Genomic DNA, 70,660 nt, shown 5'->3' on the forward strand with positions numbered 1-70,660 from the left:
TAACCTTGTGCAAAAAAAACATTTCTTTCTAATCTATTAATGAAATTTGTTTCTCTTCTTTTTTAATAATGTTACAAAAACTAACTAAAGAGTAAACATATTCAAATGTTAAGTTATATTTATAACATATCATCCATAAGGTTATCGTCCTGCTTGTGAATTGTGCGTTTCCTTGTCACACCAGACATAGTTTCTTATGATCGACAGTACCTACTATTAAAAGCAATTTACTTTTTTGGCTCAAGGGATTTTCCGTTTAATTTGAACCTTCGAACATCGAGCAATCATGTACTTGTATAGCGAACACCAACATGTATATTGATAACCAATAATAGCAAGTCACCTTTAACCGGCCGTGACATGTTTAACATTGAATTTAATATTTCTTAGACATTCTGTTATCAATTTTTAAGATAATTAGCCGACATTTGTCTTTTTTTATTCAGGTTTAATCAAAATCGACATGCTAGTTTTGGCAAACAGCTAGACCTTATCAAATGAGTATAGCATTAATCGTTTCCTCCACATCGCTGCATAACACACTGATCTACCCAAACAGTACAGCACCATCCCCAGTCCATCAGATTTATTATTCTTCTAACGGAAATCTATGTTTACGCATAGTCTAGCACTTATATAACTCGTCGCGAGTTTGCTGCACGCGCACTTTTCTTATTTAGATGACCGCACCATCACCGTCATTTGTCATCCGCACACAACCCGGTCTACATACGTCGTCGTCATACGTTTGGAAGACATAATGTCTAATCTTAACGGCACGATTTATGCCATGTCCTATAAGCGGAATCACCGGCTTGCTATACACTACACACATACGCGACGCGCATCCGCGGTTAAATGGAAATCGAGGAGCTGCCTCGAGAAGATGGTGCAGCTGTTGTTGGTTTCGGTTGAAATCAAATTGAAAAATTGCCTAGACGCGAATTCGCCAGCTTGCCAGTCCTCTGCTGGCATGATTCGAGACAGTTTTCTTTTGGACCGAGTGGGTTCGATTAGTGGATTTTCTGAAATGATGCTTTGTTGATATCATAGATATTTTTCAAAATAAATGTTATCTTATATTGATTATATTGATCATTTGTTGTTATATTTCATGAAGTAGAATAGCATAGATTCAATTGAAAAATTAAAACATGCTGTCCCAATATCGCCGAGTAATTGATGTAGGATTGCGAAAGCTTTGTGTTTTCGTCCGAAGTATGTTATTTCCGTTTCTGTAGCTCCTTCTAATGTTCACTAAGCAGCCTGTGGCAGCACATAACCCAACGTTTTAAGTATCTCAACGTTTTAAATAACTTTAAATTTATAGTTTTCTAAAAGGCGAAAGTTATTTGACGGAAGGAACATGGCCTATCTTTAATTTATATTCAGTAGTTTCTAAAAGTAATTGCGGGAGCAGGTTGCTAATCGAATGATCGTAGATTCGAATCCGAATAGAATCAAATCCATTCGATGTCGAGTACAAGTCTAGTCACAAGGCTCTCATTACTCTTCCTTTATGCTAAATTTTGCATTTGCCCCTCTTATTAAAATAACGTTACCGTTATAGTTATAGTGTCCTGATCTGTACATAGATAGTTCCAGAAAAGCGGTAGTCTTTTATAAAATTTATTTGTTTACACCCCAATGTTAATCATTACAACCAGAGTTGGTTTCACTCATCTACCCAGTGCGACTGAATCATCATTGTTTTGTACTCAAATTTTGCACGTGATTGATTGAAGTTTATCATTGAAAAATGACTGTAATCATTATGTCACAAAATTGATGTACATTTTATCTATCCACCAATGCATTGATTGATGGTCATAATCCATCCAGTAGCAGGACAGTCATTGAGCATTTGTAATCATTCATTTTAGTCTTCCAGTTTTTTACTTTCACGCACCTCGTACGAAAGTAGCACGTATTTAGTCTCACTGAAGTCTGAAATAATTCCTTTTTTGAAGGCCGTAAAATCTTCTCCCAAAAGGACTAATCTGAATTGTGTTCTATTGGTGTCGCGACATAACTGTGGAATTGGTGCAAGATCACCTCTCACTTTAGCTGTTCTGAGTTCAATTCCAGCCGGCGCCTGCGAGGTTTTCTGAGGCGTCTTTCTATTACGCCTTTTATTGCATGAGGAAGCATCAGCTTTAGGATGGCGCCGTGTACCTTTACCTTTGCCTGAGTAGCATGCCGATTTTCACGGAAAATAAACAAGAATTCATTCAATATTTGAAAAGTTTATGTGAACAAAATCTTTCACTACTTAGATTTATATTTTTGAAAAAATTACAACATCAAAGACGATAGAATATTTTAAAGCTTTTCCAGTTGCCATCGGAATTAGCAGGTAGGACACCTTATAAAATTTCGCAGAAGACACTAGTTCATGTTCTTTCCAATACGAGTCAAACTAATCATTCAGTACCTGAACAAGATCACTAAGCATGTGAATGAGACTGTATTTGTGTTGATTTCCTACAGCTAATTAGTTCGGAGAAAGTAATGGCATTGAATTGTTTCAGAATGATGCAACCATCATCAGACTAAGTGCATTTAAGTACCGCAAAGCTTGTTATTTCTCAAATTATTGTATCAACCGCAAAAATAGTTTCGAGCTGTTGCAATTTCAGCCGTAATTACAGCTGTTAGAATTCTCTGGCAGCATTCTACCCACAACAACTATGGAGACCGCAAACAGTACCTAAAGTTTTGCAATTGCTAGGAAATCACGTTTTCGCTAGAAAGTGCAACCCTTCGGATAAATTTAGATTATAATATTTTCTTGAATCGCAGACTAAACATTGTATATTCGGCAGTAAATCTTAAGAATAATTTGTGTCAGACGACAGACACACTTTCTTTTTACGTCTGGTTGTCAGTCAAAATAGACATCACGGCATAGAAGACAACATTCTAATTTTAAGCCAAACTGTTCGGTACTGTTCTGTCGCGTAATTCAAACTCTAAAGCGAAGTCAAATTCACTTGAGATAAAACATGGTTTTTCAGAACTCGGCTCATGACGATAGGTAGTAGTCACCTAGACATCGCATCAAGTATACTTTCGCATGTTAAGTACAACTATTTTTAACGTGCAGGATCTCAAAATGCACAGCGGAAGACGGCTATAGGTTGGCAATACGAGAGTGAGATTTACAAATAAAATTTGTGTCGTCTATCTGTAATCTATTTTTGCGCAGCCATCGCAAAATCAACAGCCATTAGCCGGCAGCGCTAGCCGAGCCGTGGTCAACATCTCTGTTCCGCTCTACACTACGAATGTGTACACTCCGCAGTCTACACGCCATTCCCGTGGCTGTCGGTAACGAGATGACGAATAATAAATGGCTAAGTAAGCGCAAAATAATGCCATTACGTCTGGCGGGGGCATGTTTGACAAATATATGTGTGTGCTTCCATCTCAGTCGCGTTGAAATAGAGTAGGTATTCGGCAAAAGGAATTGACAGTCGACTGTAGGCTGGCTTTTAGCATTTCATGTTTGCTAAAATGGACTGCGAAACGAGGCGATTTTGGAGCGGTCATGGGATAATCTGCGACAACCATGGTTCTCATTGCATATTTAGAAAATTCAATTAGTTTTGGTCGAATACATTTCCACCCTAGTGCTTCGTAAATCGAACCGAACTTTCCCTTGAGAGGATCAATCAAGTCTTTTATCTATTATTAGATTAGTGAATCGAGACGATTCGTAAAATGTTTGTTTGTTACTATCAACACGATTCGTATCAAAACGATTAATACGCGTCGCGATCATGGGAGACAGCACGGGGCGATCAGATTTTATGCTAAAAGAATAAAAACTATTTCAGTGCAACCATAAGACTGGTTGCATTGTTCAAAACCGCATCACAAAAAGGTGAAAATCTGTGGCGAAAATACAGTGGCTACATTCTTTGTTTGACATTTATATTATTTATACTTTCGGTACAACAATAACGATGATTGTCTACGGTTTTAACTGGTCTGACATTTTTGCTTGGTCTGTAGATTCTGTAGGATAGCGGAACGGTATTTTGAGCTCAATTGGTACTGCTCACATACACACCGATAATGGCTAGAACTTCCAAAGAGCCAAAAATAAGTTAAACCAGTTATTGATTTGTTGCGAAAAACAGTGGAGACCGCGAAAATGCTTTCAAGTTATGCTACCGAGGCAATTATTTGACATCTAAATACCCCAAAAGCTCCACACTTTGGCGGTCTCTGGGAAACAACCGTTAAAGTGACATAGAAGCATCTGTAACACCACTGCGGCAGCTCGTGGTCTATTCTTCTCCTCCATATACGTTCTTACATGCCCTGCCAAAGATGATCTTAAGCACACGGCGTTCGAATATGACCAGTGCTTTCAAGTTCCCGTCGAGCATAGTCCACGTTTCGTGCCCGCAGATTATTAGCGCATTCATGATACATTTAGTACGGGGGTGAAGTTTACCAGACCTCAGGGTCTTATGGAGTCTGCAGTAAGCACGACCTCCAGCAAGAATACGTCTGCGTATTTCTCTGTTGCAGTTGTTATCCGATCCACCCTAGGTATACAAATTTGTCCACCACCTCGAACTCGTCCCCGTCTATTACCAGACTACTACATATGCGAGCTTGATCGCGCTCGGTTCCTCCTGCTAACAGGTACTTGGTTTTAAACGTATTGGTAGATACGTGATATTTAATAGTAAGAAAAAATTGATAAAATCAAAGGTGTGAAAAAAACAGTGGAAAATTTGATCATAGCTAGATCATCACCGAATCACGTTTATTAAGTTCATAGTTAGTCGTTTTTAACCAACCTTGGAGATCCGTGGTTAAGAACCGGCCTATAATTCGAGTCAGACTCGAACCGAATGGACTCTACCGAAGGTCTCATGTCTCCACCATTCATAAAGGACTGACTCTTTCTGTCCAGAGTTACCATCTAATTTTCCCCTCTTTTCCCTTCACGTTCTTTCCTACCCTAATAATACTATTTACACTTTTAATTTCATTACTTTTTCCTACTACTTTTCTTTGTCTGTTGTAAAGATTGTTGTCATAAAAAATATTTAAACGTTTGATTTCAATAATAAGTCAATACAAAAACATAATGTTGGGTTTAGTCTATTGCTGAGATGATTGTAAGTGGCATAGTTGGAGCGAACAAAAATTTATATTTCTGGAAAGCTAGTCTTGTAGCAGATACTAGATAGAGCATTGCGAATTAAAAGTGTCTCCTGTACAATGTGACACATATATATTCGAACAAAAATCATTTTATGCTTGCAGCGGCATATACAATTAATACAATCAGATTAAGACCATGTATGTGTGGCATCATGACTGAAGTCTTACTTGACGTAGTTTCATTTTCGTATGGTGTCTTGTGCACGGTGTGCACGTGCTAGAGTTTGAGTTACGGTCGTTGATAATAAATAAATTGTTGAACGGTGCTATATGCGGCACTATTGTTCGTGACCTCAAACATAACGGCATAAAAAGAGGATTTGTATACTACCGTGACCGCTCCTAATTCTGCGCAGCTCCTAATTTTGCGCATTTTTCTTAATATATGTATTTTTCAACATTGCGCATAACTGTGACCATTCAGTTATTTTTTTCATACATGCCTATTGAATATTACGCCATTATTCACAAAAGGGCCATAATATTTGATAGCGAAATAAATTAAACTGAAACTAAAAGTATTTTATATGTCAGAAAACAACGTCGTTAGCGCCAACGCTAAAACTGTCATGCTAGAAAATTAACAAATTTATGATCGAAATTCCTTGCAATGATCAAATTACCCAGCATAGTTAGAAAGAATAATTAGTTTTAGTCATGTTTTAGACAAAAAGAGTGATTGCATGCCTTGCTTTCGTTGGAAATATGCGACGCAGTAGTGCGCAGATTTAGGCACAGATTTTTTAATCATGTTCCAGATTCTGCGCAGTAATGTATCCTTCGAAGAAATCGCGAAAGAATACCTCACCCAAATGGCTGACGTATAGAGGCATGAAAATTCAAGTAGAACCTTTAAATTGCATTGATTAGGATCCTGTGTTGCGCATTGCACACTCGGAGTCCGAACTTTCGAGCGTCAATTTATGGAACCATGTTTTCTGATTTTTTTAATGTCCATGGTGCTGTCAGGCAGTGGCGAAGTGGTTTCTACATGAAAACACAATTTTTAATATTTGTCTAAAGTGTAATATTCAGTATGCAGAAAACCCGAATCAACTCGCCTTTTATGTTATCGACAATAATATATTTAAAATGATAACAATATTCCTGTGCCACATGGACAGCACAAGAACACCAAATCATGGATTTATTTATGGTAATGGCTAATGCCGGATTTTTGACGTGCTTTTAGCGTATAAAGACCATAACAACATGGTATGAGTGTTTATTGTTACTTTTTGGGTGCGCAGAATTAGGAACATGGGCAAGAGAGTGCGCAGAATTAGGCACCGTGGATAAGTTTACAAAACAAAATATATACCCAATTGTTGGTCGACTTTTAATTCCCATGTTTTTTCCCAGATACTATAGACCGTAGCACTACACGTTGCTGCTATCACCGTTATTAATTTAACTCTAGAATACTTATAATAGCGGAAGAATCATAAAAATGTCTTAACTGCGCAGAATATGGTACGTTCACGGTATACACTAAAAAGATTTGTCGAGGCGGGATCTGTTGAAAAAAAAAACTGGAAAAAACGAAGTGTGAGAGCTGCAGAGGTCAAAAAGTTTGTTCGAGAACGAATTCGTCGCATTTGCGTCCAGTCGGCACGGAAAATGGCAGTTCAGCTGAGTATCAAAAGGAAAACTCTTCGTCAAATTTTGAAAATGGATCTGCATATGAAACCATTCAAAAAACGTAAAATCCATGGATTAACGGAAGCACCAAAACAAAAACGGCAGGAACTGCTGCTCTGGTGGCACGGTGTTTCAGAAGTGATCTATTCTGATGAGAAGTTGTTTGTTCTTCAAATACCGCATCATGCTCAAAATGATCGGTTGTGGTCGATTTCGATCATGGACGTTCCAAAGCACAAACGGAATGTACCACGATAGCAAAATTCATCAACGGTCATGGCATGGGGAGGCATTTCAAAGAAAGGGAAACTTTTTCTATTATTTATTGACAAGGGTGTGAAAGTTATTGCAAAATACTATCTGGAAATGGTATTAGAACAAAATTTGATACCTTACGTTCTGGAAATGTATGGTAAAGAAGATTACGGCTTTCAACATGATGGAACTCCAACCCACACTGCAAATCTTGACGTGGTTCAAAGCCGACGGATTTCATATCGAAAAAGGAATGGCCTCAAAGCTCATGCAGCAGCAGCTCAAGGATTATAAATATCATAATTTGGATGAATTTAAGTTAGCTATCAACAAGATATGGGATGATATTCCGATGGAAGTAGTGTGTGCCGCGTGTAACGACTTTAAAAAGCGGTTGAAGCGTGTTATCCAGGCAGAAGGCGATTCAATAGAGTAATTAATGTTTGTTGCGCTCTGTACCTTTGGGTAAACAACTTCTAAAAGTAAAATTCGAAATTCAGCCTTTATTTACAAAAATATGACTTTATTTTTGTACGAATACATATGTGTCACACTGTACATCCAATCAGTTTTCCGATATGTTCGGGGTTCCTCAAGGAAGTAACCTGGGTCCACCACTTTTCATTCTATTGTAATCTATGATGCCGCGCTTTTCTTTAAGAATGGATGGAAGCAGCCATGTTATGTTCTCATTTATTGTGCTCAATGTACAACTTTTCGCCACATCACAATGAGTAGAACCGCTTAAAATCCGTCAACACAAAGTCAAAGTTGAAAAAAAAACTAAGTTCTATCTCATGGATACTTTTATTAAATTTTTTATTCTCGACCCTTCGGCCCGAAGTCATTTTAAAGAAATGCTATCTTCAGTAAAAGTAAAAGTATTTTGTATTTAGTGACTCAACGAAAATGTGTTGTTTCACTCAAAATTCGTATAAGTGTAAATATTAAAATCCTTTCATCCGTCTGCAAGTGCACATGAGTATTTTTTGCTATCATTATTGTTATCATGGGTAGTACGGCATAATAAGAAACTGTTAGAGGTAGACATCAGATTGCCAGTTAGGCAGAGGTGTATCGCGATTGGTTTCCTTCGTTCAATTTTCATAGTTTCAGATCATAAACGCATTGCTTGGCAGCGTTCCCATAAAAATGGTAATAAACGACGAACTATGCATCGCCCTACATATATATAAAACGCGAGAATGAGCTTGCCTGCCTTGTAAGTACGGCTGAAACAACTAACCGAATGTTTATGTTTTACTACACGAAATGCGTCGAGCCCGCTGCAAATCTTTTGCCGGCCGTAGAAAGAGGAACGCAATCCGATGATGGTTATTATTTATAAGATATCCTCGTAGGAGAATAATTTAGGAAAGAAAAAGTTGCTGTGTTTATACCGGGAAATGAGCATGATCATAGCGATGTATGTTGCTTTCTTAGTAAACTCCATTCGCGATAGATGAGGCTGATGTGTCCGGTCCCAGTGCTCCGAGCTCCGGGGGTGTTGTTGCTAGACGGCGAGAGAGAAAGAGAACGAAATAAAGCGTTCGGTGGAATAATAAAAGGAAAACAGAGAGCCGTTATATTGAGAGAGAAGTGATTTGTGTTTGGGATTACGACTACGACGGTCACTGATTGGATGTTGTTCTCTCAATTCTCTCCGGCAGTGGGTAGTAAACTGCAAGCGAAGATGTCCGAAGGTTATTCTCTCAGCATGCGATGTCGTACGAACAGTTTCGGCTGAATCGTTGAAGTACTGTGACGTGGTTTTTATGTTGCTCCGTGAATTCGTTCAGCTATCGCACTTAGCCAGCGTTTTCATAGAAATTTTCATATCCAAGAGGAATCCATCAGTTTGTTGATGTTTGAATACGTTTGGTGGAACTTGATATGATAGTTCTTATCGTGAGGGGAAAGCAAATCGTGGAAAATACTTTGTAGTTTAATGAGATTATTCAGTGGTGCAACCGAGGAAAACCATTTTTCCTCTTTTAACAGCAAGGATTACATCACGGTTCGTTTAGTGTTTGCTATCGGAGAGAAATGAAGAATCAGTGAAATATGTACCGGAAAGCGGAAATGGGCGTACAAGGAAATTTATGTGGAAATTGATTAAAGTACATGTCGAGCTGTTGATTGAATAAAGTGTTTTAGTACATGTTGAAAGTGTCACTAGCTAAAGGGAATGAATAATAAATTGAGTGATGCTTGGTGCGTGTAGCAAACCTGCTTGCGTAAACTAATCGCCTAGTAATTAGTGTACCTCGATTAGGTCCAATTGGAGCTCTAACTTTTACGTAGCATGTTTTGACGTACGCAATTCAAAGCAACAGGTTTCGATCTCTTGATTAGATCTCGTAAAAGAGACAATAAAAATACGGCGAAACAGCCGACAAACCGGGCGTGCCATAATTGATGATTTGACAGCTCGCGGTTTTAAGGCAGCGAGTAACACAATCCATCGGACGTCCGGAGCACCTTGCCTCGGCGGGGGCTATTATTTATCGGAACGCTGAACTCTCGGCGACGCTGACTGGAGAGACTGGAAGGCAAATTCTACCAAAACAAAAGAAACGGCAGCCTCCGCAGCAGGCACGGGGCAAAACGAGCGAGACGGCTAAGATCGCATCGGGACGATCTTGCCTGCGAAAGGCCTCGGGACGTGTAGCAAGGTAGAACGATTCTTACCTTTCGCCGCACTGCGCTGGTTCAAGTTCGCAGCCAGGTCTTTCGACGTTTGAGAAGCTCGCCAGCCCAACAACAGTGCTGCTCGTCGTCTGCCTGGTAAAAGGCAAGGAGAAACACGAACACCGAGACGCTCGGGGCAGATCCAGACATGGCGCCGAAATCGAGAAGAAAGAAGGCAAATGGTAAATAATAAATTAGAAAAATATATATTTTTCTCCTGATTTTTCCCGTTCTCTACGTTTCCATCAGTTGGGTTTACTGGCCAAAAAAACAGAAGGCTGTACGAAGCCTTCGGACTGCCTGGGCCTGGGCTAAGAATTAGTATTTTTATATGATAATATTTTTACGACCTATAGTAGGCGGTTGCGATTTTTGTTTTCCGGATTCGCTCGTCGAGGTCAGTTTTTGTTTGAATGTTTTGCTTTTAACTGCACAAATAGTTGTCGCCGACTTTTGATACACAGACAACTAAGAACTGACACGGAAATCCGACTGGCAGATTTTAATCTAGCAAAGTATGGGTCTACGTTATATTTGTTATATATAGTCAAAACATAGAACATCCGTTCTGATTTATAGCTTTGTGAAAACAAATACAAATATGTGACAGTAAAATGACATTTTTTTAAAGATTTCAACTTTTTAATTTTACCTTGTTTTCAATTAACTGAACGACTACTCTCTTCGTAAGTGAATACTTAAGAAAACCTTCACTTTCTTTAGATATGGACCAACTTGATGTCTTAAAAGGCTGCCGAAAATACCATTCCATGCTTTAACTTTTCCCAAATTTACAATATTTTAGCTAATTTACCAATGTATATTGAAAAACTGCTGCAATATACATGAAATAATTTCATTTGCAGACTAACATGTTTTACAAATCGCAATATCACATTTATCACATTATTCTATCAAGTGAAGATATGCGGACGATATCTTAAAAATATACTTTCTTTCTTTAGTAGCCTTTTCAATAACATAAAATTTGGATTCTAAATTCGATTTAGTTCCAATGAGAATGCTATGCTTGGCATACAAAATCGAGAGGCAGGAGGTAACTATCCAAAAACTGTGAACACCGCACCGCGTTGATGTACGTGCGATGCGAGTTCGAGTTCGTTAAACTCATCCTTCAAACCCGTTACTTATCAGCGAGCAACAACACCCCGTCCAGCCGTCAACAACGGTGGGCGCGATAAGATTTCATCGTTCCTTTTCGTTGCTTCGATAGCCGAAACTGGTTCCTTCGGTTTTTTCGAGTAATTTATCCGCTTCTCGCGGTAAAGTTAAGTTTTATTGTGTGAAGAGGCGGTTTCAAGTTTAGAATAATTTTGTTTGCTAGCCCTAACGCGTATAAAACTAATGCTTTGTCCTCATTACTAGTTCCTGGTTGCTCCAGAGATTCGAAGACGGACAACGACGATCATCGTGTAAACTGATTTGAATTTCAAATGTATCCCAGATAGCATTACATGTGCCTGGCCGTGAAAATAAAAACCAAAGTCTATGAAAAGATCTAAGATTCGAAACCTCTATCAGCCTATAGAAATCGGACACTCCAGTTGTTTCTGAAAGCTATTCAAAACACAGAACCGATGGATGAACCACGACGAAAACGAATCGTGAAATAAAGAAGGAGAAGCATAAAACTTTACGATTCTTCTCGTATTGTAAACCTGTATATGATCAGGCATAAATCTGTCCGTTCAAAATACAGGCTTGACTCGTCTTTAAGCTAGACACAGATCCTAGATTCATCCAGTCTCTTTCTGAGGTTGTTTTTCTCATTTTTTTTTTTTTTTTGAAAAATGTCAATCTTTGTTCCAGAGTTATATGCTCTGGGGATCGTAATCGAAAACGTTTATGAAATTCAACACCCGGACAACCGACTGACACAAAAGTCGGACCGAATTCTGTGCTGCGTAATTTATGATACATTGTAATCCGCCTTCCAAAAACCTCGTCGTTGGCTATGGCCAAGAGAAGCAGAGGAGCTGCTCACTTTCATGCTCATGTTGTGTGTGCATTCAAATGTGGAACAAAAGTCGAAAGGATCACATTCGATGCACAGAAACACCGAGCATAAAAGGAAACTGTCAGTCGCCACAGCCTAGCCACGGACGAAGGGACGAAGAAGATGCAAAAAGTAATTTTTAAATGCATTTTGTGACGACTTTCCGCATTGTACACCCTACAAAAGGAAACTCGGAAGAATTCGCTCGGTTTGAAATAAATACCTTCGGACACCAAGTGTGCATGGAAGAAAGAGAAACGGTTCGATGTTCGGCTTCAGGTTTAACTTTTGTTTTCGCACAGCAGAAGTGCACAGCAGCAGGGTTGTAGTCAATGCTCACTGCGATGCACATAGGTTAAATCAGAATAATTCTCGATGTACCGTACAAGACTATATCAAGCAAGTAGGGTCGGCAACACTTCCCACCAATTGAATCCAAGAAAGCGAGAACGGTTTTCTTCGGAATTTTAGGTTGGCAATGGGAAACAAAACAAAAACTGAACGATCAAACGAAAGCTGTGAATGCATTCATTTGTAGCACTGTTCGAAACGTTGCACTTCGAGAGCGGTGAACATGTGCATTTTTTAGTGGTGCGTGGGAAAGGGACGAGGGAAAACGTGGCTAAAGATTGGTTCAGGCACAGTAATGTGGCCTGAACTTGTTACAATGTGGAGTAAAGTTGAGTACCGTTTCATAGTTTGATACTTTATCGAGAAAAACCTCGTTTAAATGCTAGCTGAAATTAAATCAGTGAATGTTAAATGAAAATAATGTGTCAAGTAGACCTTTTTGCACTTCAAGACTTAAGGTACCAGTACACTCTTTGCTGAATCATCCAATATTTGATCTATTTCATCAAATAAATTTGAAAACCCGTGTACTGACCCAACCAAATATTCGAACAAATTTTATTTTTCAAAATGTCGCCGAGCTTTTCCAATAACATTTGGCGGTTTGTAAAACAGTGTAATATGCCAATCAAATTAAATTTGTTTTCGTAACATTTTGCGCTGTTCGCCGGTTTGTTTGCTTGAAACTTATCAAAAAAGCTCACAATGTTTATTATTTGAACTGCTGTCAAAATCGAATTTGGTACAGGAAAAATCGTGCAGAAAGGGAGTTTTGCAAAGGAAATGACACTGGAATAAATCAGGACATTATTAAATCAATAGTAAAAAGTTAAAAAGATTATAAATAATGAGGAGATCACTTAATAGACCTGTTTTTCGAACATGATTTGTTTAACGGGAAAATAGCAGTCATTAACTTTTCGTCGGACAGCCTAATTTCGAAAGCAGTTTTTAGACCCAATAGCTGGGGTCTGGTTGTAAAAATATAAATACTGCCTTCTTCTTGCCAATCTGAACACAGCGAATATATTTTCATTAACAGAATTTTTGTTTCAAACAAAAAAACTGCTTTTGAAATTGGCAGAATCGATGACGACTAATTTCACCTTAAATACCCTCTAAAATTAGGCACTACCACGTATATAATACTACATATGTGAAACATTATTCTAGTAAATATTCAGCATGTAAACGTTCATTTCAGGATCGAAAGGCTACATTCTGTTTCTGTTAACATGGATAATTTACTAGAAAATATGAACAATAATTGTATGCATATCCACCTTTTCGCGCGCTTAATGGCGGCTAGTGGGTACATTTTTCGACAATGTTTATTTGCTTTTGGGAACTCCGCTCACGTATGCTTGAAAGTTCTACAACGACAATTAAGGCTGGAAATATTAACTTAACGTGAACAAAGCCAAAAGCATGCTAACGTTTTCCGAAAGTTGTATCCACTAGCCGTCATTACGCACGCGAATAGGTGGATAGCTGTGTGACATTCAATTTTATTCTGGTTTTGTGTGTCGCAAGTAGTGCGCTGTAATCGCACAGTGATGCGCTATCCAGCTTTTTACACCATCTGCCATAATAACGGACGGTATCAGGATTGCTAATGTGCGACTAATACAGTGCATCGTTTATTTGTTTATTTGTTTATTTGTTTGAAAAAAAAATATCATCTAACAAAGTGGTTGTCTTAATGATAAAAACGAACAATACACAAACACAAAGAGCACAGCTATCTACGAAGCCGTGACTTAAACGCTGAAGTGGTAGTGTTGAAATCAAATAAGTCAGCAACTGCGTTGAAACTTGCCGACATATATCGGATAGGATCATGTTGTCCGTACGATGCACTTCGATGGGGTAAAAACAAAAGATTCCTGGGCCTCAACGGTCTTTCCGGTGCGTACAAGTTTAGCTGCTGCAGAATACTCGGCGCATCAATTTCGCCGGACAGAACTTTTGCCACAAACACAGCTTGCGCTTCGAATCGTCTACGTTCCAGAGTCTGTATTCCAAGAAGCTGACAGCGCTCGGTGTATGCTGGTAGCTGGAATCGATTACGCCATGGGAGGAAACGTAGAGCATATCGCACAAATTTCCGCTGCACGGCTTCTATTCTCGAAATCCAATTAGCATTGAAAGGACACCAAACGACCGAGTTGGTCTCAAGAAGAGATCGCACAAGGCAACAATAAAGCGATCGAAGGCACACGGGATCCCGAAATTCCTCAGCTATCTTAAACATAAATCCAAGCTGCCGATTCGCCTTAGCGATTATTTCATTGTAGTGTGGGCCAAATGTAAGCGGGGTATCCAAGGTTACACCCAAATCACGAACCGGTTTACTCTAGCAACTGCCTGACAACACATTGTGTAATTAAATATCACTGGGCTGGATTTCCGGTGAAATGAAATAACACAGCACTTCTCGATACTAACAGTAAGTAGATTTCTGGAACACCACTGCATGAAAATGTCTACTAAACTCTGGAGTTCTAGACAGTCTGCGGTACTCCTGACGATCCTAAACAGTTTGATATCATCTGCAAATAGCAAGTGGTAATCGTCTGGAAGCAAGGCCGATATATCGTTAATAAACAGCATGAAGAGCAGCGGTCCTAGATTGCTGCCCTGCGGAATACCGGAAAGATTCGTAAAACATTCAGATTGTTGATTACCAATCCTAACACATAGCATTCGATTTAACAGGTAGGATCGAAACCATCGCACAAGCGCAGAATTAACACCAAGTTTCTCCAATTTGGCCAGTAATATGCTATGGTCAACCCGATCGAAAGCAGCTTTCAAATCCGTATAAACCGCATCAATCTGGGCACCTAGGCTCATGGTTTGTAAGCATGTTGCAGTAAATTGTATAAGATTTGTAGTAGTCGAGCGTTTGGGATAGAATCCATGTTGGCCTAGTGAGACGTAGTGTTTACAGCTTGTAAATAGGGCATCATGTATGATTATTTCAAACACTTTAGAACATGCGCATAGAGATGTTATACCTCTATAATTTTTTACATCTCTTTTGTCACCTTTTTTATGCACAGGGAACATTACTGAAAGTTTCCATAAATTAGGGAACAGACATTGTTGAAGCGACAAGTTAAATAGCAGGCACAACGGGCGTTTAAAACTATCGACACATTTTTTCAAAACGCATGCTGGGATTCCATCAGGACCAGCGGTAAATGAACATTTCAGTTTGTTAATGGCAGCTTCGACGTGACTTTCGGTGATTGCTGACATATTGAAGTCCAAGACGTCTCTAGGAGTGTTACATAATGCCGCATTAATTTGGGCAGTTGTAGCAGCGGAGTCATGGAAATTATGCTGAAAGTGTTGTGCAAACAGGGTACATTTTTCTGTCATTATGCTGCCACGTCTATCGCCCAAAAACATATCCTTAGGCAATCCTTCCTCCTTCCTTTTACTGTTGACGAATGACCAGAATATCCTCGGATTTAATCTCATATTGTGCTGCATTCGATTGGTATATCGCTTATATAAATAACGATTATATTTCCGATATAAATTACTCGCATGATTGAATTTCTGCTTCATTAAAGTATTACGTAGTCTGCAGTATTTGCGAAGTGCCAGGGACCGTTGTCGCTTAAGTTGTCGTAAACGAGAATTCGACCATGGTGGTTTACATGACTGTCGACGGGGAGGAGTGCAATGAGTGAGTGTATCGTTAACAATATCGTTGAAGTAGGCAATAGCGTCGTCAAGAGGATTAGATTCTAAAAATCGCCAGTCGGTTTGAGAGATAGCGTTGCTCAGAGCTTCGAAATCGGTTTTGCGAAAGTCTAAACACATCTGAACTGGTGCTTCTTCGAATTGAACGGGTAAAGTTTGGTGCACCGTTATCTCCAGCGCTGGGTGATTCGGGTCGAGAGGAACCAGTGGCTCAGTAGCTTCTAACAGCTTGCATAGGGTCTCGTTATTTGTCAGGATCAAATCAAGAAGGCGATCGTTGTTATTTATCACGTGGTTAATTTGAGATAAATTGTACAAATTGAAGCCATCCAACAAGTCGGAACTAGCAGCAGTGACAGACGAATTGAGATAATCAATGGAAGGGGCATTGTTGTTCGGGCGAGTCCACCGCAGTCCAGGTTGGTTGTAATCGCCAAGTAGCAACGACAAATCATTCGGCTGTAAGCGAGACATGATAGAGCCGATGGAGTTCACATGGTCATTAATAGCATTGGCGTCAGTTCGACGATATGGAGGTAGATACATTACACCAACACTGACTTTGCGAGTTGCCGTGGTTATAATCACCCACAGCTGTTCGATTGTGTCACTGACAGGTGTCGGATCAACGTAGCTAGTTAACCGACTAGAGACAGCAATCAAAACTCCTCCACCGCGTGTCTTGGTACTGTTAATGCGACTGCGATCACACCGATAAACATTATAGGCGTTACCGAATAGTTGCGCAGAGTGAATCTGAGCATCCAGCCACGTCTCCGTTAGTACAATCACATCGTAGTCGCGTTCGGTGGCTGCTAAGAAGAAGTCATCGATTTTGGTCCTAAGCCCGCGGACATTTTGGTAGAATATCCGAAATTCAGGAACATTACTGTCGAGTTGGTGATGGTCAGTTGCTAAATGCCTGCAAGGTGCGGGGATATCAGGTGCCGAATTGTTATTGGTAGAAAAATACTTGCCCATACTAGCAAACTGGAAGACCCCTTCTCCGCACTCATACACAGGACCGGGACGGCTGATGAGCGCTGGCTGCAGTGGCACGACTGTGATGAGCGGATTAGGGGCTTCCAAATTGCTTGATTCAGTGCGTCCCGGGTACGATCCAGTTGGTACGTAGTTCGTGTGATCAACAACGGTATGCGATGAATCCGCAGCAGCAATTAGTTTATTGGTGTCAAGTAGGGAGTGGTTGAAGACTGTGGTGGGACAGACTCTGCGGTTCGTGGAAATTTTGATGCTTTTGGACCCCAAAAATCCTTCGAGCTATTTCTTTCTTCGAATTGTCGAAAGTAAATGCCTTGCGGCCAGTTGTTTGCATCAAGTGCAGTTTCCTTATATTGAGGGTCAAATCCAACTTTAAACGAAATAAAAGCAAACGAATTCAAATCGGCGTCTTTTTTAACGAGCTTTCGAACCACCGGTTGTGCACCTGGTACACACTCTTGGACAAGGGCCGATATTTCGTCGTCGGTCACATGCGGAGCAACACGAGATAAATAAAGCCAAAATTTTTCCGCCGGTTGTGGGACAGTATCTACTAATTTCGGAAAATTTTCGATATTTTTAGTTCCGCTGACCAAATCGGAAAGCATTCTTGGTCGCTTTGGTGTTTCACTCGGCGAGATGATCCTTGGGCGTTTGTTTCGACGGGTATTGGTCGAAGAATCAGACGTTGAGTTTTCTGAAAACTTGTTCGAAATCGACCCAATGAAAGTCGTAATTTGACCAAGCTCTTTTTTAACATCATTGATGCAGCTGTTAATTGATTCTGCAACGGATGAAATAACAGCAACACTGCTATCCGGTGTATTTTCTGTCTTCAAACGATTGACCGAATCCAAACATTCGTTGCAAAACCAAAGTAAGTTCGTTTGTCCGTTGAAAAAATCCAAATTCGAACGAACCCAGCCGAAGCATTTCATGTGAGCAACGCGGTCACACAAATGGCATTTCATTATGTTGAGATTCTTGATTGGGTCGCAACATTTATAACAGTTTTTTTCCATCTCAGCAGAAACTTTACGGTTGTCGGGTTGCATAACTAGAGGCGATATGGGAATCCAATTCAAAACTAGCAGCTTACAGGGATAGAGCACGGGCGGCGTTTCCAGAGCAAAAAGGTTGATGAAGCTTGTAACTTTTGCTCACAGATGGCGCTGCAGCAAGAAAAATGCGCGTAGGAGTGTAAACAAGTATGTGTATAGAATAATAGCAAATATCACTTCACTTAAAATAGCACGAAATGCACAAAATACACTTGAACTACACGAACTGTGCGATAAGTGAAGTTTCGGTAGATCAATAATCAATCATTCATGAAAAACAGAGTCTGAATTTCGATGTAATTTGAGATTGAACACGGAGATCAAAACAATCACTCAAGCGTTACAGACAGAGTTGCCAGGTAAATTTCGCAGCGAAAAAATTTTTCACGCTGTGCTGTGCTGGTACTTTGACAATCCGCAGATGCCCCACGGGAAAGCAAAACAGAGCTGCCACAAATACAGATATTAGTGCATACATAAATTTGGGACCCATCAATTATTTCAGTTACTGTGATTTCTGGCGCTACTAATGTTCCTGAATTTTAAAGTAGTCCATAAACTATTTATGTTATTTAAAAGAATTGGTGAATGACCATTTGGTTAAAACCACATTAAATAGCAATAAGCAATTATTTAAAAGATTAGATTGAGAAAATTAAATACTCCGGAGAAAACGGTAGGGTCCCAAATTTATGCATGCACAAATATCTGTATTTCTGGGAGCTGTAAAGCAAAATCAATATCAGCAATGTTGTTATGGTTCGTAAAATGGTCAATTCGGCTGATATTCCAATACCAATATCAGCGACACGGCTGACATTGGTATTGATATTAGTGATGTTCGAAATTTTTAATTATTCGATTGCCGATTAATCGATCGAGTAGGCACTGGTCGATTAGTTCAGTATTCGTGCTAGTAGTAGTGTTCGACATCGGAACGAAAATTGAGGTCCGGGTTCCGGTCCGGTAAAAATCGGCACGAATTTTCTTATTCCGACTTTATTCCGGTCCGATTTGGCTCTGTTCCGGTTCCGGAACCTGAACAGAGCCAAATCGGACCGGATCATTAGTCTTTATAGTCGGAATAACAAAGTTCGTGCCGCCTTTTAACCGGACCGGACCGGAACCCGGACTTCAATTTTCGTTCCGATGTCGAACACTAGCTAGTAGTATTCGACTATAAATATTCGAATATTTCGTTAAATTATTCGACTAATCTTTCGATTATGAACGATTAATGGGGATTATTCTCATTTTTTTAATCTTATTTAAACTATTCGCTTAATGAATTCCCGCATAGTCAAATACCATACGCCAATGATTTTCCGTATAGTTTTCTAACCATTTGCTGTATAATCATATAACCATATGCAGACTATACCCAGCAATGGTTTTGACGATGTGCCAAATGGTAAACTGAGAAATAACCATTGTACGAACTAGTCGTTAGGTTTGGTTACCATACAAAAATGCTGATTTTCGCGAACAAATTTTTCGCGATACCATACTTGGTATGGTGGACATACAGTCGAAGAAATTGTACTAAAACTGCTACATATATAGTATTATTATGGTATTTCGGAAAAAAAAACGATTCACATTAAATGACAGGAACAATGATTATTATATGGTCTCTAATGGTGCATGTAACATTGCACTAATGGTTCGGGCATAGTTAAATGATTGTACCGGAAATCGTTGGTTTATTCTATTTAATGATATAAAAATTGTTTTGTAATGAACTAGGATTCATTTATTTTTGCATAAATTGTACAAAACATTTGTGAAGATGCCGAACAACACTGCGACAATATATGTTCACTTCGCCAACCACGAATAATGTTCCAACGTGAAAGATGTTTTGACGACAAGATTGAAGCGACCCGTAATGAGTGTCGGCTACGAGTAACTCAGGACCGAGTGAAGTGGAGACGAGTTTCTGATACGGCTGACCCCGACGGCTGTAGGCCATGAAGAAGAATACGTGGCCAGAGTAACCCTTCTTGTATACACATTTTTGTCTATCGATGTGTATACTCTGGGTCTTTTAGAAATTATCTGTAATAAGAAAAGAAAAACTATATGATATGAATTAAATAAAATCATATTTAGTATGTTTTACCTGCATTTTTAATATTGTTTATCGGAGGAGTTGACGACGCACAACATCTCACTTGAAAATTGTAAAACAAAATGGCTGTTTTTGCATTTAGCATACTATACGACAAATGGTAACAATAGGAAACATAGTCCGTATTTCGTTCTTACTATTTATTTAGTACTAACTATATACAATATCGTACCTCAATGGTTAAACAACCATGATTTCGAATGGTAGCAAATAATATGAAACTATATGACGAACAATCACTATTAGTCATATAGTACATTTATAATACCTACCGTTTTGCCAATAGTTTTTGATTATGCGGGTTACTCGTGTCGGCAGTATTCGATTACAAATTATTCGATTATTCCATGCTGTAATCGATTAATCGAGAAATTATCGGACATCACTAAATGTAGAAATTGAATTTACACTCAAGTCGCTTTTTACGCGAAGGATACGTCCCGCGTAAATCAAAACCGCGTAAATTCCGAAAACCGCGTAAATTCTGAAAACCGCGTAAATTCCGAAAACCGCGTGAAAATAGTCGCGTAAAAAATCTCGTAAAAAGCGACTTCAGTGTATATAAATTGAATTTTTTCATACCGCAGTAATTTGTATTAATTATTTTGAATTAATAATAATGCCTGTATTAAAACGTGTTTAAAAAAATTAAAATGGCTTTCAGCTTCCTGTTAAATGAACTGCCTCACTTTGCGAGCGTACTTTTTTTTGCGTATTTGCTCTGTTTGATCTGCACAGAAATCTGCTGGCGCAAACATTTTCGGGCCGAATGTATTTGATAATCTCACGAATTTCATGCTGTTTTGCAAACAGTGTACTGGCCCCACAAAATATGTCAAAATTTATTTGATTTTGTAACACGGGTAACGTCTCAGATCGAATTTTTGACATCAAATTTGACAAACAGTGTACTGGGCAAGACAAATATGTCTGTCAAATACCAAAATTTGCCCAAATTCTGACAGGAAGAAAATTTGACGATAAAGCAAACAGTGTACTGGTACCTTTAGTATTCTTGCGTACTCCAGCTCAAAGAAAAATCCATTCAACAAACAAACAGTCAACGAATAATGATGCACAAACGGATGTACTCAACATATCTTTTATCGTACACGGTTCCAGGAAAAAAGCGCGAGAATTGGTCGCCCTTGTGGAAGACCGAAAAAAAAGTTAATTAATTAAAATTTTAAAATCGTACAGCCGGCTTTTCCAGTGCAATGGGATTTCGAAACACAACTGGTTGGTGGGAAGAAGGTGACATCCGCGGGAAAAAAGTAAATGAAGAAAATAATTTCCTGTTAAATTAGGCATAGCGTAGACGACAACAACCAACCGACACCAGAAATATTATACCTACTTTGAGCAGCGACAGTCAGCCGCGAGTTTGGAAATGGGGTAGAAGAGATTAGGCTTAAATAAATTCCTTCCAATTTAATGCATGCACATATGAGATTCGTAGCTCAACAAAGCAGTATCGAATGGGCACAGAATAACACGGAAAGGGCCTAAGGACCGTGGATCGTATGTGTGTATTTGAATTGTGATGCGTTCTTTGCTGTGTAGAGTTTGAAATAATGATTAAAAAGAGATGATTATTCTGGCTCGTTTAAAGTAATATAACACCATCATTTAACTCCTCTTTTTCACAAGCTCGTTTTGAAGTGTGGAAAGTCCAAAAGTCAGTAGTCTCTGGGAGCCGTGTTCATGCGTCCTTTCTTAGCATTTTGGCAAAAGATGGTTACGATTAACTCCTGAAAAAAAATCGATTTTCTTGGACATCGCTTATGTCCGATGCCCGAACCTGAACGAACGATCTTTCCATATGTCCCAAGAATTTCTTGTCAATTACTATGCATTGCTCGGAGTAATGCTGTCTGCGTGCAGGAAGACCGCATAAAAAGTACAATGGTTAAGTATTAGATTTGCTGTATCGGTATTCTATCAAATAATTAATTGTTAATGTGGTCTTCAATCTTCAGATCTTCACCTTTGTAAAAGTTCAAGGTACTTTGTGTGTTCCATTACTGTTGCTATCATAATAAAATATGTGACTTCTTCCAAAATCTGGAACTGAATAAAAACAGTTTTTTACTTATCTAGGTCTACCCTCGTTAGAGCTACTGTGAGAGAAAAAACAACTCTTACAGATACAGTATTCTATGAACTGTGTATATATTAGTATAAACGTGAGCATGATCTAGTGACTTACCTTGGAGTATGTATTCAAATTCTCCTTAGGCTATTGCTACCCTAATGTGATATCCATGAATTCTCGCTACCTCACCCCAATCTCATTCATTCGGGATGATCATGATCGGTGATCAGCTAGTAATACTGCGAGAACGTATTCTACTGACTATCCGTACCCGAGCGGCACACAAAAACAGCCGCGACATACTCCCGTGGGTTCCAATGCCGAGATCCCGAATCACTCTGGATCAACGCAACCTGGACTCTTACGCAAATACAGCCACTTCTGTATTCAATATGCGGTTTGTGAATTGAGACCGGAGCAACTGATGAAACGGGATCAATCGTGCGGGTTCTAGATGACCTGTAAGCCAACGTCAACGCGCAGTGGTCCAAAAGGGTGAAAAGTGGAACTTTTTTCCTAGTATGTTTTGCTTTTATTTTATGATTTATAGTTTTCAGAACTTTTATTCGTATGAATATCCCCCACATAAAACGTATGCTTGCCGTATTCTCTTTTGGGTGGTTGGGCACCTTTACACCTTTACAAGTTTGTAGTACTCGACCTAAGCTGATTGCATAAATCCGTTTGCCCCATTTTACCCCATAGGCTCGTGAAGCTGTGGGAATTTAAAGCTTGAATATGCAATAACTTAGCAAGTAAAAGTCAAATTTGAGGCAAGCAAGTAAAAGAAATTTGCGGTATTCTGCAAAAACGTGTGTTTTGAGTGCTTCGATAATTGTCTAGAACAATGATTTATTGTAAAATGCAACTAAACTAAGCTAAGTATGAAAAACTAATTTTTCAACATGTTTCAAAGAATATGCTCTATAGTTCAGTACTCGATAAAGATAGAAATTTTATTTCTTCAGCAAATTTGCTTGTTTTATATGATTTACAACTATGCCAAAGAAACTATGTCTGTATTTCCTAACACAAAAAAGTTATTTTTTTAATTTTATCATAGTAAGCGATGACTAACTTTTGACACTTTTAGATTAAGGGGGATATTCATGCGAACAAAAGCGCTGAGGATTATAAATGATAAAATGAAAGCAAAAGACACTAGGAAAAAAGTTCCACTTTTCACCCTTTTGGACCACTGTGCGACGGGACCCAGAAATGAACGAGCGCTTTAGTATTGTTTCGATTTAAACTCAGTTTTAACTAGATTCTAATGCAGGTTAAGATTTTTATTGCAGCACTATTAAGACTTATATTTACTTTTTGTCATTTTTCTCTAATGTTTTTTCTGCTTAGTTCTTTTGCTCTTGCATTGTAAATGTTTTGGTTCAATTCTCTGTTATATAACTAAACCAAAATTTTTCTTTATTCTGTTTCGGCTGTCTTAGTTTTTTTTTAAATTAGACCTATGCTTTTTTGTATTTAGAATAATTAAAACAATGCTTATTGAGAGAAAACCTATGCAAAATTGCGTTTTGAACTAGTTTTATTTTGACTCACTTTTTATTGTATGTATTATGTCATAACTTTGTTCCAGATATATAAAAAACAAAAATTAATATTATCATTGAATTATACTATCATGACATTGATTTTTGTTTTTTTTTTCAATTCGAACACATTTAAATGTTTCAAATTCAAATTGAAATAAAAATTGGTTGTATTCTTACTAATGTTATCTGGAGCATATAAGAATGTTGTTGAATTTGGCCTTAATTTTGAGTTTACTCACTCTGTCTTAGTTTTCTCTTGATGCAGTTTATTACTTCATACTTTGGCTCACAGCTGTTCTGTTTCCTTTCAATTTTTATTCAACATACTCTCGAATTTTCGAATCTCGGCTGCTAGATAGAGTCAGTAGGATCGTTGCACTAGCTGTGTAATTGTCCTATACTCTAACAACCGGCTGCGAAGCCTGTCGATAAGCAAGGATTAAGTTCTTAAAAGACGTTTGTGCTGAAGGCCGTGCCACTGCCGCTTCTGCGGATACGACACTGAAACGTCAGTACATTTACTGTGCGAGTGTGGTGCGTTAAGGGAACGCAGATTAGTCCCTAGTAAAGGAGCATTGGAGCCTTTGGATATTTGGACTGAAAGTCCCAATACGGTAATCAATATCATAAGAAGTGCTGTGCTTGATTGGGATAACTGTGCATACTGAATACTGACAGCCATCAAATTACTGGTGGTATGTCAAACAGCCTCCCAATTGGCCTCGAGGTAAGACGCTGGTCTAATAAGCCAGTCGTCGTATGTTCGAATCTCGGCTGGGAGAGGCTGTTAGAGTCAATAGGATCGTAGCACTGACCCCGCACTGTCCTGTATTCTAACAGCTGGTTGCGAAGTCTGTCGTATAAAAACAGAAGGTCGAATTTCGATAACGGAATTAGCAACCAGGCTTTGGCTTTATGTCAAACAGTGCACATTAATTAAGGAGATACACAATAGATGTAAATGCTGAGTGCAGTGGTCTCGTCTCCTATAAAAAAAGGATTTGCTTTTTCTGTCATTTTCATATATACTGAAATCCTTTTTTAGACTCCTTGAAATCAAGGGGAAGGAAGAAAGCGTGGACCTCCCGTATCAAACGCTTCCCATATACATAGCTAATGATTTATTTACAGTCGTTGGCAGTATCTTTGCTAATAAAGGTTAAGTGCTACTCCGAACCCTCAGGGATGAACTAATAGCATTTAGACCAGAAGCCAGGCTGCAATTGGTCAAGGATCTAGCGCCTTACTTCGCTCTCTGAAAATAGATTAGTTTGCCAAAAATATTAGTTTAAATCACACTTGAAAATAAAGTCGTGTGGTTTAATAGTTGCCTAAAACTACAGTTGTAAGGTTAGGAACTGCAAACCGCACGACCCCGCACCTCCTAGCTTGGCTACTCAATTATACAAATTGAAGTATTTCTAGGTATGGTCGCGTGGAGGCGCTAGGTAGGGGCTTGGGATGGCAAGAGCTATGTTGGGCGCTTCTTTCTAGTTGCCTTCCCCATTTCAAACCCTAATATACGCGGAACGTATGCCGCGCGTAAAAAGCGACTTCAGTGGATACGCATGGTTGACAGTGAATGGCATACGATGGAGACGTATGGTGTTTTGTTCTTACCTGTAACGGAAATGGATATTGCCAGCAAAAAACATTAAGTACATCGATATCCTCGAAAGTTACTTAGGACTTTTCAAGGAATTTTCATGTAATTCTGATCAATCACGAAGTACACCAAATACAAGCAATACTCTCCACCCGTGAAACCTTCGATAGTGTTCTTTGCTAGTGATTCTTTGATTTGAAGTCACCGCAAGATTACTATAATTTTCACCGAAAATTTTCAACCAAGCTTGAATATAGTCTCATAATGCATTTTACTAAAAAATATCAAACCCAAGAACTGCATTGAATAATGCAACAATGTAGACCACTAACAACTTTCTCTACGAAAGAACGCAGTAAAATTGGAGTTTGATTCCACAACAGGACGCGAGCTACCGGTTTTTCGTTCTGTTTAAGATCGCTACTCACGCGAGCCCCGTTCCTATTTGCCCCAACCCTCAGGTCTGCCTCCCCCCCCCCCGCGTACAACAACGTCTGTGCAATGCGCGAAAACGCGGTGTAATAATCGCCAATTAATGCTGTTGTTTACACCGTCATGCTTCTATGCCCACCGGCGGCAGCAGCGGCAGCGGCTGCGGCGGTTGTCTAGTCAGTCAGACCTGAAAGTGTAAACGCGTTCGGATCTGTTTTGACTTGAATCACGCTTGCTTTTGAATGGGCATATTAATGGCCGGTAATGTTGGATTATTTTGCAGCAGGGGTTTATATGATATTAGAGTATTATATTTTACGATCTATGACTTCGTTTGATCTTGCCCTGACTTCCATTGAAGATTCACTTCAGCGCAACGCCGCACTGGATGGGCAATTAGGCAAATATTAACAAATATAAAATGCAACAATGCGTCTAATTATAGTATTCAGTAATGGTTGAACTTTCAAATTGCACCGTATAAATCGTTGCATTTAGTGTAATTGTGCGCCTTTCTGTGCCTGCAGCATGATTATGTGCGCAACAAAAGGGTCTGGCTATAATATTTTTTCTTTCTATTATATTGTGAAACGACCAGTTCATGACTTCATAATTGCAGATCAATTGCAGACCGACGTTATTCGGCAGAAAGCTCCAGACCAACCAATTACAGAAATTATGCATTTTGTACGGAACATAACCTTAACCTGGTAATGAGAATTGCTTGTATTGTTGGCAGTCTTGTTTTCCCAATCAGGGGGACATAAATTTTGTTTTAACATTGACATTGACTTGTTGTTATTGACTTTTGTTAACAACAAGTGGTATTTTTTCACCACTTGGATAGTCTCGGGTATAAGCAGAAAATAAAATTTACAATGTCCATAGATAAAGAAATACCGCTTACGTGTTGCACCCACACAGTTCATAACATAGACATTTTTTCAATGTTTCAATTTCCGAAATCCGTGCATTCCTTCGCAAATCGGTGTTTACCTATTTTTCCGTTGTTGTTCTTCATTTTAAACATGTCGAAGGATTTTTCCCGCCGGCGAAAGGTGTTATCAAACATCTCGAAGGTAGCTATTTTCACTCGGCCCGAATGTAAACAACGTTCGGAGCAGACGGTATCACGGTTTCCTCTCGCCGCCGTTGCCGCCGTCGTCGTCATCCTCGTCGTTAAACTGTCGTTCAACGCTTCACAGTATACCTACAGCAGCAACGGGCTTGCAGCGAGTTTATTTTTAGTTTTATTTGTATCATCCACATCGGCCGCGGAGTCGTGCGGCGACGTGCGGAATTGGAGCACAATTCACAATACAGAAACACTGACACCGTCCCGCTGAACGTGCGTGTGTGTGCGTCATTTGATTTGTTTATTATAGAGTGGAACATCGCTGGTTCACTAGGCGAAAATGAGAGTAATGAGTTTAGGAAGTAGAAGACTAGATAGTGTGTGGTGTGTTTTGTTTTTAGCTTTGCCCCGTCGCATCGGCTTTGCTGCGAGATGGGGGTGAACCCGTCTGCGATGAAACGTGGCCGCCATAATTCACCGTGCGGCTGCTGCCGTTTGTTTGCTCTTTAAATGTGTCGTTTGGCTAAATTTTTAACCTCGCTGTTAAGAAAACAACACTAGTTTTCGACGGTTGTTATTGTTTATTCAAGCTTGCAGATCGGAATGATGTCGACTTTACGGCTTTGTAGATCGGAAACCGGGGAGTTTTCCGTTCCAAGCCACACTTTTTCGGCTTTGGTTTAAATCATCCCAGATGAGACGGATGCTCTTCGCGGGAAACCGATTACGTACGGTCCAGGCAGGATGTTTATGATTTTGAAAATAAAAGAAGACGAATGATTGTTGAACTTTTTTCTTTTTGATTAATGGTTTAATTCGGGTTAAGAAAACTGTGTTGATTATTTAGGATATTGAACTTCCTAATACGGCGACTTCTCTGATGACTAACGACTTAAGAAAAACACCATGCGCCTCCATTGCATTATTGAGATATAATTTTTCAAAACCTGAAAATTATACCTTTTTGAAGTTTTGATTTTTTACGTTAAAATATTACAACTCTTCAAAAAAAAAACATTACAACCCTCTATACAATAATATTTCTGAAAAGTGCATTAAAATACCTCTTACATACTGCCAAGACCATCAAATTCGGTTTAGTGGTTCAAAAGTTATTATTTTATAAAAAAAAAAGTCGAAAGGTAAAATTATGGATGACCAAATAATTCTTCGGAATGAACAAGTACACATGTTTTGAACAAAATTGCAACATTTTTAAATTTTTGCAATATCGTTTCATTCTGGAACATTTGTATCCGTATGCTTCACATTCACATTTATTGATTCGAAAGTTTATAGGTATATTTATCATGCCATAAAAGGTAATTATGCCAGCAAAATGTTACATTACCGTTTTGATATATTTATGATCCTCCCATTCCAATAAAAAAAATCAAGTCGTATGTTTAACGCTGATGATGGTAACAAACTAATTATCTTTTCTGATACGATCTCTGATGGCTGGCGAGCGAAAGTTTCCCGAACAATTTCCGGTACTGATTTACCAAGCAGTTTTAAAGTCGTCCCAAAGGGAGCATCTGTTGTCATGATTTCACGTTGTCGTACCTGGCAGCTCGCAATAATTATACTATTTGCCGATGCCCGATCACGGTTTGTGTGTCCTGCATTTCTTCGCGAGATGCTGCTAACACCCAGGTGACCTACCTGACATCTTCGCAACCAGATGGTGCGCGTTTCGTGCCCCTTGTTTGTTGCAAGCTTAACGAAATGTGCACGCTTGTCTTAAAAGTTAATGTGTTATTGATTTTGCTTCGGGAGCATCTCCGCCGAGCCAAAAAAATGCCGACCCTTCCCCGCATACGCGGTTCGTAAACACGGTAAACTGCTTCTTAATTCGGCAATTATTACATTATCGTTATTATGGCCGTTGTTATTTATTTTTATTATTAATATTAATGGCTTTCTGACTGCTGCCGTTAAATTTTGCGCATCTTGCTCATCCAGTATCATTACTCTTTCCCTCGTACAGCAGCTCGGTCAAGTGTTCGACGAACTTTGAGTTACTCACCTCGTTGACTACTTATTTGACTGACAATTATGTCTCTGATACTACTTTTTGTCTCTTGCTTACTTCCTTTTGTCGTACCGAAAATTACTATTTTAACATAATTGAGTATTGGGTAATTTTCATACTTCCCTTACCACCATTCCAGCGGCGAGCGGCTTACCATGATGATAATAATAATGACAATAATTAATGCAGAATAACGCCTTCATAAGAGGACAATTTTTGTGTGGGCAATGTTCAATTATGCAAAAATGGGCGCCCTCTGTTTAATTATCGAATGTTTTTCTTGGTTTAATTATCGAATGTTGGAAAATAAACTGAATGATATGAAGAAATTTGCATACGAATGATGGCAGCTTGCTTCGAAATGCATATGAACCGAATGTGGACGTCTTCGTCTACGTTCCCGTCATAGAGACGATGAAGCAAGATAAGAACCGCTTGATATACGTATTTTCGTAGATTATAAATCACTGAGAACATAATTTCGTATATTTTAGAAAAAAATATTTATGAAGTTTATATTATTTATATTCGTAGTTGATAAAAAAATTATACCATTTAAAATATTCGTAGGCTTATTTCCTGCCGCAAATATTGTTATTACGAATGATTCATATTTGGTACGAGAATATATTCGTAGCACATTTTGCACCAGAGTGCATTTGATGCACAGTTATTATCTGATCGATGAGATCGGTTTGCGAAGATTGCATAAAAGGGATTTGCATTTTCACTACGACCAGCATTTTGATCTATTGTGATGTCATCCAGGTGTTGTTCTGCACTTCGTTATTTTTGCGGTATCGCTGCGGTAAGTGTGCGAGAACTGCTTATTATCCGTGCTTAGAGTGTCGGTGTTTTCCTTCTACACTTCGTTACTACTTTTCAACCAATCTTGCTTTAGAGCCAGGAAATGCGGAGACTAGTTATAATTTATCCTTGAACAAGAAGCTTCATTCGCACACCTCAAGCAAGTACCACTCTTATAACTTGACCTGACAAGAGGCTTCATTGTTAGTAAATGCAGAATGCATTTGTAGGAAGGTTGTGGAGGGGCCTTAGAATAAAACATCGAATGGCCTGATTCTACTAAGATTCGAATCCTCAACCACTGGCTTGTCAAGGTAGACTCGATAACCTTGCGGTTACATGGTTCTGCGATTTGTGTCGTCGACTGTTCTTAAGGTGATATGACAAACGAGCTCAACCTCAATTTCCGAGCACATATTTTTTTTTTCGGAGGAAAAAGAGATTTCGCTATTTTCCGAGATTTTCCTATTTTTTGAGATTTTCCTGTCAAAACTAATTTCTAATTTAATCCCTCCAAGATCAGTTCATGCTCTAAAAAAGCAAAAGTGATTCACGATTAGGTAAACAACAAAAACGCAGGTGCTTCACGGGCCCGAAACTTCCTTCACGATTCTTGCTAACATTAGAATTATTCCAATGACAGAATCTGCATCAGCAACGTTTGTATTTTATTCTACTGCACACCATGCAAACTTCACCTTTTGATCGTTAACACGAAAAATATGCTAATAAATAGACGGTGGAGACCTCGAACCCGCAGAAACTGCAGTGTCAACATTTTAAGCTTGCTCTCCGGAACACCACATTCAACCGTAAATATTCGGGTCGTTTCTGGGTCCAGCGGTTCGTGTTCATTAATTCTGTCACTCCGCTTCAGCAGTGGTGTTGACGCCAAAGTGAATAATATTTATCGCCCAATAAAAGTGTAATTTTCTGCAATCATCGTAATGTTCCGTTATTTTTTTTTTTTTGCTCAATGCGCCCTCGAAGCGTGCCTGTCAATGACCACTGCCATCTGGTGACAGGAGTGGGTGCTTTGCTAAAATACCATATTGATGAGTTTGGTTGTACTTATTGCTGCTGCTGTTGCTTTCGTCGTCATCGTTGTCAGATACCGGTTCGTAAGCACACACGCGGGGGTGGATTTGAACGAATCCGTATTATGAAAATATATAATTAAAGTCAAGATTTGTGACCATGTTTGTGTCGCCAGGATGGTCACAATGGACTATTAAAAGAGAAAAAATGAGCAGAATGGATGGACATTTATTTTAATTTGTCGTTAAAACAATATCCACAAAACGAAGTAACATTGAGCCCACATTCATAACTTGATATATTCTAATGCGCTGTTTTTTTCTTTCTTTTTTTTCCTTTCAGGTAAGATGCTGAAATTATGTTAATACTATTTGGCTAGCTTGCTAGAAACGAAGAGACATTAAAATCGCCCACAGAAGCAACTCTTCCAGTTACGTCGTTCGTTATGTTTCCGTCACACAAAGTGAAGGAAATTATTATTAATGACACTTGTCAGCTGCAGCTCAGTAGGTATGGACGGAGCGGTTGCAACTTTGTCTTCCGAAACGCAAATCATAGCCTATTCTCAACAACCATATGGTCCGTCGAACACGTAAAACGCATGGGCGAAACAAAAATAAACGATTGTTGCCAGCCATGTAGGTATTACAGAAAGCGAAAAGCTAACGAACGTACGGCAAACGGAGCGAGTGACTTTTAAAAATAGCACGATTTTCTCGCGTCATTTGTGAAATCCAATTTGCAATTGGCAGGAAGTGTTTACTTTTAGAAGAAGTAGAAAAAATACGTGTGACACTTGCATTTCTAATGTAGCACGAAGTGAAAAAAAACCATGTCACCAGACTAAGAAAAAAGATTGTATAATAAGTCCTGATGCGTTATGGCTAATTGGTGGCAAATTGGCACATTCTTGTCGTAATTTTGTCAAGGATATTGTTTTATTCAAAAACGGTTTTCGGTTGATGGCTGAAACGCACAATGTTTAGATTCTTTATGTTCAATGTGAGTTTCGTGTACAAATTTGTATACACAAACTCTTATACCAAATACGGCAGCTTGATTTTCCGAGGCATGTGTCGAAAGATTTGGTCTCTGGTAGAGTTTCTATGATTAATATCTCTTTTGGCTAGGATAACAACAACTGAGCCATATGGTCAGACATGTACATACTAGTTGGCTTAGCCCTACAAACGAAGGGCGTAGAACAAAGGCAATCACTCAGAACTGCAACAGACCAGTTTACCTCCTACCAAAATGATGCGAAGGGTGATTGATAGATCACAGATTTGGCCTCCAGTCCCGCGGTTTCTCCCCAGCAGCCACTTTCCGCAGTACGACGGTACGGTTGCCCAGGAAGCTTTCTCGCTATGAATGGTACTGAGCTAAATAAATCTCGCCGCATGTAGTCCTCCCTCCTACACGCTCCCGTGCACGTGAACAGTAGCTAAAATCGTGACACAACGATTGCTATCGAAGGCTGTCTTGTCTCGCAGCAAATCGTAGCGAAAGGAAAACAAATCAGAATCAAACCGGACATCGATAAGTGTTTGCGTTGATTAAGCAAGAATAATGCATTAGGTTTAGGTTTGTATAATATTTATCTATTTTGCAGTTAGATATTACGGCTAATTCTGAAAAATGGTTAAAAATGACGCAAAAATAATTTCGTTATTTATGCAGCTGTGCACTGTCTCCTAGTTGGCTTCGAGGTATGACGTTGCCCTAATAAGCCAGTCGTCATATGTTCGAATCTCGATTGGGAGAGGCTGTTAGAGTCAATAGGATCGTATCAACTGGTCCTGCAATTGTCCTGCCGTCTAACAGCTGGTTGCGAAGTCTGTCGTATAAAAACAGAAGTTCAAGTTTCGATAACGGATTGTAGCACCTAGGCTTTGCTTTGCTTTGCTCTACGCGTCTATTTTTGCGTGTACCTTTGAAATTTACGTGATTTTTTCACGAGTTTCTAAATTTACACGATTCAGGTTTATGAACAAATCCTTCTCGTAAAAAGCGACTTGAGTGTAATATAAAAGAAATGAGTTTCTCAGGAAAAATATCTTGCGACAGCTCAAAGTATGATCGCAATAACATTGAAAATATTTATTTTTTCGTATTTTCATAATATGTAGACGAAAGTGACCCTCGTTTCTTATATTTTTGCTGGCAAGCTGCATAAAGCATAAATTCTGTTGAAAAACAATTCCTACAATGCAGTGGAGACGCATGGTGTCTTACATTAACCCGCAATGAAACGGATATTCCAGACAAAGAAATGACCTATCAACCAATTAAGTCATAGAAGTCAGGACAGGATTCAAATCAGGCGAAGAGGCAAGCCATTCTTTCAAAGAAATGAGCTTCGGAAAATTGTCCTCACACCAAGCCCGTGAGCTTTCGCCTGGTGAAACGGTGCAGAATCTTGTTGGAAGCGTTATGGTGCATACTTGTAGTGTTTTTTGACGATGAGAAGCAAATGGTTCTTCAAAACATTATCGATGTAATATTTAATGTTGATTTTAACACCTGATTCAATGAACAGCAATGGAACCTTCAAAGTTTTGGAGAAACATTCTCATACCATCACCCATGAAAAATATTAAAACTTTTGAACAGCCTGCCCGCCCATTGAAATACCGTCCAGATAATAACAATATCATTGAAATCGGTTCAGTGGTCCAAAAAATACGAATATAAAAAAAGATTTAAGGGCAAAAAATCGGAAGTTATTTTATAAAGTATCATTCGAATAATAACATACTTTTGAATGTCTCCCAATCTTCATCGAAGGAAGGATCTTTCCACTGCAGTTTTTTGATGAACGTTACTTTAGACCCGTCTAACTGAAAAACATCTCCCTGATGTAAGCATTTGAGTAGCTTTCCATTTAGAGAAGCAGTGATAAATTGGTTGCCAAACAGTGATACATTTGTGAAACCAATTATGAAGCATCTTTTGTCGTACAATATATTTACACGTGTCTGTCAATAGCTGCAATCATCACCATCCTGCGCTGAATGTGTTAGATTGTATATTCTAATGGAAATGATTTACCCATAATTAACACATTTCAAACAAATATCCAATCTCTGTTCGGCAACAAACGGATAAAAAAAAAGTAAAGGCAGCTCAGCTCAGCTTTCTACGCAGCTGCACTGCGAGACCTTTAGAACGTGGACCCTAATCACTTTTCCAGGTGAAAATCTTCATCATAATAACGGCTAAAAATTAAATTACCTTGTCCCAGTAATCACAGTAAAGATGATCGACCAATCATGGTGCTGTGATCGCCAGCATGTACAAATAGGAACATATGAGAAGCTCTAACGGTTGATAGAATTACGACTACGCCGCTCGCTGCCAGCATAATGCGTCACTCGACTCGTCGAAGTAATTGATGTTTCTTATCTTTCGCCTCTCGACTCGACCGACGACGTGAGCTGTGCCCGCTGCTGGCTGCTGGCTTTCATGCGCTCCCGCTGCTTTGTCGAGTTCGTCGAGTTTCCAAACATCGCATCGCTTTCCGCTCGATGGGCTGGCTGGCAGTGTTAGTGCGCGATCAACTGCATGCGTGTTCGAAATTAAACTGCTATTAATATCTGATTATTGCCTTTACCCCTTGTGGTCGCCGTATAGCTACTCTAACTCTACTGCGCGGTCCTTACGAGGCACGAGATGTTTGCCTGCTTAGACGATCTCCAACTCGGCCGGGAACTATAGGCTCGGAACGGCGAGCACAGAGGGGAGGCTAGGTAACCTGGAAGCTATTAATTATAATCTATAATCTCGGACTAGTTGTATGTGTTGGTAGACATATAGTTCATGAATGAGCATAGCAGCTGAGTGAAGTAAAGATCTTTGCTAGTAGAGCTCAGCAGATAGGAGATCCAAACCATCAGCATCAATATGTGAAGCCTAGTAAGATACAATAATTTGTTATTCATATGTGATTAGGCTTATAAGTCAAATTTTGCTTGATACATTACTCGAAGCTTGTTGAGAAGCAACTAAAAAGCTTTGACGTCTCCCATCTTTAATCTGCGGACTCTACCCTTTAAGATGTATACGTTGTTAGCGACGTCATATGTGTTGTTTTGAGTTGAGGGTACTGCGATGGAACCGTGCGATCTTCGAACCTCTACACGAACTGCGCGATCATTTTTTGTTGTTTACTTCACTCTTTTCTGCTTTGTTTTCGCAGTTTTCATACCGCTGCCCAGTAAAGGGAAAACCAGATTTTCGGCTCCTCTTTGTTAGTCTTGTCCTAGTATGAGTCCCAGGATCGTGCGATCGCTTTCCCCAGTGGATGTGATCGAAACGTCAGAACCAACACAAACGAACTTCATTCATCGTAGCATCATGGCCAGAGAAGAAAACAGACGCGATTTCACATATGTTTATAATTGTCAGTTTTAGTGCGCAATGTTATTAATCTTTGACTTGTACGTCAAAACGATCGCTCTCAGCGTCTCGGAGGATCGCGTCGATGCGTTTCCACGAAGAGCATACGCAGGGACATGAGCGAAGAGCAAAAACCGTTGACATAGCTGTATGCATGCGCTTCATGAGAATCTTGATAACGGGGCGTACGCAGCGTGAACCGGGCTTGTATATCTCGATCCCGCAGCGATTGCACTCTGCTGGCATTAGTCGAGATGCAGCGCTCGAGAGAGAGATAATTTTTAATTTGTAATGTGATAAAAAATCGCAGTGTTGCAACCGGATTGTGTAAAGCACTTATTCAACGGGGAGGGAGGTTCCGTAAACATCCGACCGATTTGCTCTCTGCGTGATTTTGATCTAGTTTACGATGTAATTAATCTTCGATCTACACGCATTCCCGGAAAGTTCTCTGTATCCAGCTGAGAGCGTCAATATGTTATTGTCTCGGGGTGTATCCTTGTGTTGATTATCAAGTAATTAAAGGAAATTGAAAATGGTTTTCTGTTTAAATTGTAGTCGTTATAACAGAGTGCTCGCCAGAGTGATCATTCGAATTAATTCGAAGGCAGATTGAGTGCATGATGCAAGCCCGCCTTGCCTTTACTAGTCTGACTGTGAAACCTTACCCAATTTATTTATTCCATATATAGTCTTTAATGTATGCTCTGCTCCGTAGAAGGAGATCCCTGACTGGTGCTACAACTTTAGGTCTACCATGTGTGCACAGTTCTCAGTTTGACATTCGGTTCTCTTGCCAAAACTCGAACTGGTTACGTCCACTCTGAAACCTACGACGCGGGCGGAATGACAAAACACGCTAAAATGAAAAAAAAAGCGAAAAATTACGTTATCATTTTATAGCTCATAATCTTCTCGTAATTTATTGTAATATTATTAATGGAATAGTGGGTCCTTGCATCTCCGTCTACCTTTGAGCCATAGTTTTGTGAGATATCGTCTCAATATGTTAAACCGCTTAATTGATTATTGTTCGTGTTGTGCCACCGCCCCATTGAAACTTCTGTGTCGGCAGAGCCGTTTCCATGCTGTCCGAGGGGCTGTGTAGTAACCTATTTATTCCACGACGTTGGTCCACAAGGAGTGCGTAGGATGTGGCCACGCGTCGAGACGACATTCGATGCTTACACGATTAATACAACGATACTAGTGTTATAGCTTAAGTTTATACCACTGCTTGCGCAGATCACCGTCGTGCAGATATCATAAAAACTATTAAGTACACTGAATTGTACAACGCATTAGTAGATTTTTTGTTTTGAGGGTTCCTACATAATACATCTACCAGATAAACTTTTTTTCATGCAACTCACCTCAACTCAGGTTAGAGATTATAAAAATTTAAACAAAAAAAAAATGCAAATTAATCGATCGACAAATCCCACCGACTGAAATCGATAGGCCCACCACTCCGATTCGCCGGATCAGGTTCAAACAGTTGCGTCTCCACTCAGGCAGCGGCTATAAGCGAGATCGATTGTGATGACTGTTAATTTTTTTTTCTCTCCAGTTGTCCGTTTTGCCGAATCGAACCACCGCCGAACCCTACGGGGGGGCTTGCGGGAGCGAGTAGTTTTTACTGAATGAAATTGGCGTGTTCTGCCTCTCGATGTCGTCCCTCGTGACCAGACGGATGATGATGAAAAGAGGGCGGAGGAGTCAATGAAGTTGAAGTGTTGAGCTGAATATGCTGTAGCTAATTTTTGGCGCGAACAGCTGCGCGAATAACGTCGACTACTGGCCGGCCGCAACCGTGGCAGCCAGGCAGCGCAGCGTAGCGGCGGGACGATTTGCGAAGCGGAAACAGGATTTCTATTTTTACCGGTTTTGTCATCTGACTGGCGGACGATGTGGGGTTTTGTTGAAGACAAACCGAGACGCAGCGACGGACGACGGCAGGCTCGCTTCTGCAGTTGCGAATCGGTGCGGTTTTATGAGCTAGACTGCTGTGCGCTCGGGGCGATTGATGGATTATCGCTACCACGGGATTAAAGCGTCCTGCCGTTGTTGTGCAGCTAGTTGTTTCCTAGTTGCTCTGGCTGTACGGTATTGAAATTTACGATTCGAAAACGTATAAAATCAGTATTGCTTTTCACAACTCGAATTACTTCATATTGTTGATTTTAACTGTTTAATAATATATCGACGACAACCTAGATATACAGTCAATTACTAACTTTTGCCAGCAGCCATTTATGTATAAAAAAGCAAAGTCCTGCCCACCATTTCGCTTTCGGAATTTGATCCTCTGATTGTTTATTCGACATACTTCGCCGTCAGCTGTTTGAGTACAGGGCAATTACGAAACTAATGCTATGCACCCGATGGCCACTTATAAATCCGTCTTCTTTTTGGTAATCTCCATAAAGCGAGTCGAAGCAGTTTAGCGTTTTTGAACCTCCTTTGTCACAGGCCACCCTATTCTTCCCTTTTAGAAACCCACTCTTTTCAACCAGCCACCTGTACAACTGCAATCGGTCTAAACGCAAGAGAAACGCAACCCCATTTAGTTATTTGGATCTCCCGCCATGCGTGATAGGGGTCACCCCCTTTTTGTCAACCCAGTTGCGCTGATTCTTTTACATCAAAGAACATGTATACCAAGTTTGATGAAGAACCGCCCTGGCGTTCCGGAGTTATGGCGGAACATACATTCATACTTATGTTCCTCATCCTCCCCCTGTTGGCTTCCTCCCAGTCAGCTCCCCTTTCTGTCACTTAGCCAACTATGCATCTGTTTGCTCTCTGAAAATCTCTCTAACGTAAGAGAAACAAAACATTTTTTCCAAATATCCCTCCTCGGCGGACCGACCACTTCCAAAATCCCTCCCTCCGCTTGCTTGTCTTCCAGTCACTGGCGCAACAACAATCGGGCTAAATGCAAGAGAAATGCAACCCGTTTTACATACTTGGACTCCCCCTGTGTCAACCCGCCAGTACTGATTCCCTTATGTCAAGGAACATGTGTGCCAAGTTTGGTGGAGAACGGGCAAGGCGTTTTGGAGTTATGACGGAAGATACATACAGACATACAAGCATACTCACATTCACTTTTGTATGCATAGAAGATAGATTAGCTGTATGCCCGATATTGCTCGGGCCCACTGATTTGTCTCCCAGCCTCTTATAAATCTGCTTTCGTTTCGGTAATTCACAAAGTGCAAAAACAAAACTCATTTTCCTCATTTAGACGGCCCTTTCCCTTTTGTCAATGAGCTACTTGTGCATATGTTTTCTTCCCGAAAACCTCTTTAATGGAAAAGATACGTCTTTTGGATTTTCCTCCTGTTAAATTCCTGTTTGGGGCCCTATTCTAATTACCTTATGTCAAGGAACATGTAACGAAATTTGATCAAGAACCGTTTAGGCGTTTCGGAGTTCTGGCGTTACATACAAACATACAAAAACTGGCTTTTATAAAGATAGATAAGTATTTTTTTTAACAATTTCGCTTATTTGCAGTACTATTTCTGGTACCATTCAAAACTAAAGTTTAATGAACATTATCATTAGGCCGTATGAATAAAAGAGTTAGAGTAAACTCTTCCATAAGTTTTACACGGGAAAAGCAAAGCAAACTGTTTTATTCATACGGCCAATTATCTCACGCAGATCTACAACATATCTTATCGTGACACTAGCGTCTCTCTCTTATGTAATTTTCCATTTTTTCCACACCATGTCTTCTCCCATTCTAGGTGTCCAATAAAACACCCTTTGTTTCATTTCTTTCTTCTTTCATTCCTTCAGTAAGACTACTATTGTAAGAAGAAATTCAATACGAAATCGACCAAGATAACTAAAATATTGTTAAAAGAATTAGAAAGACTTCACAATGTTAATGCAATGATATTGCCCCATACTAACCACATCAGGATTCCTGCTTTCAGAATCCCGCGGATTCTTATTTCATAATAAAGGCGATTCGTTTACAGATTTGTAGGGATCCCAGAGATTCCAACTGCAGGTTTTTCATACAAGAATCCTGGTTCTTCAAGCAAGAGATTTTGTACGATTTTTTTGTAGAACTCCTTAGCACGATTCCTATGCAAGAACTCCCAAAAATTCTGCTCTTTTCCTTTGGACATCTGACATTACATCATTCATAACAACTGATCGACAACTGATGAATGAGGATGACGCTCACATCGTTTTAAGTTAATTCAATTGAAAATGTGATTGTTCTCTTTCGATTCTTCGATTGCTTACCCGAAGCCGATATTTGTAATAGATATTTGTTTTTTAATGTTGTAAGAACCATGATGAATACTTACCATGGTAAGAACGACATGTGTTATGTTCTATAATAATGATGTCATCAGAGCAGTGCTACCTTCGATGATTTTCAGTCGATTAAAGAACAAGTCATCGGATAGAAATAAGTCGTCCGGATTTGGGATACCCATTAGCCACCTTTCTTCTAAAAAGGTGTCAAACTAAATTATTAGAACCGTCTTGCGATCATCCTCCTGAATGCCTCCTTCAAGGTGCTTCTCCAAAGCATCTTTTATCGACTATCGCCATGAGCAAATGTCAGGTCAGCTTCATGGAGAGACGGAGTACAATGAACAAAATACTCACTGTATAGCAGATTCTCCAGAAATCCATGAGCACACCGTCCCTACGCACTCATCGACTTCAAAGTTGCGTATGATATAATAATCCGAAAAAAGTTTTCGTGAAAGGAAGCGGTTTCTCGAGAATCTCGACAAGATAGATCAAGGCTACGATAAATAGAATTCAGAGAATTGTTGTCATCTTCATCAGAATCAACAGCTCCGATAAAGTGGTTGTCTCTTCTGTCATTTGTTCTATATTATGCTAGAAAGTGGTATGAACGGGACTTTTCCGATTGTTTCTACAGCAATCAACACTACGGTTCATTCAATTTTATGCTGCCTGTTTTGTGTGAGATTTCGTGAACCATGTATTGCTCCGCGCTGGTATGTGCATTTCTTCGAATGGATAGCACAACAAATTCGTTCTTGATTTTTCATATTTTAGTTTCGAGATCCAGTTCCGGCAGAGTCAATGTTGGCTTCTTATAAACTAAAGCTTGCTTCAGAAAGTATTGGAACAAAAACAATTGCGTATATTCCAGTTATTTATTATTGTATTCAAGATCTTTTCTTACACAAATACAAATTAAAAAAAATACGGATAAATTTATTCTTCACAGTTTCGAAAGAATTCCCGAACTTTTCCTGTATTATGGCTCATTAGGCGGCGCACATTTTCTTCGTCCATCGTTTTGGCTATCTTATTCCACCAGGTCTTCATCTGATTGATGACTTCGAAAACTTTTCCGTTTGCCTTGAGTATCCTCTTTATGATTGCCCAGTACTTCTCAATAGGGCGGAACTGGGGACAATTGGGTGGGTTAAGGTCTTTCGGAACAAACTGAACGCCTTTCTCTGCATATCATTCTTGAACTACTTTGCTATAATGATAGCTTACCAAATCTGGTCAAAACATCACGGGATGGTGGTGGGATCGAATGAACGGCAAAATTAGTTTTTTGAGACACTCCTTTGTGTACAGTGCCGACGTCATTGTCTTATTTGTAACGAAAACTTTCGTTTTTCTGCCACAGCTGCAAATGTCCTGCCAAATCATAAATTTTCGTGCAAATTTGTCGGAAAAAACAAATTTAAATTTGGCAAGTAAAATTTTAGACATGGCATTTGCCCGAAGTCAGTCTTGATATAGGTTTCATCGTCTATCAGAAGACACCAGATTGGTCCATCAGATTGGGATTCCTCATGATGGTCTTCAAAATCTTACCACGCAGTTTCCGGTCGACAGTTCCACTCCGATGATTAGCTTGAGGCTTCCGAATCGTCGTCAATGTTTCCTTATACCGTTTGATAACGCGCCATACGGTATTTCTGGGCAATTTCAGCTGTTTAGCTAGGCTAGATACAAACCGCAATGGATTTTCCAAATAACTGTGAACAATTTTTCCCTTCTTTTGGCTTCCATGTTGTTTGTTTACAAAATACAGTCGTTTTGCGGAATGTCAAAAATACATAGGTGAAGCTAACAAAATTGCTCGATACGTGGATGCTAAGAACTTCCAAATCCGTCCACCAAGAGCGCCACAATATGAGCAAAAGTTTGTTCCAATTCTAAATGAACTTTCCTATCCTCCACTTTCCTATTCAAACGCTGCGCAAGTTGAATGTAGAAAGCGTACGGATTCATGCAGCCATATTTGCGATCCCTCTTCAAGCTTTGGTCATAACACTGACAGTATAGGCAATTCATCTACTTTACCGATGAAATGGACATTACCGGCAGAATATAGAAACTGACTATAGAATGCTATTCCAGAATGAAGGGATAGGCAAACAATATTGGGATTGGCTCAATTATACATACGTGATATGTGCTTATACTCTTCTAACATAGTTGTTATAAAGCTGTTGTGACAACTGTTATCGAACTAATTTCAATCGTAGATAGGGTTCTATAACTAAAAGTGCCAAAAGTGTGCTGATCGGGTTGCGTGTCGGGAATCCGATTAGTACATAGAACGAAGGAAGAACAATAAGCGATACGATTGAATTGTGCCCATAGAATTAAAATTCCCACGAGCGGTAAATCCACTGTTAATTTCCACCAGTGGCATATGCAGTGGCTTCCGTGGCTCCACGGTTATCGCCATCGATGGGCTCGCCTCGTTTGAACAGACTTCGCAACCGATTCTTAGCGTAGCACTAAGAATGTACGGTGCATGTTATCCGCAGCTTGAAATTATGACATTGATGTATAACCGGGTCAAGATATCACCACTTACTCCGCGGTGCCCGATAACACACGGTTGATAATCAATCATGCACCATTCGGAGAACAGATAAGTAAAAGCATATCGGACCTCGAACTTTTCTTCTTCAAGCAACGGCCTTCCAAACGTATCGGTTTCTGATGGCGCGACAATTATTATTGCCGCGTGCAAACCATTGGATTAAAAACGCATATGTTATCGCGCAAAGTTTCGTCGTTTTTCGAATCGATTTGGTGATTTTTGTTGTCAGTGGAAATGGTCTTTTTCGACCAGAACACGCAGAGCCAAGTCACATATTCCAACCGAGTAAGCTGTGAAAGTTGGTATAGTATTTGCGGCTTTACTTCAGTGTGTGCTGATAATAATTTCATTTTTCTCTGCAACCGCTGAATCGGTTCACGATTTAGTTATATTTTCTATGGAATCTTCAGTTACGTATCGCCTTCAAAAAGCGTAATTTTGCAATGCATATTTTAGAAGACCAAGATTCAATACTAACTTGGCTATTTGGCAGACTATTACAAACTTTTTCACCCTTTGTACTACCCACACGTAAGTATTAAATTACTCCTAGGTGGATTCGGGCAGATATTCAATGAATTATTATTTAATGAATGCGACAAACGGCAACGGCACTGCGCTGCAGGCGCGAATTCATCAAAGCGGCTCCGACTCCGATTCCGCAACGAGAACGACAGATGATGAATGACTGATTTTGGCTTGCTATCAATGGTCATAAATCACGAAAATTCAGAACCCTACCACACTCTGCGCTGGCTGTCTGGAAATGGCGGCCGGCAAAGATCCAGCAAATCCAGCCGAAAGCAGCCAGAAACCTTTGGCGATGGTAAACAAAACATCGGGCGGCATGTGACTGTAAATAGCACTGTGCCTTATACGTAGCTGTAATTTCGGGGATTAAACGTTTTATTTGCCTTTTCTGGGCCAATTTTTCGAAAGCATGTGTTGAAAACTGCATCATTCGGGTTCCAATAAAGTACATAGTTTATGACAAAAACTCATTAGGAGCAAAGCTGCCGCGCGGAGCTTGTTGTGGGAAACGCGAGTGTTGAAACTGGTTGATGGCTGGCCACCACTAGCAATTATAGCCCACAATGAATGGGACAGCTTAATTTTTTGAAGTTTTGTTTTCCAGGATGTTGAAAGCCAAAATGTTCAGTAATTAATTAAAATAAACGAAATCCGTTACTCCTGTGTGTTTGCAAGAGTTCCAGAGGAGAAGCAAGTTCGAAAAAATGATTTCAAAGGAGTAAAACAGCGGATGCGAAAATTATACGAATCGATTTTACCGTGAATCGGTTAGAAGTCGACGTACTGGAGAGGGGGCGTATTCGGTTTGCGTCGGGTAAATGGAATAGTAATGATTATTTTTATGATGTAGCTTGTTCAGGGACAATACTTGAATATTTTCGATACTAAAATTTAAAAAAAAAGTGGCAGAAGTTTGTGGTTTAAGTAACCACAACCTTTTATGAAATATTTTTATTAAATACATTCGTCTCTAAATACTATTTCAACGTCTTTTTGAACATCGTATAATTATACAAATCAACACACAGTCAGCAAGCACGTAGAAATGTCAAAAATCATATACTCTTTCGACACTGTTAAAACATTGTCTGAACTGAACGACAATAATTTGAGATTGATTGATAATTAGCCAAATTTGAATACAATCACATGCCCCTGACATCAATATTTTGCAATTTTGAACGCACTATATAAATTACAAAGAAAATTTGGGTTGATTGATAGCTTTAGGGACGCATTTCATATCCCGCTAGTAATCGCAATCGCTCTGCGATAAACCACTACGCGATAAATAGTAAGCGAAAGTAATTACCGCATTATTTGCTGAACTGCAGAAACCGATCGATCATTCACTGTACACGCGCAATTTGAATCTTGGCGCTACCGGTGCCATAAACTGTCCAAATTGGCGTCAACCGAATTTTATTTCCTGTTCGACGCTGTCCGAGATAGGAAAGCCCGTACCTGGCGGTGCTGGTGGTAGTTATCAGAAGCAATCAATCACAGAACGAACGCTTCATTAGATTCAGAGACTCTGGTTAGTGAAATCTTTCTGCAAAAATAGGTACAAACGCTTCTGTTCGAGTGGACTAAACCGATTACGCGTCAACCCCGTTGGGGAAATTTTCCGCTTGATAGGTGTAATCCACCGCCTAACTGTGTTGAAAACAAATAGGTTTATGCCAAGAGCAAACCTCGTTTTTATCTGTCACGTTAACCAGGCTAAGGTTATTAAGTTTTTTTAGGGTGATCACGCTGTGGTTAAACTTTCACTAATTTACATTAACATCTGCGATTGACCCATTGTTGTTACTCAAAAAATTTCCACACCAAGTAAGGTTTGTCATAAAAAAATAATGGGTTAAATATGGTCACCCTACCGTGTTGGTTCCATAACTGATTACATCGCGCTCGCGTTATCAGCAGCACAGCTTGAGAGGGAGTGCACAGATATCTGAAGGCTTTATCGTTTTTCCTGGTATTCAACATACGATCAACATCAACAAAACCCTATATTTGGTTTGTGGAAATGATTAGGACACCGGAGTGTGTTTGACTCGGTCTGGATGGTTTGTAAACAACTCGGCACTGACATTCAAATCTACACATCTTCATTGTTCGAAACGGGTAGATTAGATACGTGTAACATCGGTAGCCGTCCACCGTCGTAGTGCTTTGTAGTACAATGTCACAGTTCACCACCTGTGTACAGTCCTGCCCCATTTGCTTGTGAATTGAGATAAGAACAAATCAACAACCGCGTACGGTACGCAATGTCAATAGTTCAAATGTATGCTCTGCTAACCGACAAGTCGCGTCTGCTCCGCCACACTAATTACATTACGAAGTGTTAGTTTTTATGTTATTCAAGAGCACAAAATGTACACAATTAAATAGTGGATTCAACAAAAACCAGCTAATCAAATCAAGTTACGTATCAAGCTGTCAACACTGAGAGCTCTCTTATTCTGCGGATTTCAAGTTCTCAATACTCCAAGTGTATGTACGAACGGTACAGTTGAGCAACAGTAAACAAATTGCAATATTTATTCTTTTACCTCTTCGCAATACCTCTATCGCTCACGTTTGCATTAATCCAGTACGATTGATGACCGTGGATTAAGCAACTGCAAACTGCACCGGGAATAGGCTGCAACTGCAACAGATAACGTTGTTTGGTCGGGAAACAAAGTGCAAACTGGGAAAGGAGTGCAGAGAGCACACTTTTAACAAATTTCGAAACTATTCCAACGGTAGTTTGATTGACAACTCCATTTCTGTGTTCCGGAATTTGCATACCAATCCATCCCACACGCAGTCAGTCGTCGTTGTTGACATCTTACGCTGCCCGGCCGCCCGAAGGGAGGCCAAGCCACGCACGGTACGTCATCCCACACACGCGCGCGCTCGCTGCTCTCGATCGGTTGTTTACTTTTGTTTATCGTTTCAAAAGATCTCAGTTCCTGCACTTAAAAAGTTACACTTTGGGTGATTACGCCGCGTCGCGCACTCTAGCAAACATGGACGGCTGCCAGTGAGCATTGGAGTTGGTTGTTTATTCTACGAATGAGGTTTCACTGTTTCAGCTGCTGTGTCTACTTTCGCAAGCCTGCCCTGCAAAGATCATGTTTGCTTCGAGGCGCGTGATTCGCGAGAGGTCAGTACGTGTGCGCGCAGCATCATAACCGTCGTCGTCGTGGTTGTCAAGAGATGACGCGGAATGGATTTCCTGTTCTGTTACGCCTCTTTAAGTTCGGCCTGAACCAAACCATTATTGGGGCCGGAATCTTGGGACTACTAGCTCCAAGGCGGGCTGTGTTTGTTAATACATGTGATTTGAACCACGTAGGTGCGTTGGCGTTCTGCTTGCTGCCGGCTAGAGACGTGCCGTATCGGCCTGGGAATATGCTCCATCATCGGGGAAGATTTCTCTTTGCTTGGAAAACACTATTTTATTTAAATTTTCTAGCTTGAATAGTTTAGATGAGAGGAGACGTTTTAGGAAAGGAATGAGTTATTTATATTTTTGGAACCGGTAATACTGGTGCTTAAAATAGAATTTCAGTAATATGAAAAACTTCTGCCACCCAAGCCACATCATTACTTACTATCCAACCAATCCGATGGTATCGTGCTTGGGAGTATAAGATCATTAAATTAATCATTTCATTAAATTGATAGTCTGGGGTATTATTCTTTCTATTTTTATACCTTGTATTATACTCATGCTAAAAATATACGAATTTAAAATTCAAATGAGCTGCCATTCAACATTTATTTTGGGTTTCAAAGACTATTGTTACGAAAGCGAAAAACATAACTTAAGTTCTAATGTATCATATGTCAGTTGTTTTCATCCCACCTGCCAATCAGTATTTTGCATAATCTCCAATGTCATATTTCCCAGTCAAGTTAATTGAATTTTTCATATAGAGTCTATAGATTTAAAGATTGTCCCTGCGATTACAGTTCGTCAATTTCCTTCCTGATTAGTTACTTTTTCGGCTACAATCCGATTATCAAATCAGTACCGAATTTAGGGCCAGTTTCCACGTTTACCGATCTTGGGTTGCCGACTCCATTCTCCTCGCCCCCATCACCCGCTGTTAGAATGATAACCCTCGTCAACAGCGCCCATCGAACGGGGTACGCCTCGATATCGTCGGTCCCAGTCGGGTTCTTTGTAGAATATTATTTTTGCTGGTCGCTCATCCGGCATCCTTACTACGTGGCCCGCTTACTGAGCTTGTCGTGTTTTAGTCACTTCTCAATATCCGCATCTTTAAACACTTGGTATATTACGTGATTCATGCGCCCGCGCCACACTCCTCCTTCTAATATGTCGCCAAGAACTGATCGCAGGATCTTACTCTCAAAAACGTCTAACGCTCATCGGTCACTCTCTTTCAACGTCCACACTCCATGGCCGCAGCATACTACCGGAGGAATTAGCATCTTATAGAGCGTGAGCTCAGTACGAAATTGCAGGCTATAGGATCTCAGCTTGTTATGTTGAAGGCCCTATTGGCAGCTGCAATCCACTTTTTCCTTCACGGCTCACATCGTCTCATGTCACTAACGTACCAAGTTAGATAAATTTGTCCACTTGACAAATTGACCACTTCAAAAGTATCTCCATCTATGACCACCGCAATTCCAACATCTTTCTACTCTAAATCCGCTCTCTATCATCCACCAAACAGTTCATTTTGGCAGAGTTTCTGATAAGCCCCTTCGAATAGTACCTTCCAATGGAATGTTTAACAGCAAATTCGACAACCCGTCCCCTTGCTTCAGTTCATCTAGCGTCATAAACGAGTCCGAAATCGCGCCCGCTATTCTGACGGTTGGCTTTGAACCATCGAGGGTAGCACGTATCAGTCTAATTAATTTTGCTGGAAAATCATGTTCCTGCAAAATCTGCCTCAACACATTCCATTTAACTGTATCTTGCGCCGCCTTAAAATTTGTAAACAGACGGTAAGTCTGCGAAGTTTCCTTCCTGAATGCGTTCTCCAGTTTCGAGAAATGATTAACCTTCCTAGTGCATTGGGGTCATTTTCGACCCATCGGCATACTTACAAAGCTTGATACTCAGTAACGGTACGAGCTAGAGACTTGAAATTTTCTGACTTTTCCTAACTTTGGAAAATTAGCATTGTGGGGGAGTTTCAGCTTTCAGCGACATCTAGGAGAGCCACAGCAAAAAAAGTTACATATTATGCATTAAGGGTCGAAAACGACCCAAGTTTTGAAATTGCTCTCATTCATCCATTTTCAATCCGAATTTCGTTTTCTTTACCTCGTTTGAAAGCTATGGCCAAAAACTAGCACCCAAGGTATGTTGGGGAATATTTGTTGACTGATGGCCACTTCTGCGTCGGTTCCGGAACACCCACTACCAGGTCCCGGGGAACATTTTTATATTTTGAGATAATTCATTTTGCGGCACATCAAATCACATTGGCTTGATAAAATAAGACTAGTGGAAGTACAATGAGGACATTTTGGACCCGAATGGCCACTTCCCCATCGGTTACGGAACATCCGGTACCTGGTTTTTGAGTCCATTTTTGAATTTTAGGATGATTTCTATTGCGGCCCGTCAAATTTCATCTCATTGATAACATAAGACTATGGAAAGTATAATAAACACATGTTGAAGGCAAATGGCCACATCAGCATCGGTCCTGGAACATCCGATACCCGGTTTTTGGGGATATTTTTGTATTTTAGGATAACTCATAATGCGACATATCAAATCACATCGGCTTGATAAAATAAGACTGATGGAAGTAAAACAATGTCATTTAGAAGCCAAATGGCCACTTTACCATCGGTACTGGGTCATCCGGTACCAGTTTCGGGGGACATTTTTGGCTTTTGAGATAATTCACCATGCGGCACCTCATATCATATCGCGTTGATAAAATAACAACAATGGAAGTATAATTGGGCGTCAGTCGCATATAATCCGGTACCCGGTATTTGTAATGAACCGTAAAACGGGGTAACTCGGGGCAGATGAATTACCCTGTAATTCAAAAATGTCCCCGAAACCCGGATAGTCCGGAACCGATGGTGAAATGGTAATTTTGGCTCCAAAATTTTTCCATTGTACTTCCATTAGTGTTATTTCATCAAGCCAATGTGATTTGATGTGGCGCATGATGAATTATCCTATCCAAAAATGTTCTCAAACCGTGCACCCGATGTTCCGGAACCGATGATGAAATGGCCATTTGTCTTCAAATGGTCCCCATAGCTCTTGTAACTGTTTTATTTGATCAAGGCGTTGTGATTTGATGTGCCGCAAGATGAATTATTTCATAATCCAAAAATATCCCGCGGAACCAGGTACCGGATGTTGCGGAACCGATGGTAAAATGGCCATTTGGCTTCTAAATGACCTTATTTTATTTTCATCAGTCTTATTTAATCAAGCCGATGTGATTTGATGTGTCGCAAGATGGGTTATCCTAAAATACAAAAATGGCCCCAAAACCCGGGTACCGGATGTTCCGGGACCAATGCTGATGTAGGCATTTGCCTTCAAAATGTCTTTATTATACTTTCAATAGTCTTACGTTATCAAGCTGATGTAATTTGACGTGTCGCAAGATAAATCATCCTAAAATTCAAAAATGGACTCAAAAACCAGGTACCGGATGTTCCGTAACCGATGGGGAAGTGGCCATTCGGGTCCAAAATGTCCCCATTGTACTTCCACTAGTCTTATTTTATCAAGCCAATGTGATTTGATGTGCCGCAAAATGAATTATCTCAAAATATAAAAATGTTCCCCGGGACCTGGTAGTGGGTGTTCCGGAACCGACGCAGAAGTGGCCATCAGTCAACAAATATTCCCCAACATACCTTGGGTGCTAGTTTTTGGCCATAGCTTTCAAACGAGGTAAAGAAAACGAAATTCGGATTGAAAATGGATGAATGAGAGCAATTTCAAAACTTGGGTCGTTTTCGACCCTTAATGCATAATATGTAACTTTTTTCTAATGCATTAGGAAGGTTAAGTTGTTTAGAAAAGCAAATTTCTTATTCTTTTTTTTCTTTTTCTTCTTCTAGCAGCATAGCGCCGGGGTGGCTCATGCTGTATCAAGTATTTCTCTCCACCGTACTCGATCCCGGGCTATTAGTCGCTAATTCGTTAAGCGTCTCGACACACGCAAGTCGGTTTTAACCTGGTCGAGCCGTGTAGCACGCCGGGCCCATTTTTTTTGCTGGTGCCGGTGGGGTCCTTGAAGAGAATGGATTTCACTGGTCACCCGGCACCTTTGCGAACTGGCCGGTCCACCGTAGCCTCCGGACTTTCGCCAGACGCACGATCGATGAAAATTTTTTCATCGCACTAGCTCATAGTTCATACACTTACCCTACTCTCCAGCTTCCTGTTTGAAAAACCTTTTGTTCAAATATAACTAGACTAGAACAAATGTAACTAGAGATCCCAAATATATGAACTAATCAACTACTCCCAATTTATTGCCGTCAAAAGCCACTATCCGTGGCAAGCGAACGTTGTTTTGTTTCGAGCCTCCTAGGCTCCGTTTTCCGTCTGACGTAGATTACCTCCGCCGTTCCAAAGTTTCTGGTAATGATGTCAAAATAGTCTGCGAAGACTAGGTGTCAACTGCTTTTGCCTAAAATCGTTCCTCTCGTTTCGAAGTCTGTTCTCCGGATCACACCTTCAATAGCGATATTGAATAACATACGGGACAGTTCCCCTGCCGCAAGCGGTATTGCGCGATTCGAAAGGACTCGAGAGTGTCCCCGAAACACTCACGTACCATATAGCACATCATTCGCTCCTGGGTAGCTTTGATCAGCCGCGTCAGTTTGCCCGGAAAACCGTTCCCGTGCATTATCTGCCATAGCTGTTCGCGCTCGACTGTATCGTATGCTGCCTTGAAATCCACGAGAATATAATGCGTATGCTTGTTGTACTCCCAACATTTCGATGAGAACATGGTCGATTTGGTTCAAGGTTCGTGGGTCAGGTGATCTCCAGGTAACTTCGTGGATATCTTTGCTGAACAAAGTGCTTCTGATGTAACATTGTTACATGTAACATGTAACATGTAACATTGATCTAATGTATGTATGCTATTGTATGTACTTCTTCTGAAGCATCACCTATGCGGTATCCCGGGTGAACAAAAAATATTCACACAGAAATCGTGTGAAAGAATTCTGCGGAAGATACGTATACAATGCCTTGCTTATAGAACCAGAATTCTTGTATGAGTATTCAATAGTTCGTATCCGCGAGACTCCTACAACTCGGCAAAGGAATCGCCTTTACTATGAAACAGGAATCCTCTGGGTTCTGATAACTGGAATCCTAATGTATTAGTAAAGAAAATCGCATTCAGGTGACCTGATCGATTTAATCGATATTTTTATATATTTATTAAATGGTATTATACATGTAAATGTATATAAAAGTGAGTATGTATGTATGTATGCCAGAACTACGGAACACCTGGACGGTTTTTCATAAAACTTGATATACATGTTTCTTGGCATGCACGGATCGATAGTTGACAACAGGGGAGCGTCCAAATAAGTAAAACAGGCTACGTTTCTCTTTCATTATTAGGATTTTCAAACAATGTTGTTGATGAATTGCCAAATAGGCACGTTTGTCTCAGGACAGCTTTCGTGCATAGCAACAAATGTCTATCGGTATTTAATAACTGACCGCGCCCGATTTCGAACGAATCGAATATGTTGATTAGCACATAACTTTCGGTGCGATAAACTGATTTCTCATAGTTTTTTCTTATATCAGTATGTCGAATCTCCACTACCTGTTGGCCACGTAACCAAAAACGTCCTCAAATCGTACGCGAACTCGAATGACAGTGATCGCACCACCTGCCTCTGTGGATCCAGATCGATTCCTTTCTACCTGTGGATGATGCAGAGGATTCCTCGGTCTCTAGTAGCAGCAAGTGTCGGACTTACATTCCTTTCCCTCCCAAATTGACCTGCATGGGCGTGGCCAGCTTTGCTATTGATCATCACAAAGAATTAGATCACCAGAAAATGCATACTGAGAATGATCTGCTACTCCCAACCATCATTTTGATGGTTCTTTGTGCAATTTCAGCTGATCTAGATCAATCGCGGGGAACTCACGGGCGGTCAAACTATGCTATGCTATGCTATTAAGAGATTCTTTAGCTTCTATTTTTTAAATCTTTTCATTTGGTTGGCTCACACATATTATTTTTAGGTCCTGTCGCCATTACTCTATGGTCTGGCCATAATATAGTTAACACCTGTTTAGGAAAAACACCCAAAGTCTGACGGAAAAAAACAACACCGACTTTTTTTAGAGAAAGATATCACCACCGAATTATTAAAGAGATATCTTAAACCATTAACAACATTTCGGTTTCATAAAACTTCGTTTAATATCCTATTGCTATTTTTGCAGATAATACTGGGAGCTAATATAAAACTAATTCCCTGCCTAAGTCGCAGCCATTTTTATTACCGTCGAACCTGTTGTATCAGTTTTTAATGCGATTATAAGATGCTAAATGAGGTTTTTTTTGGTTTGCCAGGCTATTTTGTTTTATTTTTAATCCAGAGCTGATAACATCTAATGAAGTTCGCAAAATTTGAAAAAACTCAAAAAAAAGCGAGCTTAAACCTTGAAACCAGTGAAAGTGTATCTCCTCCCTCACCGGGTTTTAGTCGAGTTCCACTTCTGAGCCGAACTCCGAACAATTTTTCTCTATACAGTAAGCCGCAGGTAAAAAAGAATCAGTCAAAGCGCAGTGTGACACACAGTGACAAATCGTTTCCGCTGCCATTATGCTCAACACAACACGCGGGTAATGGGCAAGCTGTTGAGGAGTTGTAGTTCAGGAAACGGTGCTTCGAAAAAGAAGTTTGGCAAGTTTTGCGTTTCCTTTTCTTTAAGATACTGAACTGCTGCCGATGACAACCGAACACTATTCGGTGTGCGGGCTTAAGTTAAATACCCGGTATTAACACCAATTAGGAGGAGTCGATTTTTATGATGCGTGGTGACAACGCGTTTTGCAGTTAAATTAAAATATTAGTTTTTTTTTCTTATCGCTACAAACGTTGCAACATTTTAAGTACAATTTAAAACCGCCACATTATTAGTCGGTCGGCGGCTGAATACTTCTGTCACCATACGATTTATATACTCTTCTCGTTGATGAATGTTCGTCTGATAGAATATTCCTCTGCTTTGCTCCGATGAAGAATCAGCGCTTCTTCGTCGCTATTTTTAAATAATTGCCAAATTGATAAAGTCTGCTGCATTTTGACAAAGAAAGTATTTCGGCTACTAACGGGTTTTCTTTTGCTTTTCTGCTCTTTCAGCACGTGCGCTTCAATGTTACTGCGAAGGACATTGCCCGGGAAACTTACAGAATGGTACTTGTGAGACCAGGCCTGGTGGATCGTGTTTTGCTGCTGTCGAAGAAGTCACCGATGAGGAAACCGGCTTGAAGGTACCGGAATGGAGCCACGGATGTATGCCGCCAGAACAGAACGGAGGTTTGCTTCAGGTAAGATAAAATTTCATGCTAAAGTCAGTTAAAATCTATACTTACTGTCAATCTTCATCCTATTTCCAGTGCAAAGTTGGTATTCAATCGCCGCAGATCCACGGAAAATCAATCGTATGCTGCGACAACGAAGACTTCTGCAACAAGGACCTGCTGCCCGAGTACGTGCCGAAGACAACCACTCCTGCTCCGACGAAGAATGTAAACGACACAGGATTTCCTATCATATCCATGGTGGGGGTAGGTGTCTTATGCGTGATTGGTCTCCTGGCAATCTTGACTGGCTTCTACGTTTTGCATAAGAAACGAGAGAAAAGGAAACCTCACTGTCTAATAGATTCGGTATGTAATCCAAACATTTCTCCGCTGGCAGATCTGGTCGAGCAGAGTAGTGGCTCGGGATCCGGTCTGCCACTGCTGGTGCAGCGAACCATCGCCAAACAAATTCAAATGGTGCACTCCGTCGGAAAGGGTCGCTATGGTGAGGTTTGGTTGGCCAAATGGCGTGACGAGAAAGTTGCAGTGAAAATTTTCCTCACCACCGAGGAAGCTTCGTGGTTCCGAGAGACGGAAATCTATCAGACAGTGTTGATGAGGCATGAGAACATTCTCGGATTTATCGCAGCCGACATTAAGGGCACCGGATCATGGACACAAATGTTGCTCATTACGGACTACCACGAGCTGGGAAGCTTGCACGATTACTTGCAGAAACGAGTACTGAATCCACACATGTTGAAAACACTTGCCTTGTCGCTGTCGTCCGGTTTGGCGCACCTACACACAGAAATCTTTGGACATCCTGGAAAACCCGCCATCGCTCACAGAGATATCAAGAGCAAGAATATCTTGGTCAAACGTAACGGTCAATGCGCAATCGCTGACTTCGGCTTGGCCGTCAAATATTCGAGCGAATCAGATGAGATTCAAATTGCCCCTAACACTCGCGTTGGAACTCGCCGATACATGGCACCAGAAGCGTTGAATGAAACGCTCGATACAAAGGTATTCGAAGGATTCAAACAAGCTGATATGTACTCGCTCGGTTTAGTTTTCTGGGAAATGGCACGTCGCTGCATAAGCACGATTCGAGGAACGAAGAATACAACCTGCGAGGATTATGCACTGCCTTACCAGGATGTCGTTCCTTCGGATCCCAGCTTTGAGGACATGTACGCAGTGGTCTGCGTAAAAGGGGTTCGCCCGCCGATTCCGCTGCGATGGCAAGATGAGGACATTCTAGTAGTGTTGTCGAAAATGATGCAAGAATGCTGGCATCCGAATCCGGCTGTTCGATTAACAGCTCTGCGAGTCAAGAAGACTCTCGTTAAGCTCGAGTCTGACTGTTCGATTAAGATAGTGTAAAGCAATTGAATAGTAATAGCAAGAAGTGTGTGCGATGCGAATGTGACTCCCGAGAGATATAGCAAGTAACGAACGTTTTATTATTTATTCTACAGTTGTTCGATTAAGTCTACTTTGCACTAGACCCTGTAGGTTAGGTTCTCCGGCGTAGCACTAGTTGTAAAATCCCACTCTGTGACGCACTGTTGGAATTCACCTTCTAGACAGACAAGCCGAGATGCCATAATATGGACTTAAATCGTTTCATACAACAAAACAATGAGGAAGTTCATTTAGAAAGTAAATTTCCGCCTGATTTAGAGGCTTCTCGTTTCGAGGAGTCTTGCTGTAAATAAAAAAAAATCTCTGTATAGTTTAGGTTATTCGATTCTAACAAACCGCTGACGCACCGCATTTGGCTAGCAGAAGAATCCTTCCTTTTCAGTTGTTATTAGCTTTAAATGTTGTGAACAATAAAATGCCATATAGTTGTAAAGCAAGGATTTCACCAAAACAAACTGAATGAGAGTAGCATTTTCAGCATAATATGGAAACACAAGAATCAAGCCACAAACAAAAGCTTTTTGGGTCGTATACAACAGTTGCCTTGAATTTTTAAAAATTAATTGACTGACCGCATTATCCTCGTTTTGATCTAGCAGACGAATCCATAAAAGAGGAATTTTATTAATAACCAATAAAACGTGGCCTTATTTTCTGCCATTCGATTGATGTAAATAAAAGATTTTCATTTTTCATTTTCGATGCACGATCTCGTATCAAATGAAAAAAACAATAGCAGCAGGTCGACTCTCATATTTAGAGGAGGAAGCTTATTTCCAACACACTCACAGACAGACACGATAACGAAGGGCAGCTTGCGGTAAAGTTTTCCCAGATAACTTCCGATCAAGCTCCGTAATAGTAGTTGTCATGAAATTACTCACTTTTATTGTACAGTTTTTAGTCGTCGTGCGAATAATGTCAATCTAGTTAAGGTCGTAAGATTTCTATACTGTTGCAGTAGTTTTATAGTAGAATTACAAACCTTACCTGTATAAGCTAGCGGATAGCTTTAATTAAGAAATGTTAATTTTGTTTCTGTAAATAAATTAAACAATTTTTGTATTTGGTTAGATGAATTACGCCTCAAGGACGTAATAGAAACAAATGCTTCATATACTTTTATAGAACCGAGCCGTGCGATATTTTCGTCGCAAATTACAAATAAATAAAATAATATTTTTCTACGGTAAAGTTTTAGATAATTATGTAAACCCTGTGAAGTCGGCAAAATAGATGATAATAACCAGTACACAGGTGGAATGCTGTGGTATGAATGATGAATGTATGTTAAAAACAATAAAAACTATTTTAAATATGTCATGTTTTAGTTCCTAATATTTGTCTGTGAAAAATGAACAGCCAATGTCCGCCTTACTGTATTATACATAATTGCGTTAATATCTGCATAAACTCGAAACAATTGCAAACGATACTACTAGTGATTTGTGTATGCAAGAAACGTAGGGCGAAATATTTAAAAACGAAAATATCAATATCGTTTAGCAGAGTTTTTCAAACATTCTGTATTCTGTATTACCAGTCGTTGCAAGCTGAAAGTCGTCGAGAAGTAAACTCCAAAAAAATTCAGTGAAAAATCTTTACAGCTTGAGCCACATGGAATATCATAGTGCGAGTTTTATAGCAAGCTATAACCCAAGACGCAAACCTCATCATAATACAGGTCGGACTTGATTATCCGGGTGAAATTTTTTTTTAAATAGGTTTTTTGTGATGTGTTTACGTTCAAAACGTGTTTAACATTATGAAAAAAAAAATGTTTTTTCGGATAATCGATTCCGACCTGTATAGCCAGAATTGGATGGGGAAAAGTCCAATAGAGGCCATCATAAAAACCGCACCATCTTTTCCTAACTGTATACAAATTACATGTAACGTAAACATTTCACTTAGCGTCCAAATACAAAATATTACGATCATTATAAAATTCTACTTTTAACAGTCTTTTGGTAAAATTTATTGGATAATTTCCCGAATTCCAACATATCTGGCTTTAGTTTTCAGAAGGTCGCGTAATCCATGCAAAAGGGTTGATTATGCGACCTTCTGAAAACTAATGCCAGATATGTGTTCCATAGCAGAAAACGCACAGATATAAGCCGCGATAGATTCGTTGAAGTCAAACGCTGCGCGGTGCGATTCCATCTTATTACCGTAAAAATTGTGATTTTGGTAAGTAAAACAGTAATTTTTACTTCATATTCAATATGGTCTAGCAAAAAAGGGCCGACCTGGACCGATGCGATCTCAATTAATTTCGGTGGCCAATATATTACTAAACATCCATACACAATTTCATGAGCTGCTTTTGAGCAGTTTTTACGTTATTGACATTTGAAAAAAAGCGTATTTTTTTTAGAAAAACTGTCTGTAGCTTTAGAACCGAAGGAGATAGCGACCTGATTTCTTCAAACAAAATGTGCGTTTTCAATGGATGTAAAAGTACTCAGAAGGCATGATTTGTGAGAAATGAACACGAAAGGAGATATTAAAGAAAAACGGATTTTTTAGGTCCACCCCGACCAAAAAACTTTAAATTACCCTAGTCCATCAACCATAAAAGATAGGGCTTTTATTTCTTTAGCAAAGTTACTCAAAATGCAATTTTCTTTAACTTTGCAGAACATTTTATTCAGCTAGCTTCAACCATAAAAAAGTTTATATTTTGCACACACCTACTATGATGATCACCCTAATGCCATATACAGCAAAAAATGCGGAAGTTGAAATAACAAATTTTGTTCGAAGATACTTTATACCTAGGACTAACGGTTTAAGCGTAATTACTTTTGTCCACCTAGATTTAGGTTTCATCCCACGGTGCGCCGCAGGTTTCCAGCCGAACTGAGAAATTTAGGAGCACGAAAGCCCAGAACAAAAGAATGTACGGTGAATCGGTTTCACCGTTTAGCATCTTAGTAACAACTACAGCTTGCTAGATTTCCACAACTGTGGGAAATATTGTAAAATTGTAACGTGAAAACGCTATTATATAGTTGTTAAAAATTGGTTTTTGATGTAGAACTACGTCTTGCGGCAAGGTTTGGGATAGGGTGTCATTCCAAAAATCTAAATATGCAAGCGTCACGAAAAATGCAAGATTTTAAGCGCTAATAGCGTAGCATTTTTTAAATCGATATCAAATATTTTTGCGCCAATCGATCGGTAAACCTTCTACGCATCCATACCAATAATGAAACCTATTGATTCCAAAGTACGTACTATTAAAAAATTGAAAATAATGAATCATTGTCCTACTGGAAATCTTCGTGATGGTTGGAAGATTCTTTACGATGATCTAAACCTATATCAATTGGATATCTGTGCTTGGGAAGTAAGCCAAAACAAGTGACAAAGTTTGTTCGTCTCAACAAGGTTTCTTAACACCACCGCGATTAAACCTAGACCATTTTGATGTCCTTGCTTGGGAAATACGCCAGAAAGAGTGAAAAAGCCCCCTCGTGCCAACAAATTTCTCTCGAACGCGATTCAACCCAGTTCAATTTGATGTCTGTGTTAGGGAAGTGTGCCACAGTCTATCGCCCCAACATATTGCAAATTCTTTACGACGAGACGATTAAACCTAGGCGAATTTGATATATGTGTTGGAAAACTGCGCTACACCTGTAATGTTTGGTTATGATAAGATTCTGTATGGATACGCATGTTTGCCGATTCATTGGAAGTGTAGTGAAAAGATGTGCTGTTGATAAAATGGAACTGAACTGGTAAAATCTCTTTAACATGGGACATAGGGTTGCCAAGTGGCCGGTTTTTGGCCGGCCCGACCGGTTTTTCACCTGCAAAGCCGGTGGCCGGACAATCCTGCAAAAAGGCCGGTTTTCCGACATAGGAAGTCGGATTGGTACTTTTTTTTCTGATTTGTTAAATTTTCTGATAAATTTATTAACAATCCTGAGCAGTGGATCATTGAAGATAGCCAGTTTTGCAGTGACAATACTTTGCTTCTGGCGGTAATATACATTAAATTGTCCACCAGCACCAGAAGCAACTGGTTGTCTTCTAGTATCTTCAATAATAATCCATGCAATGTTCGTTGTGGTTTCGATTCCGACGACTACCCAAATAATACTTAACGCACATTACACATTCCAGGCAAATCCTCTAGTAATAAGCCGCCACAACCCCCCCCCCCCCCCCCGCAGTTTTTGAAGGCAGGACCGACCGGCCGGTTTTTGAAATTTTCGGACTTGGCAACCCTACTGGGGCAACTGTTGGTAATAAAAATAATCTTTAATTTCTTTAAGGTAGCAGGAAAGCAATAGTTTGTATTCTTGATTTTGCTGAAGTGTTTCCAAATGCACAAAGAAATAACTCTGTAATCTATTGAGGATTGAACGTATACATATTATTACTTTCATAAATGTTACACACAAGGCATGTAGCATGTATATATACTGCATAGAGCATGTAAACAAGAAAAATCGAATGATTACAAGCATGGGGACATGCTACTATCAGTACAAAGGAACTTACGTAGTCCTGCGTCACCTGCATAAGCGGTCGTGTACAAGACACAACCCCTCTGATAGTTTTATTCAAATTATATTGTATGTTTACGATTGTTGAAAGTTTCACTTGTTTTTTGGCTTTTTAAGTTTTGAAATACTATAACAGATCTTCTACGTGTAAAATTATTATTATTAGAACCTTACTCGACCCCAAAAATCCCTACACGCAAATCTTCACGCCGTTCGACGTTCAGTAGTTTTCGATTCTATGAGAAACATACCGACAGACAGAAATCCAATTTTATAGGTTTAGATATCTGTCTGCGTTACATTGCCTGGTAATAAATTATAGCTTGACTAAATCGTAAGATATTATCAGGTGCCAAATCACACATTTGGAGAGCTCCATCAATCTGGAACAATTGTTGTTTACTTCCAATATTGTTTTAAGTTAAGTAATTTTTGGAACCAGTAACGCATTATGCGGCAACCCTTCAAATTATGATACATTGCTCATTTCACCCACACACAGGCTTGGCATGCATTTTTCGCTTCGATTTTTCTCTTTTGATTACTGCACCTCAGCCAAGCAAACTTTGAAAAAGTGGTGTACAGGGCATTTGTAGAACAAGTAATTGTCTACAATGTTACTGAAGAAAGTGATATAAGTAATAACGTTACTGTAGATTCGAAAAAGTTGATGTCTATCACCGGAATTTTTACCGAACGTTCAGCAGTTCTAATGTCGTCAAAAATTTACGGTATTCGGTAAAAAAATTTAAGTGGATTCAAAAATGGTGAGATTTTTTCCCCTGCAATGTTAACCTTATGATGGACCCTCGTTTGTTGAAAATGTGTAAACTATTGCTTTAGTAGAAAAATTTATGAACTAAAATATGTGTTATATTTAGTTCTTCCTGTTTCACGTTTCTCATGAATAAAAAGTGCAAGCTACTGGATTACAGTTTATAAATAAAAATACTCGAATTTCACCTGAGGGGCTACTATTGGTAGATATACCCTATTTCACACTAACCGAAATGAAAGTACTGAGGCTTGTACAAGCTGCTGTAATATTGAATAATAACTCACCATGCAGTCTACCAGATGGCAGCTTCTGCTAAACTAAGATGCATGGTGCTGGCCTCTTACTGCAATTGCTTCGAAGTAAATTGTTCTTTCGATTTACCGTTCATATTTTATTACCGCAGTTTACGCGTCGAGCAGCTTGTTTGTACTTGAGCTACTATAAAATATTTGCAGTCAGTTTTTGCGTGAGCCAACGTCGGAAAACGGTAATCTTGAATCTTCTGCGGCTAACGTGGTAGTCTGCTAGACACTTAAACTTGAATTAATAACTGTTATTATTGAATTATGTAAATTCAGATTTCAATTATTTTAGAATTGAAAACCGCACATATTAGTCACGATGACACTGTAAACTTCAGAATCAAAATACAATACATAACGCATCTGTTGCATCGAACTGATTTCTTGTGTCTGTCAGTCTGAGTCTACCGCAGAAGGTTAAATAACAGGAGCAATACCGATTTTCTTGAAAATATTGGCATATCAATTAATGTTAAAAATGATGCATTGATAGGATCAAATTATTAAAGTACGGGAAATGATTAATGCATGCTGAAAAGTCTATTCAAGAATCAACGAAGTGAAATATTTTCTTACACAGGGCTACGTCACCACGGATAGTGGTTGAATGCTAAATTACTCAATGGTTTCCTGATCTATTTTTAATACTTTTGCACCAATTGATCGAAATATTCTCATCAACTCCAATAAAGAAAACTTCGGATTTTTAAGTACTCGCTATTAAAAACACTTATTAAATCCAGCTATGGTAAACGTACCTAACCATTGTTATAACTAACATTCTACTCGTTATTTGAGAAATAAATCGGAACGTCTTCGAAACATAATCCAAGTGTCAGAGCCGGCGTTACAGCGCACGAGGCCCTGTGCAGATTAAGCAGCGAGGCTTTTTTGTATGCCAGAAGGGAATTGGCTTAAAACGCCACTGTGACAGTCTTAAAGGATTCGTCTTTTAGGACAGGCTTCGATTGCTGTCACGGTTTACGGACTGCTCAAACCCATTGATGAAATTGGGCTAGATAGTTGCTATCCTGTGCCCCAATTTGGTCCTACACGGCTAATAAAATCAATGACCTTTTGGGACTCGGTATGGAGTGAGAAGGAAACTTATGAAGAAGATACCCGTAAAAAAATTTACATTAAATTTTGTAGTAGAAACAATGCGTCTACAACACTTTTTATTGCGGGCATTGAAACTTATGGTAAATTTATTGTAAAAGTGTTTCAAATTCAAATTTTATCAAGAATTTTATTCATATTTTTGTTTCTTATTTTATGCAATAGAATTGGCCATATTTCATCTCAAATTTACTGTCTTTTTTTTGATTATATTTTATTTAGCTAAAAAAAACAAAGTGAGATCCCAATGGAACTTAGTTCCTTCGAAGGGATTAAATTTTAGCGATTTATTATTAATACTTTACGCTCTGCATTTAAATAAAGAAAGAAAGAAACTAATCGAAATCATGCAAATATTTCTGAACAGCCAATTGTGTTGTATACAGTCAAGGATTGTCCACTACAATTTTTACACATTTTCTCCAGACATCACCAACCGCGTGGCCCCCCTGAAGCGCGAGGCTCTGTGCGACGGGTTTGCCGGGCTAAACGCCGGGTCTGCTAAGTGTTAATCGGCCACGTAACCAGAGGAGAACGGGGCCCTTTTTCAACTCCAATGATTGCTTTATATGCTTATTTTGCCGCTTAGAATTATCAATACAGTAATGTTCCGATTTTGTCTACCCCCGTGTTTATCAGCTTTTTATCCCGATTTTGTCAGCCTATAAATTTTGTATAACTTTTGTGCTTTTCAACATGATTTATAAAACTTTTCAACCTGCTTGAAACTATTCTGATTCTCTGGGGAGAGTTTTTGAATAAAATGATGTCTTCTTGCGAGTAATTCGAGGTCAAAATTAGGATAATTTTATAGTAAAAGTTCCACAGTTCCTAAACAAGCAAAGATAGAGGTGTACTATATTTAGCAATGCTGTGTATTTTTACTATTTGTACAACTATGTAAAACTACAAAAAGTCATACAACAACTACAAAAACACCTAGAACAGAAAAACTGATTTTAACGATTTTTCAAGTATGAGAAATAGGATTTTTCTATCTTTGCTGAAGGGATAGAAGGTTACTGTCTTCAGCAAAATTTCTTGTAATAATATGTTGTAAAACTTTTCAGAACACATCAATATGTTCAATTGAAACTGAAGAAAAATAAATTTTTTATTGCACCGTTAGGGGGATAAATCAAAGTTTGAATTCCGCTGGACGATAGAACTTTTAATCTTCAGAAACTCTTCCAAAAGTTCCATAAATCTAAAATCAAGTTTTTCCGCTCAAAGTTAATGCGCACCAAAAAGGTTCTGGACCAGTGTGCTGTGCCCGGTTCATTGAGCTTTCGGTTGACCAATTGAGGGTTAAAATTTAATTATTAGTAGAAATCTTCGATATTGCAAGTCTTAAATTTTGATAAAATTTTCGAAAAAAAATTTCCCGATTTTGTCAGCTCAAAATTCAACATGGCGCTGACAAAATCGAAACATTACTAGGTATACATTACAATACATTTATAGGCTGTGAATCATTTGTTCTTAGTTCTTAGTCATCACTTCTTAGTTAAAATTTGAAAGTTTGATAGTTATTTACCATCGAGTACTTTATTTGATTATGTGTTGGTATAAAAATCATCATTGCCAATGTCTAGAATAATTACCGAACTGATAAGAATTACCATGCTTCAAAGCAGGAAACAACTACTGATCTGTCAAATTTTACCTAATAAGTTAAAATTTTCGCCAAATGGTCCACAGCCCTAGTATATTCAGAACCATTGTTCTAAATGAAAAATTATGCATCTAAACCAGTTGGAGTCGACATAGGGATTCGGGAACGGCGACACTCGGGACAGATTCGACATAAAAAGACGTCGATTCTATGAAATGTTATTTTTGGAGTTTAAAACCTTTTTCTCGGAAAATGGTCATATAGTGGGTAGGTATTATAACAAACTTTTTAATTATTTCCATCCATCTTTCCGTCCATCTTTTTATCTGTTTGTTAAGGTTATGTAACCTTTGTATTTAACAAATGAGAAAATAATTCGCCGAGATGTAAACAAACTGGCTGTCAGTGCTGACTCATTGCGGTGAACTCATCGAGTTAAATGTGTTAACTAATGGCAAACATGTATCAACATCCATATCCTCGCGCGTTGGTTTGCCACATTTGGATGATATATTCGAATTAGTGTTCCTACACTTGATACATCGGTATCAGCAAAAGCTTTGAAGTGGCTACTGGGTACTGCCGAGGATGGAACTACCGCGTCGACTCTATTGGATGATGATGTTATCTTGAAAAACATTCATAAATGAAAGATCAACAAATCTTGTTCTGGATTTGAGCAGGCAGCAAGCATGTAGTTTCTGATCCATCGCGTCCATTGGATGAGTATTGATTGAATTTTTGAACTTCTACGCCGGAACGGAGAGCATATTTTTAGCGGTGGCGCGGCGACTGTGCGAAGTTCACCGGCGACGGACGGTGTGAATTTTGCTTCCTTAATTCACTACTTCGTTTGCGTCGAGGGAGGAAGCGGAGGCCAAAACAATTCTTAACCAAAATAGTAACCGGCATCGGTATGGAGTAATTTTAGATTCCTATGTTTGGTGGCAGGAAAAAAATGCAACTGGCTATATTTCCGTGCGATCGGTTTTGCACGGAGGGAAGCTTGAGTATTTTTAGATTTTTTTTATTTAAAACAACATTTTTCAGATGTCTGGCTTCATACAACAAACAGCTTAGCAGTATGATGTTTTGCATTGGAATGTTAATCTGTTAAACTGAAACACATTAACTTTTCTTTGAGTGTACCTATGTTCATCCTAAAAAAAAGATTTTCTGACCAAGGTGCTACGCGCTTAGCAAATTCCTTCTACTTAGACGTAAACGCCATTGACGGCATTCGGTTACAAATGAACTGACAAATTCCTGGGCCATTTAGCAGAGCCATAAGCGCGGCAGAAGTAAACACCAAAATTCACAACAAAAATTTGAGAAAGGTGATGATTCCTTTCCATAGTCGCAGCTGATGATGAGATGCTGTCAATCACCGTCGAGTCACGCGAAAGATGAAAAACATTTGTTTCTTGTTTGTATGCTGGACTGGACTATCGTTGAGAAAAAAGGTCACTCTTGATCCACCTACAAATGAATGTTTTCAGATCAGCCTATTTCAACTAAAATAAATGATAGCAAAAGATATTATACTAATATCTATAATGTGTAAGTATAGTATATCAAACGAAAGATTATAGTTTACCATTTCACAGCACAAGGGATAACGAATATGTTTTGAAAAGAGTGTAACTCGTAACGTGTTGCGATTAATATTTATTAGATTAGATTGTGTGCAGCCACCTCATTCACTTTCTTCGACACAGAACGGTTAAGGTGCCTTAATCTGCTTCTCGCTTCCAACAGTCTTTGGGTCTGCTTCATGTTACACTTTACGATGGCGCAGTATTTTTAGGTTAGGTGGAGATGCGGCATGTTGGGAGGGTTCTTGTTGTTAGGCCCCACCTCGTTAAATATTTCTTAGCGAACTTCGACAGCTTCATATGCTTGAAATTTGCTGCCATCTTTTCCTTTCGGTTACCGTGTTAAACCCCTGCCCAGGAAGCAGCTTGAAGCCTGGCTTGACATAGATTTCGTTGTCCATCACCATGCAATCGAACTTCGTCGTCATCTTTAGTGTACAGCTTCCAGGATCGTGTTTTGTTCTGTACCATGCTTGCGTCGCTACGCATCCTGTTGATTTCCTTACTATCTGGCACTATTCAAGCATTTGAACATTTACTAAACTGGATGAACGCAGAGGAAACTAGATCGCACGGCAAGTTTTGTTTGTCTGACTCGGGTCATGGACGAAGTGTCGAGTAAGTAAACAGATAAAATCCTCCACCACTCAATAAGTCATTTAGACGAGGGATCACTTAAATATCACATTCCACTACTATAGGCCATAAACTGATTTACCGCAGCCCGTTCCATCATGCCGGCCGGCGCAGCTGTCAGGCAATGAAACTGAAAATTTATTGTTATTTTTCGCAATTATGTAGCATAACTTGTTTTCCTCCACGTCACGGAAATGGACCGAAAGCAAGAGGTTGATGCCGCTGAATGGAATTTTAAGCAAGATTGTCCGGCGTCCCGAGAGTGGGTGGAGGAATTTCAAGACCAGACACGCGAATCACACCGCCGCGCTCTGGATGGCAGAAAACGTCATTGACTTTCACACTGAAATAATATGAATGCATTTCCGCGGATAGTCGCTGTTCTTGGTTACTATCTATATTATTTACCCATTAAAAACAAATAAACAAATCTAGGTTCTCTTCGTATTCAAATATAATCAAAAACTTTAACACTTTACTAAAAAATCAATGCCATTTTATGATGTTTGTTATTAATGCAGCTTCTTTTGGACTTATAGTTTTTGTGAACGACTCAAACGACTGAAAACGATAACTTTGGATTGCAAAGTTTTCCAGTGTACTTTATTCGGTTGCTATCAACGAGTAAAACGTGCAAGAAACAGATACCCGGAATCAAAATATGCCAAAAAAAATGGAAGGAACATGGAAAACGTGCAAAATATATAGGACTCGCGCGATGGTGTCAAACGATAAATGGAATTTTGCTATGGAAAACTGCGAAGCGTTCGTACACACATGTAAACTGCGGAAAGGAAAGCCATTAGCTCCAGGAAAGCGCCCGCCACATGAAGCTGAAAGCAAAGTGAAGATTATCGTTAAATTCTAGAATGGACTGTTTCAGTAACTTTGCACGGACCAGAAGGAATCAGTTGGACAGACCCCGACAGCGCATGAGGTAAGATAATACATGAATTAAATAAAAACAAAATAATTTTCCCCCACTTGCTGATGGAATGCAAATTCCGGCTAGAGAACTGACAGACGGCGATCGGTTCAGATCGACTTGAGAATCGAACGGGTGCTGAAGGAATTGCGCTCATTGAATTTCCCATTGATGCACAAGTACCGAGCAAAAAACACTGCCGGCGTTTTCTTCCTCATACGTTGATTTTATGCTTGCAACCTACGTATTTATATCGGGAGAAGTTGAAAGACGATAGACAGTCAGTTAGCAAAGAAGGGTGGCCAATACGTTGAACGTTCGAGCGGTAATAACACGAAACTCCAACCGAGATGAGTAATTTTTTAAACAGCTATACAGCAGAGCTGTGTACATTTTTCAGTACCGTTTGGCAAGTTCTTTTTGCGCATTCGTCGCTTTTCCGGGCCCGAAGTTTATATTCGTCCAATAGGATGCAACCTATCGTATAATAATTCTGAATGAGAAAATGAAGACGATTGCAAATAAAAGTAAAAGGATTGATAATTGAAGCAGTTGTTGTTGTTTTTTGTTTTCGAAGTGGAACACAATCGTTCGTTAGCTGAACACAAAATGCTATATTTCTATTGTAAAATACTTTGTTTGATTATTTTCATAACTGTTCCAAATAGATAGCCCGAACAAAACGGGCAAAATAAAACATAAATCATTTATAGTTACATATTTTTTAAACTAAATGCGTAAACTGATTCCAATTTATCGAGTTTAATGTCAACAATATGATAGCATGGATTAGAATTGATTTTTAGAATGAAAAAAAAAAATTAATGTAGAATTTTAACGATTAGTAAAAAACGAATGAAAATTGTGGAAAAATTATAAAGTATAGATTGATTAATGAGGTATACCACAAAATAATTACAAAATGTACACAGCAATATGCTGGCCAACTAAATACTAAGAATATAACATAAGATGGTTGATAGGAAGCGCTATTTCTCTGCCGAAAAGGGACTTCAGCGTCGTTAGTATCATGAGCACAAGAATCATGTTCTTGCGAAGCGGAAGGATTGCTTCGCTGAGCACGAACCGAGCAGCTTCTATAAAAGGATCAACAGATTCAGCAATCGATCAGAGGAATCCGCTAACCGGAAGATCGGAGGTGGCCAGGCGTTGAAAACAATTATTTAATGTGTTTGTTGATCGGTTCTGGAGAAAATGAAGTATACGATAGGAACATGATAAGAATTGAGGATTATGCTTTCGAACTTAGACACCTGCCTGAGACGACCACGTTATAATTATTTGGCTCAGTTTCAAACCAATCATTAAGACCCGACATCCTAACCATATTTATAGTACAGATTTTATTCGAGATTTATGCTAGATCTACATATGACTGAGACCTACAAAGCATTTGTTGAAGCTTGCTGCACTAAAAAGTTAAAACAGAGAGAGAGAGTCTCCTTTGCTAATTTGAAAATTTATACTAGCGCAAGAAATAAAGCTCAAGCTTTGCTGTCAGATCATCCTGCAACCAATTTGATTTTATGACGACCTTCTTACTTACTTTACTTATTCGGAGACCATCCACTTATCGAATCCATGCCGAATTCACGACACGACCATGTTCCGTGGTCTTGTCAACAGCGCTCATCCAACGGGTACGGGTCTGCCTCGCAGTAGTCGGCCTCTGTCAGTTCTCTGCTCAATATTGTTTTCGCTGGTATCATTGCTATGTGGCCAGCCTATTGTAGCCTGCCGTGTTTTAGTAGCTTCACAATATCCGCAGTATACATATACTTGGTATATTCCAGAATTCACGCGCTTGCGCCACATTACTGAATCTAATATGCTGCCAAGAACTGATCGCAGGATCTTACGCTCAATAACTCGCCAAGAACTCAACGGTGGCTCTCTTTCAACGTACGTTTTGTACGAAGTTGCAGGCTACGTGACCTCAGCTGGCTACTTAATCCGTCGAAGGCCCTGGTGGCAGCCGCTATCCGCCTTTTTACTTCACAGCTCACATCGTTGTCACATGTCACTTCGTCGACCACTTCAAAAGTATCTCCATCTATCACCACCGCAGTTCCTCTCTCTATCAGCCACCATATACTTTGTTTTGGTAGAATTTATGATAAGCCCTATCCTCGCAGCTTCCTCCTTAAGATGCGGGTACGTTTCTTCCACAGCTCTATGGTAAACACCGATGATATCGTTGTCGTCCGCAAACCCCAGGAGCATATGAGATTTCTAATAGCACCTTCCAACGCAATCCTTCCAACAATAAATTCGATAGACCGTCACCTTGATTCAAACCACAACGAGACCGATGTCTCACCCTTAATTTCGACGCCTAATTTTGAACCATCAGGGGTAGCACATACCAGCCTGATGAGTTTTGTTGGAAAAACCACGTTTCAGCATAATCTGTCACAGCTCATTTCATTTAACTGAATCGTACGCCGCCTTGAAGTCTATAAACAGATGATGAGTCTGCAAGTTGAATTCCCGAAATTTATCGAGAATATGTCGCATGTCCGTCCGTCGTGGAGCGTCTCTCTCTCGAAAACCGCACTGTTATTCGCCAGCAAAGGTTTCCTGCAACGGCCTCAGTCTAAGAAACAGGATGCGGAAGAGAATTTTGCAGAATGCAGAATTGAGGAGAGTATTGCCTCGGTAATTGCTGCATTCGAGTCGAGGGCATGTGAGACCTTCCAACTAGTCCGTAGGTAGTTTCTTCTCAGTTTATACCTATAGTACAACCTGATGGATTGCACAATACAGCTTGTTCTCGATTGGATTTAGTCACTGAAACGCGCCTTCGATAGCGCAAAACTAAACAATCACACGCGTGAAATAACACGGTATTCGGAGTAGTCAAGTTTAAACTTCGCGTCGTAGAGAAAGAAAAACACTTTATTTGTAGAAAAACTTTAACTTTAACTGAGGGAAATTTTTTAGCTCTTCTTTCTACACCGAGTAGATAGAGCGATGGGACCGAATTAAAGATCTTATTGTAACTGAACTGGTCCAGCAGACTGGACGCTACTGTGGCTTAGTGTGGTGAATTTAGCACGATCAAAGCCGATCGATTGCTGCCTGTGATGCGAGAGAGACACTTGTGGATTACATCAGTGTTATCAAATTATCTAGAATGAACCGTTTATAAACACAGCCCTTCGCTCCCGACTTCCAAAAGTTCGGTCGAGATGCCATCCTTTCCAGTTGGTTTGCCGTTTTTAAGCTCTTATGCTGCTTTTCTAACCTCGTCCAAAGTTGGTGGATCCACAGCTTGTCCATCATCCTCAAGCTTTATACTATTTCTGTTGACCGCTCCATATTTTTCACCATTCAACAATGCATCGCAATGTTGTTTCCAACGCCTAGCCACCTTCTATCTTTCGCTAACCAACTTCCTCTCCTTATCGTTGCACATATAACAGGAGTTGGCACGATCCGGTTCCTGATTCCTGATTCAGTCGTATCTTTCCCGTTGGTTTCGATTTTAATACATTAGGCAACCGAGCGCGAATATTGTACGAGTCGACGTTTGGTCCCCGGAACGATCACACGTCTGCGACATCAGAAAAGTACCGGCCATCAACCGGAACGTTGTCGATCTGAGAGCAGGCCTCTCCATTGCACAGTGGGCAGAATCGATCGAAAAAACGGAACTTTTTGTTACCTCTGTTTTTAACCTTTCGTTACTCGCGCCAACTTCGATTTATAGGCATGGTAAAATCTAACAGAATTCACTCGAATACTAATGCCACTTGGTGAAAAACTGAAACTTTTTCCGTCGTTTGAAAGATCTTGGTATGCGGATCAACTTAACTAAAAACAGTAATTTCCTTTATTGTTGGAATCCCGAGATATACCCAGATAAAGTTAACGGTTCACAGGCGAATACAACAGCGCGAGTAACGGAGGGTTAAGGGATAAAAAGTGACTTTTCTTATGTAAAAAATCACGAGAAATCGATTGGTGATGGTCCATTTTGCACCATTTTCCCTTATTTTATAATAGTTTTGAAAGAATCATGTACAAAGTCTCTCTAATTTGAGATTCTTTGGTTAGAAAAGAAAAGAATGTTAGGAAAAAGGTATATGAATAATTTTATCTTAATGTTACATAGTCCAGAAGCCTATTTTGCCCCATTTTACTTAAGGTTTTTGTACTACAGTAATATACTTTTACCAGAGATTTTCAAGAAGGCATGTCTGTGAGGCAGGTTGAAAAAGTCAGAAAATCGAATGACGATCAAGTTTTTCACTAAAATTTCGTCTAAGGGAATGTTTTGCCTTGTCTTACCTTACAACTTGATTGATAGAAAAAGGAGCAAATGTGAAAGTGCTACGATTTCGTTTAAATTTGGTGTGTTTGTTCCTAGTTGAAAAAACTTAGACCCATATTTTTTTATTGGAGCGCACTCGTGCGCTAATTGCACGTCCTCTAGTCGCACCGTCTATTAATTGCACGTCCGCTAGTTGCACGATCGTGCAACTTAAAAACAGTTATGTTTCAAACTACACGTGGTTTTCCAGGTAGCTGCTATTAACAAAAACGCAGCGTTGCCGAATGCAAACTCTCTATCTCTGGATTTCGTAGATACTTTACAAACAAATCCATGCAAATTTGGCTAAACTTTGACTAATTGAACACATATTCATTAAGCTTTTAGTTCGTCTGTAAAAA

The 70,660-nt window shown here is 39.6% G+C and overlaps 1 protein-coding gene across 1 annotated transcript; it reads left to right on the plus strand.

Moving 5' to 3' along the window:
- Nucleotides 1–8,845: 8,845 nt before the first annotated feature.
- On the plus strand, nt 8,846–55,770 carry LOC128742273 (bone morphogenetic protein receptor type-1B). Its single transcript, XM_053838579.1, has 3 exons — nt 8,846–9,956; nt 52,875–53,062; nt 53,132–55,770. Exons 1-3 carry the CDS (start codon nt 9,923–9,925, stop codon nt 54,425–54,427), a joined length of 1,518 nt encoding a protein of 505 aa, XP_053694554.1. The 5' UTR covers nt 8,846–9,922; the 3' UTR covers nt 54,428–55,770.
- The last annotated feature ends 14,890 nt before the right edge of the window (nt 55,771–70,660 follow it).

This window comes from Sabethes cyaneus, chromosome 3 (assembly GCF_943734655.1).
Source record: "Sabethes cyaneus chromosome 3, idSabCyanKW18_F2, whole genome shotgun sequence".
Taxonomy (NCBI): Eukaryota; Metazoa; Arthropoda; class Insecta; order Diptera; family Culicidae; genus Sabethes; species Sabethes cyaneus.

What these genes read in the sequence shown, in the direction of transcription:
- LOC128742273 (XM_053838579.1), top strand. Translation starts at nt 9,923, where the DNA reads ATGGCGCCGAAATCGAGAAGAAAGAAGGCAAATG. An exon ending in GAGAAGAAAGAAGGCAAATG is followed by an intron (nt 9,957 to 52,874) that starts GTAAATAATAAA and finishes CTGCTCTTTCAG; the next exon opens with CACGTGCGCTTCAATGTTAC. An exon ending in AGAACGGAGGTTTGCTTCAG is followed by an intron (nt 53,063 to 53,131) that starts GTAAGATAAAAT and finishes TCCTATTTCCAG; the next exon opens with TGCAAAGTTGGTATTCAATC.